General features: G+C 41.4%; 1 protein-coding gene across 3 annotated transcripts; it reads left to right on the forward strand.

The window, feature by feature from the left end:
* The first annotated feature begins 5,753 nt into the window (after positions 1–5,753).
* RAP2A (RAP2A, member of RAS oncogene family) lies at positions 5,754–42,616 on the forward strand. 3 transcript variants are annotated; one of them, XM_068984616.1, is made up of 3 exons: positions 5,754–5,888; positions 5,940–6,067; positions 42,379–42,616. In XM_068984616.1, the coding sequence occupies exons 1-3, from the start codon at positions 5,754–5,756 to the stop codon at positions 42,614–42,616; spliced, it is 501 nt and encodes a 166-aa protein (XP_068840717.1). The 3 variants fall into 3 exon arrangements, with proteins under 3 accessions (XP_068840717.1, XP_068840718.1, XP_068840716.1); XM_068984617.1 differs by having other exon boundaries at positions 5,754–5,813; XM_068984615.1 differs by having other exon boundaries at positions 5,754–6,067.
* Positions 42,617–72,089: the final 29,473 nt, after the last annotated feature.

A 72,089-nucleotide genomic window follows, 5' to 3' on the forward strand; every position in this document is an offset into this window, starting at 1 on the left:
ATCCAGGATATTAGTAGAAAGTGCTCATGAGTGTTTGCTAATCTTTTTAAACATATTTTTGTCTCAAATCCCTAGTACTTTGTATAACAGTTGAGATGTATCTGACTGCGAGATGCAGAAAACCTAACAAACTGAAAAACATAAATGGAAGGACTAGCTGTTTACTTAGCTATGGTCCAAAAGTGGGCATTTACAGTATAGGTTTGACATTTCAATGTTGTCATCAGGATTAGGCTCTTCCTATCTTTCTTCTTAGCCATCCGAAGTATCACAGCCCAAAGATGGTGACCATATACTCACATTTCAACGTGCAAAGCAGAAAGCAAGTGATGTCAAAAATGGGGATGTCAACTTAGTCTTATCAGAATCCCATAAATCCCCCAGTCCAGCATCCTTCTTCCCAGACCAACAGCAGGAACTGAATCATGTGCTTACTTCTGAACTATTAGTAACTGTATACAGGGGGGAAGGTGCTACCTTCAATGATCAATCCTGATTCACCTTTTTTTGTTTCTTCAAAAATAAAGGAAAACTGCAGGATACGCAAGCAACATTGTGCCTGGTCTTCTGTGCTCAATAAATTACACTAGAGTTATGTTCCTCTGGGCTTCCCTGCTGGCTCAGTGGTAAAGAATTCACTTGTCAATGCAGGAGACTCACAAGACAAGGGTGTCATCTCTGGGTTGGGAAGATCCCCTGGAGGAGGTAATGGCAACCCATTCCAGGATTCTTGTCTGGATTATCCCATGGACAGAAGAGCCTGATGGGCTACAGTTCCCATGGCTGCAATGAGTCAGACATGACTGACCACACAGGCACATGTTCCTCTGGACCTTCAAGCTCTTAAGATTCTTCAAGGTTTTTCTTTCTTTTTTTCCTTTCCCTTATATTTTAATCATTAAGCCTTTCCTTCTGGGTTTTTTTTCCCCCCTCTGCTAAAATTGCCTATTCAAAAATTTCTCAACAAAAAGGTGTCTTTCACTGATTTGTTTACATACCCCATTTCTGCATTCTAATTCTTTTCTAAAGTATTGAGACATATCATATTTTCAAAAGAGACACGCATTTATTTTGCCCCTTCCTTCTCACTCTTCATGAATATTTTTGATTCTAACCTGTACTGGAGCCTGGAAGTCCAAGAAAATGTCTTCAGCTCTCTTTATAACTGCCGGGAGCATTTCATAGGTTCTAGATGTATTTGACTTGTCCTTCCCCTTTATGGCTAATCAGAGATACATAGGCTTTTATAGAAAGCAATAGAAATCAGGGTCTTATAGCCAAGAAGCTCTGGTCATTTAAAAATGCCCTCTCACTTGTTTACATTAAATTCATTGCATGCTTGCTTCTTGCTATTGCCAGAAAGTCCCAGAACACAGTGTATTCCCCACTTCATCCCACCTTTTCCAACATCTTTCACAGAAGCAAAGAAAGGAGCTGGGTTTCCATGGTAACACAAGTGTGACAACTGAGGGTATATGGGCATAGGTGAGAGAACTCTCAGATTCAGTGAGGAGAGGAGAAATGAAGTTTCTCTCTCCCTCTCTCTTTTTTTTTCTCCCAGCAGTTCACTTCTGAAGCTAAAGAGATCCTAAAGTGTCAGTGTACACTGTTAAGTTTTCACTAGCATACAGATTTACCACTCTCGGGGAAAATTCAATTTCATTTTATCTCATTTTTATTTCGTGTTTTCCACGAACAAACGAATGGAGATATTTTATTTCTAAAATCACTCTCAGAATAGATAGTTCATGCTAGCGTAGCAATCAACACGATTAAGGGATCAGAAGATACACACCCAATTCCCACCCAAATCTTCAAAATTCTCTCCACATTTCAACATCCTTTCTTACAGCAGCTAATTTTTCAACCAGCATTTCACACTGAGCCTCAAATCAGGTCATGACCAAGACAGAATAAGTAAGAAAATATGATCCTACTTGACATGTTTGTCTGAGTGATTAAAAATCTATCTTTATGGCAGCACTGAGAATAAAACTGAGGCCTGCCATTGTGAGAAATATAAATGAGGTATGACTACTCCAAGAGCCACAGTCTCTACCCTTCTCATCAAGAAAGTCCACACTGATGAAAGAGCAGGGAAAATAACCTGAGAAATGTCCCCTAAAACTTCTCTCTCTATAAGGCTAAGAGGAGTAAATGGGCACTCCATTCATTATTTTTGTGTATGTGACAAATTCTAACAGATGCATTCCAGGTCATAGCTTCTCAACATCTGGGGACCTAAGAAATGAAAACAGTTGCTTAAGGGTACATTCTGGACCCATAATCCCAATGCAAACTTATTTATGTGCTTATTTATTCATTTATTTTCACTGCACCAGGTCTTACTTGCAGTAGGAAGGATCTTTATTTTAACATGCAGGATCTTTAAGCTGTGGCATGTGAACTCTTAGCTGAGGTATGTGAACTCTTAGTGGCAGCACGGGAAATCTAGTTCCCTGACCAGGGATTAATGGAGAAGGAAATGGCAACTTACTCCTGTATTCTTGCCTGGAGATCCCCATGCCAGAGGAGCTTGGCAGGCCATTGTCCATGGGGTCTCAGAGAGTTGGACATGACTGAAATACACACCACCAGGGATTAAAGCCAGGTCCCTTGCATTGTGAGTGCAAAGTCTTAGCCACAGGACCACCAAACAAGTCCCTCAATGAAAATTTCTCAAAAAAAAGACAAAAAAACGTTGCTGGACTTTTATTCCTTGCAAAGTGAATGGTTTTCCAGTTCCGCTGTAATAGAAGGTACTACACAGGAAGTAAAGAACTATACAAAGAGAGAAAGTGTGATGTTTCTTGGCTCTATTTAAACCGCAACATGTCTAGGAACTTATTAACACAATACTCAAGTTGGATATTAAAAGAGACAGTATGTCTATTCTGTGAAAGAAGTAGAGCTCTTACAAAGAAACCACAAAAAGCATGTAAGTTTTACACAATATATGAAAAGTCTAAAAAGCTAATTGACCATTGTATGCACCTACAAAATCATCTTGAAACATGCCTGCCAAAAAAGCTTAGATGTGAAGCTTTATCTCAAACCCATGTGAGCTCTTAATTTTAATTCACCTAGTCACATTACTAGTTTAAGGTGGGATAACAGACCCTCTTTGGCTTCAACTCTCTTGAAACTTTCCTCTTGATTCTTAGTTCTTTTGCAATCTGCCTTCGCTGTTGATTCTGGTGGCTCAAATGTAACTCTCATCTTTTGATATGTAATCAAGAAATAACGACTCATTTATATATTACTACATTTTTTCACAGGACACTTTCCTGCAATTATTTTAAGCACAAACTTGAGGTGTTATACTATACCAAGGTAATGCAAAGGTCAGCTATCCATTTTAAGGTAAGAGAGCGATACAGCTGTTAGGACACTGCTAAATTTGAGTACATCTTTAAAGTAGTTCGATAATTCACGAAAAAAAAGACGATAAAAGAACATGTTTAATTGATTAACACAGACCAAAACCCTCTCTACAAGATGACATCGTGGGGATCAAAAAGGGTGAAGAGGCATACCATGATCAAACTTGCAGTGGTTGCTGTTTAGCCGCTAAGGTGTGTCTGACTCTTTTTGCAATCCCTTGGACTATAGCTCACCAGGGTCCTTTGTCCGTGGGATTTTTCAAGCAAGAATACTGGAGTGGGTTGCCATTTCCTTCTCTAGGGGATCTTACCAACCCAGGGACTGAATTCAGTCTCCTGTGCAAGTCGTATCGCCTGTATTGCTAGGGGATTCTTTACCACTGGAAGCCCCAGATGAAACCTAGAAGTATAGAAATTTGTAATTCCCAAGAAACGTGTACTAGTAATGGATGGGTGTAGACTGGTTACAGAAGGACATAGTTGAAGAACGGTAAACCCAATAACCAGTTATTGCAAAATACAATCCAGGAATACTTAGGAACCTAAGTTCTCCTAAATTTGACTTTATGGATGGGAGAGAATGTGTAATTAGGAGAACAGTAAGTGGCAAAAGTGAGTTGCTAAAAATATTTTAGGAGGCACACCTGGAGAACCCATGCAACTACTGCAGTACGTCTCCCTAACGACTAGAAAATTTCTCACCCTAAAAACAAGATACTGTTCTCTCGATTCATCCCACGATTTAGCCCGCATCCCTCAGCACTATTTCTGTGTGCCTCATTTAGGCAGAATGCCACGGAGACGACATTAAAGCGAAATTCATCACTCTCGCTTGCGATTCAACTCGTTCCTTCGCCAGAATGGGGTGCTGCGACCGCCACCTCAATCAATGACCCCGCCCAAGCCCCACCAGCTCGCCCCTGTCTCCATACTACCAGTCTGTGATGGCAAGAGAATGGCGATTTCTGATTGGCTCAGAGCAAGTCTCCGTCATGCGTGAGCTCACCTATCATTGGCTGGCAGAGCACGCTCAGCCAAGCCGTTAGCGATGGGAGGGCGGAGCCTGCAACTGGACTCCCCCCATTGGCTGGTGGATGGCATCACGTGGTAAAAGGCGGCTCTCCATTGGCCGAGAGTGGCACCACGGGGTCCACAGAGGTGGGCTGGTTGGCTGAGATGGACCCCTAGCTTCCTACTAGGTTGTCCCGGCTGGCTGTTGCTATGAGGTGTCCCTGGGCTTTGGGGCTGTGGCTGAGGTCTCCGCTCTCCCGGTTTTCCAAGCGCCCGTGGTGACTGGGCGTGGGAAGAGCTCGACTTTCTCTCAAGCCAAGAAAAGGGCGGGACTGGGGGAGGTGGGCGGGACTGGGGGAGGTGGGCGGGACCCCCGGCGACGTCACCGGGCGTGGGCCCCGGCTACCGCGGCCTCAGTGCCTTGGGCAGTAAGCTCCCTGGGGCCTCTCACGTCTCCCTGAGTGTCCTGAGGCGTAAAATAAAAGCTTCCTTTCGTGGTGTGCCTGCTTCTCCCTAAAACAAAGAGCCTTCTCGTTATCTTTATAAAAAACCCCTCAGGAATGCTGACGGACCGGGTGGTGTCCAGCCAGGCCCTCGTGCCAGGGTCGCCGTTTGGGCCCTGCCGGTGTCTCTCTTCTCACTCCCCTCTTCAGGTTAAATCTCGGAGACTGCTCTGGCCCCTCCAACAGCCTGTCTCCACCAAAGTCTTGAACTTGGCGTGTTCAGGTAGAAACAGCTCCCGTCGCCGGGTGGAGAACTGCGCATGCTCAGTATGCCCCCTACCCACTGGGTTCGACGGACTGGGGTGTTGTCGGGTGGCCCAGGTGGTTGTTTATCTAAGCCGCCAGCCGAGGATTCCGCGCGGCGCAGAGCCTCCCGGGAGCGCGCGCGCGGCCGGTCGCCTAGGCGACGGGGGCGCAGAGGCGGGGCTGCGCCTCAGGGCCCCGCCCCCCGGGCCTCCAGGCCCCGCCCCCCGGCAGCGCTGCGGCTCCGGCTCGGGAGCGCGCTCCGCCGCCGGGAAGAGCAGCAACCTCGGCGGCGGTGGCGGGAGGGGAGCTGGGCGTGGAGGCGCGAGAGGCGGGGCGGCCGGGCGGGCGGCACTGCGGGCCCGCGGTTCGGGCGGCTCGGGCGGCTCCTTAGCTCCCGCTCCCCGCTCGCCTTCAGTGCCTGCCGGCGCCCGCGGGGCCGCTTTGCAACCTGGCTCGGCCCCTATGCCCAGGGGTGCGCTTACCTCCGCCGGCGCCCGGGGGGCCGCGGGAGTCGGCGGGGCCGGCCGCCGGCGCAGGGTCCGGGCGCGCAGCTAGGCGGGCGTAGGTCTATGTCGCGGGCGGCGGCGGCGGCGGCGGCCGCGGAGGGACGATGCGCGAGTACAAAGTGGTGGTGCTGGGCTCGGGCGGGGTCGGCAAATCCGCCCTGACCGTGCAGTTCGTGACCGGCACCTTCATCGAGAAATACGACCCCACCATCGAGGACTTCTACCGCAAGGAGATCGAGGTGGACTCGTCGCCGTCGGTGCTGGAGATCCTGGACACGGCGGGCACCGAGCAGTTCGCGTCCATGCGGGACCTGTACATCAAGAACGGCCAGGGCTTCATCCTCGTCTACAGCCTCGTCAACCAACAGAGCTTCCAGGACATCAAGCCCATGCGGGACCAGATCATCCGAGTAAAGCGGTGAGAGGGCCGGGGGCGCGGGCAGGGGGCTTCGCCGGTGGGGGCCCCGCAGCCCTCCTGTTCGGGGATCAGAACTCCCTCCCGCGTGCTCTGGGGTGGCCGTGGGCTGGAGGAGCTGTCTAGCGAGACGGCTCTAGGATCATAACGCTTTATCATAATTTTTTTTTTTTTTTACCAGCATCATCCTCATCCTCTTGAATCTCAAATTTGAGTGCTTTGTTTCACAACTCAAATTTGGCATCCCACAAGCACAGCTCTTTGTCTCTTGGTTGTTACTAGTAGCGCTTGTGCAGAACCCCCAAAGCAAAGAAAGTTTAAAACTCGCAGAGGGGAGAGGGGCGGGTTGGTTTCTGCTGGGAAGAGGGCAGCTGGGCAAGTATAGTGGAGACATTTTCAGATTCAACAACAATAAAAAGACCTTTGCAGTTAGATGACAGCAAAAATTGCTCACACATACGTGGTAAACATGTCAAGTCCGAAGGAAAAAGACCTTTCTCATTTCATAGAAGACTGAATGGTGCCAGGGCGTTTGAACAAAAATGAACTCTGCAATTAAGATGAAACTTGAAAGACAGATTATCATATTATTTGAAGACTTGGCTCAGTGGAATCGATAGAGTATATTCTAGTATATAGAAGCACAAATATACCACTCCCGTTAAAGAATGTGACAACTTTTTTTTTCTTTTTTTAGTCTAGCTGCCTTATTCCTCTCAAAAACAAAAAAGAAAGAAAGAAAAGGGGGGAGGGGGAGACATTCCTGAAAATAAAGCAAGTTTCTTCAAAGGTGTGACTCAAATATTAGATAATGTAAAGTTAATGGAAATAAGCACTTTCCTGATAGGAACTCTTTTACTCTAAACTGTGCATTTTGAAAATATGGCTGGTAGCTTAAATGGCTTATAATATTTGTATTCTCTTAAATTGATTATATTTTTTCCTATAATTTCAAGAATCAGAAATGCAATGTCTCAGTTCCAAGTTTTGGCAAATTTTTCTAATTACTAGTTAAGTGCACATTACTGCTTTGTCTGATTCTTATTATTAATAATTGCTAATAATTTTGATCTAGTGTAATTTTGTTTTTCTTACCCAATTCTACCTATAACCCTAAATTAATAGACATTGGCTGAAAGCTAGCTGTAAGTGTACTGTAGACGTAATCTCATTTTTAGCCAAGTTGAATCAACTCATTTTGAAAGAGCAAATACCAAGTCATGTGCCCTCAGGGGTTGTTCAAAAATTCATTACAAGAAGCAGATTTTTGATGCCACATATGAGATCAAAGGGGAAGCCCTCTCCTTAAGTGCCCCCCGACCTTTAACTCATTGAATATGCACCTTAATAGGTAAATTAAAATTTTGTATATTACTTCCATTAAATTTCAAACTAGAATAAAGTGAATATTTTTATGGTCTCTGATGATGTTCTAAGATCTGTGAATCTGATAGCTTTTTTTTTTTTTTTAACTTCTTCAGTATCATTTTCTTAAAGTTAATTGCTATAGTTAACATAGGAATACTTTGGGTGTTAAAGTATATGATATTAAGAGGCTCAAATCTTTAACACTTCCCCTGGTCTATTAACAACAACAAAAAATCCCTAGAGGACAGGGCAATCAAACACATTGTCACATGTCAATCTTAGGCTGTATACATATATCACATTAAAGTAAATGCCCCAACTGCTCCACTCTTTGCATTTACATACATACAGATAATACATACATTGATAAAGTCACATGCCCAGTGCAAACTTCTTGACAGGAGCCTAGGGGATAGAATAGGGCAAAATGTCATTGGATAGTATAGTTCACAGGATTTTGTAGTTTCTCTTGGTATATTTGAGATCACCAGTAATGAGTTAGTCTGAACTTAGTGTACTGGAACAATTTATTTGTTTGCAGTATGACCCAGGAAGAAAAAAAGTAAAACTCCACTTGCCCTGATGTCATTTTACTCACTTGTCTTAGTTCCTGATGTAAAAGGTTGAAAAAAATCAGCTGATGTGGAGTTCATAAGCTCAAGATAATTGTCTGTAAGAACCACTTGGGCCTATCTGTGTCCTGATATTTTTTTTACCTCACCCTAACCTCATTATCTGGCCTCCCAGCCTATAGCATATTTTAAACAATATTGAAAGAAAGAATCTGTGTATTTTATGTATATTATAATACAGTATCTGTTATGCATATATTATGCTAGAGCAGGCATTCAGTGTATTGATTCTTTAACTTTTCCCACTTAAAGAATAAAATGTGATTTTCAAATAAGTGCATTTTCTATTCTTTTTGAGGATCAATTTTTAAGCAGTTGCTGTAGGAGGTATTTGTAGTTGCTCTTTCCCCTCTGCCAGTTAGCTGCTTTACATATTACATACAACAGTTGTTTGAGGACGTTTAATATCACCGTAATGCTGATGACATAAGTGAAATGTAGAGAGGGTTGATATTTTTTGCCAAAAACTAGTCACTGGTGGAGGGGATATTTAAACCAAATCTGCATGAATCCATGTACTCTTCTCTTCCTCTACACCAGGCTGCCTTTGAACTTGGCATTTACTGACAGATTGAATTATGCAGCCTTTCGTCTACGGCAATACTGTTCAATTCAAATATAATTGTGGGCCACATGTGTAGTTTTGAAATGTCTAGTAGCTGAATTTTTTTTTAAATATGTGAAACAGGTAAAATTAATTTTAATAATAAATTTTATTTAACCCATTCTAAAATATTGTCATTTCAACATCTAATCAGTATTCAAGAATTGAGGTATTTTCATCATTTTCTTTTGCATACTAAATTTTCAAAACTTGGGGTTCTGTTTATACTTACTGCACATTTCAGTATTTATACAGTATTATTGCTGTATTTCAGTTGCTCGGCAGCCACACCTGGCTCCAAGGCTAACATATGGGACAGTGCAGGTCTAAGGTGTAAATATTTTGGGAAAACACTTGCTTCTCTAAGCTCCAGCTTCCATGTTGTGAATTAAGAGTATGGCACGCACCTCTCAAAGAATCTGTCTGCAGTGCTGGAGACCCAGGTTCGATCCCTGGGTCAGGAAGATCCCCTGGAGAAGGAAATGGCAACCCACTCCAGTATTTCTGCCTGGAGAATCCCATGGACAGAGGAGCCTGGTAGGCTACAGCCCATGGGGTCGCAAAGAGCTGGACACCACTAAGCGACTAACACACACACGCGCATGCACCTCTCAGAGGTCTTTGTTAGTATTAAATGAGGTAATACATTTTAAGGTATCCAGCGCAATACCTTGAACATAAAAATGCCAGCTGTTATTTAACTTTGTCTCCTTGTCTGCTTAAATGTTATTTTAGAGAAAATAAATTTGTGGCTGCATTTTGAAATTCATTACCTAGTATAGACTAGTAAAGTGTTAGTCACTCAGTTATGTCTGACTCTGCGTCCCCATAGATTGTAGCCCCCCATTCTCCTCTACCCATGGGATCTCCCAGACAAGAATACTGGAGTGGGGAGCTATTCCCTTCTTCAGGGGAATCAACCTGACCCAGGGATTGAACCTGGGTCTCCTGCCATTGCAGACAGATTCTCTACCATGTGAGCCACCAGGGAAGCCCAAGATGATACTAAAAAAGTGATAGTGATGAAAACAATCCTTGGAAAAAATTTTTTGGTATTCTTTTAAAATATTTTCGCTTATTAAGGATCTTGCAGGAAAAGGCCACAGAATGGACATGTAACTTTTACTGTACCATCTATGCGTGGGCAACAGTGAAATGGAGCATGTCACTGGATTGTTCTTGTATTGAGTGTTGCTTCTAGAAAATATAAAAGTGTCTATCAGTTCAGTTTAGTCGCTCAGTTGTGTCCAACTCTTTGCAACCCCATGGATTGCAGCACACCAGGCCTCCCTCTCCATCACCTGGAGCCTACTCAAACTCATATCCATTGTGTCAGTGATGTCATCCAACCATCTCATCCTCTGTTGTCCCCTCTTCCTCTTGAGTTCATTCTTTCCCAGCATTAGGGTCTTTTCTAATGAGTCAGTTCTTTGCATCAAATGGCCAAAGTATTGGAGTTTCAGCTTCAGCATCAGTCCTTCCAATGAATATTCGGGACTGATTTCCTTTAGGATGGACTGGTTGGATCTCCTTGCAGTCCAAGGGACTCTCAAGAGTCTTCTCCAACACCACAGTTCAAAAGCATCAATTCTTCAGTGCTCAGCTTTCTTTATAGTCCAACTCTCACATCCATACATGACTACTGGAAAAAGAGTAGTCATAGGTTCATGGATATTCATACACAGATTTCCCATGCCCCATCTGAAAGGAGAGCATTCCTATGAAACCTTTCCTAAGCCACAATGGCATAAAGCAAAGAAGTGGTTACCTTAGGACACATCGTGCTTACAGATACACACACAAAAATCTAGGTAAAGCTCAGATGTGCACAGACACAGTTCAAAGCTGTGGCAGCTTGATGCTGAGATGCTGAGTGGTTCCTGGGGAGGGAGCTTGCGGGTGCCTCTCTCCTTGATAGGGTAGTGCTACTTCTTAGCTGCTCACATCAAACCAAATGCTGAACGCCATTTTCATTTTTCACTTTTAAAAGCAAAAATCATCAAAAACAGGTACTAACAGAGGTCTTTTATAAACGCGAAGTGGCATAAAGCAACTTTGGAAAAGCACAGGACATTTGGAAAGTGCATACACAAGTTCCTATCCAAGCCTAGCGGGCCAACTAAATGATGGGTTTTATAAATTCCCGTGCTTTCTTTTTTTGAAATTGACTTTGGATGAGATCAAACACATAGGGAAGAGTGGCGGGGATATAGAATATATTTCAGTTGAAATAAAACTCGAATTCTTTCTAACGTCATGGGTGCTTGTCCCATTCCTCCCAGGGTAAGCTGTGGTCCTGACTTGAACTATCTTGGAACATGCTCTCCAAGGCTTGTCTTAAGATAAAGCCCAGAAATCCTCCCCATGACCAGGCTCAGCATGCTCTCATCCTTCCTGGCCTTTCCAGCTTCACCTCTGGCAACCTTCCTCGCCCCTTGCATTTGAGTACCCAGACCTCCTTTTAGGTCCTTTTAGTTCCTCAAAATTGCCTGTCTTCTGGGCATTCCTTCTACATGTAGAAATCACCTGCCTTTTGCAGTTAAATCCTCCTCTTGGTGGTTGTAGTTTTTTAGTCGCGGAGTCATATCCGACTCTTTGCAACCCTATGGACTGTAGCCTGCCAGGCCCTGCTGTCCGTGGGATTTCCCAGGCAAAAATACTGGAGTGGGTTGCCATTTCATTCTCCATGAGATCTTCCCGACCCAGGGATTGAATCTGTATCTCCTGGTGGCTCAGACAGTAAAGAATCTGTCTGCAATGCAGGAGACCCGGGTTCCATCCCTGGGTTAGGAAGATACCCTGGAGGAGCAAATGGCTACCCACTCCAGTATTCTTGCCTGGAGAATTCCAAAGACAGAGGAACCTGGCAGGCTACAGTCCGTGGGGTAGCAAAGAGTCGGATATGATTGAATCACTAACACACACATAAAAGATTTCCTCCTCAGGGAAGCCTTCCTCATCTTCCCAAATTGAATTTCCTCCTTCCCGTCTTCCCACACTATACTGACTTCATGCCGCACCCCTTCCCTCAACCACACATATTTCAGACATCAGTGGTACCCTGTGCTTCCCCTCTTCTGGTAGTGCTCATCAAAGTTTAAATATTTGGGTGATACTTAAGTACAATCAGTCTTTCTTATTAAACTCTAATCCCATGTGGCTAGCACAGCTCCTGGCACTTAGGAAACAATCAAGAAAAATATATTGAAAAAATTCAGTGTTCAAAAAAAGAATTACTTTAGTGGCCTCAGTTTCCCCAAGCATTTGAATTTTACAGAGAGAGGAAGTGATTCTTTAAAGCCCATTTTGTAGCTGGAGTAGACAGTCTCCCTTCAACTCTTAACATTCTAAGAGAATACTTCTATCTGCTTAGGGCAACCAGAAAAGAGGTAGTTTAATAAGAACCTTAACGAATTAGGAACATGACGTCGTCCAGATGGAGAACACGGCATGGGAAATGCATAGGGGGTTTTGTTCAGGTCCTTAGTCGTGTCCCATTCTTTGCGACCCCATGGACTGCAGCATGCCAGGCTTCCCTATCCTTCGGTATCTCCCATAGTTTGCTCAAACTCATGTCCATTGAATTGGCAATGCCGTCCAACCATCCCATCTTCTGTCATCCCCTTCTCCTGCCTTCAGTCTTTCCCAGCATCAGGGTCTTTTCCAATGACTCAGCTCCTTGCATCACATGGCCAAAGTATTGGAGCTTCAGCTTCAGCATCAGTCCTTCCAATGAATATTCAGGACTGATTTCCTTTAGGATTGGCTGATTTGATATCCTTGGAGTCCAAGGGACTCTCAAGAGTCTTCTCCAGCACCACAGTTCAAAAGCATCAATTTTTAGGCGCTCAACCTTCTTTATAGTCCAGCTCTCACATCCATACATGTCTCTCACATCCAAACCATAGCTTTGACTAGATGGACCTTTGTTGATAAAGTAATATCTCTGCTTTTTAATATGCTGTCTAGGTTTGTCATAGGTTTCCTTCCAAGGAACAAGCATGTTTTGATTTCATGGCTGTAGTCACAGTCCACAGTGATTTTGGAGCCCAAGAAAAGTTGTTTCTGTTTCCATTTTTCCCCATCTATTTGCCATCAAGTGATGGGACCAGATGCCATGATCTTAGTTTTTTGAATGTTGAGTTTTAAGACATCTTTTCACTCTCCTCTTTCACCTTCATCAAGAGGCATTTTAGTTCCTCTTTGTTGACGGTTAAGTAGACCAGATTAGCTAAACCAGGAATTTATATAAAGTGTGAGAGGAGGTAAGGCTAAATATTAATATGCAAAGCTGAATTACAGAAGGTTAAAGACTTTCGGACTTGATCTTGTAGTCAAGGAGCATGATCAAGATTCTTGCTGAAATGGTAATATGGTGATGATATGATAGATTCTGGCTTAGTGATAATAGACCAGAGTCAGAAGGAAGAGTTGTAAGATTTTGTCAGAATCTCATATAAAGATTCTGAGTTAGCACAGTGTCTGTCGGAACAGAAAGGAAAGAATGGATGCAAACAATGTGAATTAATCAAACTTGGGGGAGAGACGAGGGAAAGGTCAAAAGTAACCTTCACATTCTGAACATGAGCGAATAGGATTAGGGAGGAATAGCGGCAGGAGATGTTTTCACCTTTGGAGATGGTGATCATCCAGATAGATGCACCTAATAAGCAATTAGGATATTGGAATAAAGCCTGAAAGGTCAGTTTATGTATGAATAAATACAGAGACTCGAGATCATCATAATTCAGACTTGGAGAGTAGACAAGACCTTCTGGATAGAGTATAGCGAGACAGAAGTGGGTGGTCAGTAATAGAAAATAAAATGTACATGGCCAAGGATAGAACTTGAGAATTGCAAGTTACCTAGGGGAGACTTTGTTACGTTAGAAGAAATGGCGTGTTTTAAGACTGGGAAAAAGAACTGGGGAAAGGGGTGGTTAATATGTACTACCCAAGTGAGTGAGTGACTTTTTTTTTTTTTTTTTCACTATTCTTATTTATATTTCTCTATCATTTGAGAGATCACTTTTAAGTGACCAGCTGGTTGTTTGCCCTTTTTCTTTTCACAGCAAGTTGCCAAAAAGCCTGGTCTACGGTAGAGATGGATTGCCAATTGCTAAAGCATAGATCTTGACCCGCAGTAATTTGGCGCATAGAGCTAAAACCAGGAAATACATCCAGTGCTGTTTGTCCCGATAAATGATTTCTGGAGTCTGCCACCAACTCCTTCTTCCCCAAACACTACCTTGCCTGGTTTGATCCCTCCGAAAACCAAAATTGTAATTGAGAGCTCCTCCAAGGTACAGAGCCTAATAGATATGAGTCATCTTTTTACAGCCCAGAGTTTTTTTTTTCCCCCCGAAAGGGGAACTTGGTTTGACTGCAATGTAAAATTAGAGTAAATTACAGTAGAGTTGGGTTCTTTTTACCATCCCAGGATTAGAATTTTTTGAGTTCACTTTGTAGATGATGTCCCTTCAGCTCAGCTTTCTGGGAATACCTCTGTCTAGTTAGCACGATAAGGGAAAAAGTAGTTTGCTATGAATCGTAAAGAATCAGCAGCCTGTGACTTGCAAATCTTAATCTAGTTAAGGTTTTGTAATCATCGTATCAATAAAATCTCTAATCAGGGGAATCATTACAGTTTCTTTTTAAAGGTAGAGAGGGCAAAAATGAATTTAGCCAGCCATCCATGCCACTGCACACAGATGAAAGATATAAGCCCTCCCCAAATGGATAAATCCTCTGGCAAATGGAACAGATGGATGATTCGAAAGCAATCTGACCGGCCACTGAAATGAGAAGTCTTCAGGCAGGCAGAGGACACTGACCTTCTAACTCTCCTTTAGGAAAAAGCCAATAATTGATAAACGTTAAGGAGTAGGAACTAGTAAGATATGTCTGGATGACAAAACCAACAGGAAAAGCCACGACAGCTGGGATCTTTCTAAGTTTCCCAGTAACACTACCCTTGAGTGGTCTAATTGTATGACATCTTTTCAGAAATTATACATGGCACATTAAGGTACATACATTAGATATTCATACATATTTCTAAGCAGTGATCTTTACATAACACCAGGCATACCACGCTTCAGGAGGTTTTTTCCCAAGGATAACTTTTCCTTCCTATGGTTTCTCTCTCAGTCATCGTCTCTGGAACCTGAACCCCTGGGGAAAGAAGGGTGGCTCCCATTCCAGGCTTTCCTCTGGCCCTGTTGGGGCTTCCCCCTTTCTCTCCATCTGTTCTTACCTACTGTTTCCTCATGTCCTTATGTTTTTCTGGCCTATAGTATAAAATGTACCCCACATTTGTGGGGAAAAATATTTGAGTTTGAATGAGTAGACTTTAACCCAAGATAAAACTGTTGGAGACGGAATAATTGCAGAAGTTAAAATGAAGAGAGTGGATTTCTCTAGGAAATGGCTTATGAAATATTAATGCCGTACAGAAATCTACCATGTAGATATTTGCCTTTTTATTTGTAACTTCGACAGTTGTGAAAGTGAAAGTCGCTCAGTTGCGTCCGACTCTTTGCAACCCCATGGCCTATACAGTCCATGGGATTCTCCAGGCCAGAATACTGGAGTGGGGAGCCTTTCCCTTCTCCAGAGGATCTTCCCAACCCAGGGATCCAACCCAGGGCTTCTGCATTGCAGGAGGATTTTTTTTTTTTTTTTACCAGCTAAGTCACAAGGGAAGCCCAAGAAAACTGGAGTGGGTAGCCTATCCCTTCTCCAGCGGATCTTCCCTACCTAGGAATCGAACCAGGGTCTCCTGCATTGCAGGCCGATTCTTTACCAACTGAGCTATCAGGGAAGCCCTTTGACTGCTGTGGTTCATTAAATTAAAAGTCATTCTCAGCCTGACAGAAAAATTTCTTAAACACACTTTTATGGTTTATCAGATCTAGCGTTTTAGTACAATGATATCAATAATGACAATGCTGTGATTTTAGACATCTGCATTTCAGTAAAGTATATAAGTAAAATATATTGATAAGATTTAAGGTTATCAAAATATATTAAAACATATTTTGATAACCTTAAAGATTAAACCTTCTAAGATTTTGACATGGTGTATACTATTGAATGGGCTTTCCTGGTGGTTCAGATGGTTAAAAGAATCTGCCCGCAATGCAGGACACCTGGCTCCAGTCCCTGGGTTGGAAAGATCCCCTGGAGGAGGGCATGGCAACTCCAATATTCTTGCCTAGAGAATTCCATGGACAGAGGAGCCTGGTGCACTACAGTCCATGGGGTGGCAAAGAGTCAGATATGATTGAGCAACTCACACACACACAGAGTACTAAATACTGTTTAAATTATACTTCTAAAAGATTGAAACCTCTTTGGAAATGTCTGACCTAATATTTCAGCTACTTCACCTTTTATTCTTGTAGGAAAAACTCTAATAAAAAACAGACACCTATATTAGCCTGATTTTTAATAAATTTCAGTTTAAATTAAAGGTCACCACTATAAAATGTTTTTTTTTTTTTTTTTCCCAGCATGTGAGTCAGAATAAGGTTATTGGTTATCTGAATCAAATGTCAGCAGCATATTATATTGAAGACATGGTTTGGGAGATCTAGTAACAGAACAGCATTGGGATTCTTTGCAGTTTGATGTATTTCATTACTTAGTGTTGGAAATGAACTTATCATACAGTGCTGAACTCTATCTGAATAAGCTGTTTGAAACAGATTGCAGCATGTGAATAAAGTATACTTGTAAATTACACATTCTTTAAATCAAAATGCTGAAATGTATTCACTGGTCACATTGGATGGATTGTTGGTTTTGTTTTGTGTTTTGTTTTGGAAACAAATCAGATTGGTATTTTATGGGGAAGTATGCTGATTAATGATTCTGTGGGTTTTTAAAGTTTATTCTTATTGAGATAATTGACATATACATTGTAATAGTTGTAGGGTTTTTTTCACTCAGTAAAATTACCCAGGACAAAACCATTGTAAAGCTTTAACTTAAAATATTTAGAAGTTATTTCTCATAAAATATAATGATTTGATACACATATATACTACAAAACAATCACCACAGTAAGTTTAGTTAACATCTGTCACCACACATAGGTAGAATTTGTGTGTGCTGACAACTTTCATGGTTTACTCCCTTCAGTTCAGTTCAGTTGCTCAGTCGTGTCCAACTCTTTGCGACCCCATGAACTGCAGCACGCCAGGCCTCCCTGTCCATCACCAACTCCCAGAGTTCACTCAGACTCGCATCCATCGAGTCAGTGATGCCATCCAGCCATCTCATCCTCTGTCGTCCCCTTTTCCTCCTGCCCCCAATCCCTCCCAGCATCAGAGTCTTTTCCAATGAGTCAACTCTTCGCATGAGGTGGCCAAAGTACTGGAATTTCAGCTTTAGCATCATTCCTTCCAAAGAAATCCCAGGGTTGATCTCCTTCAGAATGGACTGGTTGGATGTCCTTGCAGTCCAAGGGACTCCCAAGAGTCTTCTCCAACACCACAGTTCAAAAGCATCAGTTCTTCGGCGCTCAGCCTTCTTCACAGTCCAACTCTCACATCCATACATGACTACTGGAAAAACCATAGCCTTGACTAGACGGACCTTAATCGGCAAAGTAATGTCTCTGCTTCTTAATATGCTGTCTAGGTTGGTCATAACTTTTCTTCCAAGGAGTAAGCATCTTTTAATTTCATGGCTGCAGTCACCATCTGCAGTGATTTTGGAGCCCATAAAAATAAAGTCTGACCCTGTTTCCACTGTTTCCCCATCTATTTGCCATGAAGTGATGGGACCGGATGCCATGATCTTCGTTTTCTGAATGTTGAGCTTTAAGCCAACTTTTTCACTCTTCTCTTTCACTTTCATCAAGAGGCTTTTTAGTTCCTCTTCACTTTCTGCCATAAGGGTGGTGTCATCTGCATATCTGAGGTTATTTGCATTTCTCCCGGAAATCTTGATTCCAGCGTGTGCTTCTTCCAGTCCAGCGTTTCTCATTATGTACTCTGCATATAAGTTAAATAAGCAGGGTGACAGTATGCAGCCTTGATGTACTCCTTTTCCTATTTGGAACCAGTCTGTTGTTCCATGTCCAGTTATAACTCTTGCTTCCTGACCTGCATTTAGGTTTCTTGCAGCTCTCAAATATCCAATACAGTATTATTACCATGCTGTACCTTACCTCCCCAGGGCTTACTTATTAGTTATTTTATAACTGGTAGCGTATACCTTTTTTTTTTTAACCACCTTCGCCCATTAACCACCCTCCCTCTGTTCTCTGTATCTTTGAGTTCAGTTTTGTGGTTTATTTGTTTCTTTTAAGATTCTCTATGTAAGTAAAATTATACAGTATCTGTCTTTTTCTGCCTGACTTATTTCACTTTGCAGAATACTCTTAAGTTCTATCCCATATTGTCTCAAATGGCAGGATTTCCTTTTGTTGTTTTTCTTATGGTTTAGTAATGTTCTGTTTTGTGTATATGCCTCATTTCCTTTATCAGCCTGTCCATCAGTGGATGCTTAGGCTGTCTCCATGTCTTGGCTCTTGTAAATAATGTGGCAGTGAACTTGAGGGTGCATGTATCTCTTCGAAATAGTGATTTTGTTTTCTTCAGATGTAAATGTCCAAATGTGGCATCGCTAGATCGTATGATAGTTCTCTTTTAAATTTTTTGAGGAGCTTCCATACTGTTCTCCATGGTGGCTGTGCCAGTTTACATCCCTGCCCACTGTGCACAGAGGTTCTGTCTTCTCCACATTCTCAACAACACTTGTTTTTTGTGTTCTGGGTGATAGTCACTCTAACAGGTGATCATCTCATTGTGACTTTGATATGTCCTTCCCTGATTAGCAGTGTTGAGCACGTTTACATACCTGTAAAGTACTTGTTGGTCATCTGTATGTCTCCTTCAGAAAAATGTCTGTTCAGATGCTCTTCCCATTTTTTAATTGGATTTTTTTTTCTATTGAGTTGTATGAGTCCCTCTTATATTTTGGGTATTAATCCCTTATAAGGTATATGATCTGTAAATGTTCTCTTCCATTCTGTAGATTGCCTTCTCGTTTGGTTGATGGTTTCCTTTGCTGTGCAGAAGCTTTTTAGTTTGATGTAGTCCCACTCTTTTTTATTTGTTTTGTTGCCTTCACTTTTTATGTCAAATCCAAAAACTTATTCCCAAGACCAGTGTCAAACAGCTTACCACCCTATGTTTTCTTTTAGGAGTTTTATGGTTTTAGGTTTTGTGTTTAAATCCATTTTGAGTTGATTTTTGTTTGAGATGGAAGATAATACTCCAGTTCTATTCCCAAACAGGCAGCTGTCCAATTTTCCCAGCACCAGTTCCTAAAGAAACTGTTCGTTCCCATTGGATATTCTTGGCTGCTTTGTTGTGAAGTAGTAGATTGTATACGTACGGGCATTCTTTAGTCTGTTCCATTGATATATTAATATATGTCTTGTTTTTATGTTGGTACCATACTGTTTTGATTTCTGTAGCTTTGTAATATAGTTTGGAATCAAGAAGTGTGATGGCCTCTGCTTGGTTCTTCTTTCTCAAGATTCCTTTGGCTATTTGAGGTCTTTTGTAATTCCATACAATTTTAGAATTGTTTATTATATTTATATGGAAAATGCCATTGGAGTTTTGATAGAGATTGAATTGAATCTGTAGACTGCTTTGGGTAGTATGGACATTTTAACAATAATCTTCTAGGCCTTGAGTACAGAACCATCTTAGATTTTCCTTCATTTTCTCTCATCAATGTCTTATTTTTTAAAATTGTTATTGTCTGTCAAAAAGAATATTTTTAAAGAAACTATCTACTTCTTTGTATTCAGTCAGCAGTGAGGGGCTTTTACATTTTCTTAAATCATGGCTCTCGGAAATACATTTTACAGTGCACATACAGATATAAATATGTATAACTGAAACCAAAATTTCATGAAACAAGAGTTACACTTGCTGTGTTGCTATTATTACAGTTTCTGTATAATTCTTTTCTTAACTTCGTTGTTTATAAGTGTTCCTCTTGATCCACTAAATTGATCTCATCACACACAATTTGAAAACTGCTATTGTGGAACATTTTTCTCTAAGAAAAATAAATGGAACTATCTCTTTCATAGTTTGAAACAACTTTTATCTTCTCTTCCCGCTTTTCCATTTTCCAGCAATGCTGTATAAATGCTCTAAAAGTGAAATGAATTTAAATGCAGCCTCTGTTACAGAAAAAGAAACCATTTGGTCAAGGATCAAAAAGATACAGGAAGTGTATCTTTTGAGGAAGCATTTGTTACTGTTTGTTGGGCAGATTACAATTACGAGGACTTGTTTCTCCTGTAGTTTTGTTTGTCCTGATAAGGTAGGATAGCTCCGGCCCTGTGCAGTGTAGAACAGAGAATGGGACGTTGCAGTAGGATTTCAACCAGAATGCATGTTCATTACCACAACAGGTTGCTGGGGAGACTGATCTTTATAAGAGGCTTGCTCCATCTCTCCAAGATGATATTGATTCAGCTCTGCCTTTAAGACAGTAAAAATAGATGAAGATGACCATAATTATAGCTATCTTAAAATCACTTAGTAAAATTACCCCAGAGAAACATTATAAACCTTTACTTAAAACACTTAAGAGTTGTTTTTCATGCTTTTCTTGGAACAGCCCTTAAAAATTAATAATTCAAATGTGGAAATCCTACATCCTGTTAATAATTCAGTACATCTTAATATTTTCTTCTTACCAGATGTCTTTACATCTTTCTGCAAATAAAGGCTTAGAGTGTTTTTCTCGCATTTTGGGTGGAAATTTTTATTTTGTTCATAATTCTAAATATATGTGTTCTTAGGTGTCCAATGAATGTAACAAATATACTGTGTTTATTGTAGTTGTTAATCTTACTGAATTAAAAACTAATTCCGTTTTTAATTTTATCGTATGTAATGATCAGATTTTACCTGTGAAGACCATAAGGGTTTAATCTGGTTAAAGCTGAGCTTCAGTACTTACTGGTTATGTTATGAGGAGCGAGTTAGCATTCTCTGCATCTCAACTTCCTCATCTGGAATATAGCTCTAATAAAATAACTGATGAGGTAATGAATATAAACTTTCTTTGCTTTGATTCAGTTCCTCAGTCACATCTGACTCTTTGCGACCCCATGGACTGCAGCACGCCAGGCTTCCCTGTCCGTCACCAACTCCCAGAGCTTGCTCAAACTCATGTCCATCGAGTCAGTGAGGCCACCCAACCATCTCATCCTCTGTCGTCCCCTTCTCCTCCCACCTTCAATCTTTCCCGGCATCGTGGTCTTTTCCATTGAGTCAGTTCTTCGCATCAGGTGGCCAGAGTGTCGGAGCTTCAGCTTCTCGATGAAGCGACGTGGCACACAGCACAGTCTAGAACTGCATTTCCATTTCGCCGCTGATTTCTCCTCCATGCCTGAAGTGCTCATCCAGCGTGTGCTACAGACCTTACAGGCCTGAGGGCTTGGTGTGTTTGTCTTCCACAGGACTCTGTTGCCTGTAAGTCGTGACAGTATGATTTTGGATTCACAGAGAATTGTGATTTGTGTGTGTGTGTGTGTGTGTGTGTGTCACTCAGTCATGTCCAACTCTTTGCGACCCCATGGACTGTAGCCTGCCAGGCTTCTCTGTCCATGGAATTCTCCAGGCAAGAATACTGGAGTAGGGTGCCATTTCCTTCTCCATTTTTTTTTTAGTACTTGTATGTAAAATGTAAAAATACTTCATAGGAAATGATCAGACATATAGAAAGTATTTGTTAAATAACATTTCTTTTTTAAAAAGTTGACAATCAGTGATAATAGACCTTGTGTGAAAGCCAAAACTGTGCCTGGGGTAGAAATAATTTTAATAGTATTTATGGCTGGTTACATATAACTACGTCTGTATAGATGCGTGTGTGTATATATATATATATATATATATGGAGAGAGAGAGAGAGAGAAGGAGGGGGCAATGAAGGGAAATACGTTGACAGAGCTTTTTAATAAATTGATTCTAGAAATCTTGTCTTTGCATAAAAGTCATCACTGTCAACATCAAATACTATGGTTTAAAGGATTTTATTTGCATAACATTGCCCTGGGCGTTATGCAGAATAAGTACAAGATTCTATCTTCATCCATCTGGTGTGTCAACATGTACTGCAAATGAATATATGTTTGACAGTGTTGAGTTTATTATATATGGAGAGAGAGACAGAATACATTTTTTTTTTTTTTGGAACAGTTTTATTTCTAAGTTTTAAAGTATTATTCCACCAAACACATTGCTTTTACTAGACCACTTTTTCAAAGGAAGCTTTTGGGGAGTACAATTCCCCCCCCCCCCACTTCTTATTGTAACTCACCCACAGCACTATATAAGTTTAAAGTGTACGGCATAATGATTTGACTCAGGTACATCGTGAAATGATCATCACAGGAGGTTCAGTGAACATTCATCATCTCATACAGATGCAACATTAAAGAAACAGGAAAAAAAGATTTTTTTTTCCTTGCGGTGAGACTTTTAGAATTTACTCTCTTAACAACTTTCACTGATAACATACAGCAGTCCTGTTGGTATAATGAGGGGCTAGATGCTCCCTGTTAAGATAGGTGCATACTACATGAACACTAACTAGAAAGTTAAGGTGATTTTTAAGTTTTATTTTAGAGGAGCTAGAGATGAGAAGGCGATGGCACCCCACTCCAGTACTCTTGCCTGGAAAATCCCATGGACAGAGGAGCCTGGTGGGCTACAGTCCATGGGGTCTTGAAGAGTTGGACACGACTGAGCAACTTCACTTTCACTTTTCACTTTGATGCATTGGAGAAGGAAATGGCAACCCACTCCAGTGTTCTTGCCTGGAGAATCCCAGGAATGGGGGAGCCTGGTGGGCTGCTGTCTATGGGGTTGCACAGAGTCGGACACGACTGAAGCGACTTAGCAGTAGCAGAGATGAGAAAATAACATCTCGATGATTTATCGTTTATGCGTAATACTAATGACACAGAACTTGTTTCAGTGGCCTTACATTAAAGAGCTGTAATGCTTGCATGAACTCTACCTGTTCTTGCTCTCAAGCGGCCATTAACCAGCTTGGCATACTGCTGTCCTCAGAGGGGAAGGACGTAAACACTGTCGGGTGGTAGGTAGGACGCCTCCCAGAGCTACATCCATCTGAAAAGGCCACTCTTGATGTTTATTCCTCAGGGTATACTGAGCACATCATCTGGTTTTACTAAATGAAATAGTTGAACATTTATGGAGGAAGGACTGTTTGGGGAAGGCGAGTGGTTCTGTTGCTCCCATCAGCACATGCTGTTGAAATCACAAATCCTAAAGCTTTTGGAGGGGAAGGGGACAACAGAGGATGAGGTGGTTGGATGGCATCACCGACTCGATGGACATGAGTTTGGGTAAACTCCGGGAGTTGGTGATGGACAGGGAGGCCTGGCGTGGTGTGGTCCACGGGGTTGCAAAGAGTCGGACAAGACTAAGCGACTGAACTGAACTGAACTGAAAGCTTTTGTACACCATACTGATTGACTTCTAACAACCCCATGAATATTTCCCTTTGAATGAGTACCACCACTTTAATCTGTTCCCTTTTCTCCAAAGGTGACCCAATGCATCTTTACCTGGGACAGTTCAGGTTTATGCCTGTTGCCTTGGCACATTTGTTTATGGTGTCCCTTTCCCTCTGAAAAGCATCTCTTGGCAGTAAATTATATAGTCCCTCTAGACTCTTACCTTAAGTTCTCTGTTTTTAGAATCATGACAATTACAGCTCGGTTTTTCACATGTATTTTTGAAATACCCAGTCTGTATAAACAATTTCTTTGACTTGACCACCATCCTTCTGTATTATATTTCTTAACTTGGGGCAGCAGATCCTCATGAACTGGGAATTCAGTTTAAAGAATGACATCTTCTTTACAAAACATCCTAGACTGAAGATGGCTGTGGATTGTTGGACACGACTCCCAGAAAGAGGTGGGATCTATCTCCCCTCCCCTTGACTCTCGACTGGCCCGTAACTACTTTGACCAAGAAAGATGGTGGAAGTGATGCTAAGCAAGTTTGAGGCCTAGTCTCTACAAGGACTGTGCACCTTCCACCGTGGTCTTTTGGAACCCTGAGCTGCCATGTGAGAAGTCCAGCTGCCCTGAAAAGGCCCTGAGACTGTGTGGAGAGAGAAAGGGAGCTGCCCATCCAACTGTGCCCACCGACGGGCCAGGCCTAGGGTGCAGCCAGTGTTGACTGTCCGCCCAGCCCAGCCCTAGCTGAGCACCACTGAATGGGCCCAGTCAGTACCACATGGAGCAGAAGAATCACCCAACTGAATGCTCCCCAAATTCCCGACTCACACCACCACGAAATACAGTAAAATGGTTATGTTAATGCATTAGTTTTGGGGTGGTTTTTTATACAGCAATAGTTGTCTGAAATAGTAAAACATCAGATGAACATGTTGATATTTTGTAAATTATTTTGATAAAAGAGTATCATTGATCCTTTGGATTTCTCTCTGTGAAGATCTTTAAAGAATATTGAGGATGAGTGGTAAGTGAATGGATGAATGTATTTTAGCTATTAAAAGGTGGCAAACTGATGCAGGCGCTCACCATTTGGCTTCACATTTTTTCTGCCCTGTGTCATTTTACTGTTCTTAACCACACATGACTAACCACATTTACAGGCTGGAGTCAAGGTTGCCGGAAGAGATATCAATCACCTCAGATATGCAGATGACACCACCCTTTTGGCAGAAAGTGAAGAACAACTAAAGAGCCTCTTGATGAAAGTGAAAGAGGAGAGTGAAAAAGCTGGCTTAAAGCTCAGCAATCAGAAAACTAAGATCATGGCATCCGGTCCCATCACTTCATGGCAGATAGATGGGGAAACAGTGGAAACAGTGGCTGACTTTATTTTTCTGGGCTCCAAAATCACTGCAGATGGTGATTGCAGCAATGAAATTAAAAGATGCTTACTCCTTGGAAGGAAAGTTATGACCAACCTAGACAGCATATTAAAAAGCAGAGACATTACTATGCCGACAAAGGTCTGTCTAGTCAAGGCTATGGTTTTTCCAGTGGTCACGTATGGAGGTGAGAGTTGGACTGTAAAGAAGGCTGAGCACCGAACAATTGATGCTTTTGAACTGTGGTGTTGGAGAAGACTCTTGGGAGTCCCTTGGACTGCAAGGAGATCCAACCAGTCCATCCTAAAGGAGGTAAGTCCTGGGTGTTCATTGGAAGAACTGATGTTGAAGCTGAAACTCCAATACTTTGGCCACCTGATGTGAAGAGCTGACTCATTGGAAAAGACCCTGATGCTGGGAAAGATTGAGGGCAGGAGGAGAAGGCGACGACAGAGGATGAGATGGTTGGATGGCATCACCGACTCAATGGACATGGGTTTGGGTGGACTCCAGGAGTTGGTGATGGACAGGGAGGCCTGGCATGCTGCGGCTCATGGAGTCGCAAAGAGTCGGACATGACTGAGCAACTGAACTGAACTGAAGATCATATTTAATTTTATTAGATTATAACATATTAAAGTTTAGTTTCAGCAGAAAAATCTAAGTCTACGTGTATATGTTTTGCACCTGCTTGTAATAATAATAGTCTTACTGGACCCTCCCCCTGTACTCTGCCCACAGTGTATATTGTTTATAAAAGTAGTTGACAAACACCATCTAATCTGTCTTAAGAATAAAAGCTTCTTCCATGTATTGATTTGGTGGTAATCTGCTTCAATTTTGATATCTAGCACTTGGTACAAAGAAAGTATTTGTTGAATTATAAATAAATGTTCCTTTAGTTCATTGCATTATGGATTTTGACCATTTTTCTTCCAAATATCTGGAGAGCCTTTATGCTGCAAATCAGTTTTAAGCATTTTGGCATCTAATGGAAAGCATGATAAAGGATAAAGAAAAATAAAGCTTTCTAGATAAAGTACATCGAAAATGCTTTCTCAGCTTGGGGACCATGGATATGGCTTTCCTGGTGGCTCAATGGTGAAGAATCTCCCTGCCAGTGCATGAGACGCAGGTTCAATCCCTGGTCAGGAAGATCCCCTGGAGAAGGAAATGGCAACCCACTCCAGTACTGTGGCCTGGAGAAGTCCATGGACAGAGGAGCCTGGTGGGCAACAGTCCATGGGGTCACAAAGAGTCAAACACGACTGAGCGACTGAAACAGCAGCAGCAGCCATGGATATGTTTGCATTTTCACTAGGGGCTCCATGCGAAGGCTGTCATATTTGCAGATCATCACTTCATTAAGTCATTCTGTTTTGTAGGACTGTAAGTGTCAAGAATTGATTCCAGTACTGGAGAAAGAGCTACATAAAAACATCCCTGGCCCTTGCTTTCCTGAGGTCCCAGATCTAACTTCAAAGATGGCACAGCTGGTTTAAGGCAGAAACGAGACCTCGGTTCTCCTCATTCTCTTCAGTTCTGTTCCATTTTCTTTTTTATTACACCACATTGTTCTGTAAGGCTTCAGAGCCATGGTTCAGCCTACGGCCATACCACCCTGAACACGCCCGATCTCATCAGAGACATGGTTCATATCTAGTGATTTGACTCAGCAGTGTTTGAAGCAAGAAGATGAATAGAGTAAGGAAAGATACTTCTGTTTGGAGAAGATGGTAAACTGTCAGCTTTTGATATTAGAGGCAATTTGATAGTAGTAGCAGACTAATTTGATATTAATATCTATCCTGTCGTTCTCACATTGTACCAATAAAAGTAATGGCCTTTATTGTAGAAGACCATCCTGCTGGGGAATGGAAGCTGGAGATAAGAAATAAGATACTATGTAGCAATTTTTGTACTTTTTTGCAGCTATATCACCACAATTAAAATTCTAAAACTGACTTACTAACAGATGGTTTGAGAGAACTTAGAAAAGAATAATTAGCATTTTGTAGTATTTTACAGTATCCGTAATACTTCCATGGATAATTCATGTAAACTGCTTAGCACAGTGTCTGGCACCTACTAAGCCCTCTATGGGTGCTAAGCTATTATTTAGTAAAGTCATCACCATCTTCTTCCATACTGTAATACCTAAGGATCAGTAATGTTTGTTTCACAAGCGAGGAACAGGAGGGGAACTTGCCTGGCAGTCTAGTGGTTGGACTCCAAGCTTCCAGTGAGGAGGGCGTGGGTTCAGTCCCTGGCCAGGGAACTAAGATCCCACATGCCGCATGGCACAGCCAAATTTAAAGGAGAAAAAAGGAGGGGGGAAGGACCTGAGGCTGAGAGAGGTCACGTGACATGTCTTAGGGAGCACAGCTGGGACTTTTTCTAAGTACCCTAAATATACATCCAGTTCTCTTCCCCTTGTGGACTCCACCATGATTTTAGCCAATGACCAAGCTGTGGTTGACCTTAAGTGTTAGCCTTTATCTAGTGGTTGTAATTGTTGTTCTTTAGTTGCTAAGTCATATCCAACTCTTTGCGACCCCATGGACCGTAGCCTGCGAGGCTCCTCTGTCTATGGGATTTCCCCGGCAAGCATACTTGAGTGGGGTGCCATTTCCTTCTACAAGGGACCTTCCCGATGCAGGGACTGAACCCACATCTCGCATTGGAAGGCGGGTTCTTCACCACTGAGCCACCGGGGAGGCCCCAGTGGTCATAGAGCCACCATTTATGTTTCTAAGGTCGTGATTTGCGGGGATGGGGAGAGGACCACGTGCAGGGTTTTAGGATAACTGTTGTGGACATGACATAGAGGATAGAATAGCGGGGCAAGAAATTGGAGGTAGGACCAGTTAGGAGACTTGCATAGCTCAGGCGTGAGTCGTTTTGGAAATTAAAGGAGTTTTGTGGCAGGAATGAAAATGAAGGGACCAGTTTTCTCACATCCAATAATTCCCACCCTGCCTGTCCCCTGTAATCAGTACTGTTCCAGACCTGTTGTTACAGCCTCTTGTCTCAAACTTGATTACTTTAGAGACTCTTGACGACTTTTGCTGACCATCCTTTCTCCCTTGCTCCCACAGTGACCTCTTACAACCATTTCTAACTTCTTTTACTTTGCTGTTGGGTTGAATCCTGCCAACATACCCGTAGCTCATCATTCTCCTTTGGCTGCTCTTGGGCACCATAATCTCTGCCAATAATGAGGGTTTCCAGCTCCTTTCTTCACTGTGCACTTGTTTTGTTTTGCCTCTGCCATCTGTCACCTGTTAACTTCTCCCAGTTCAAATGAAAAATCCTTTTTAATAGGCATCACCAGTCAAACTTACGCCCAGTTGAACCAACCAGTTACAACCTGCCATGCATAATTGATGGCACTCATTGCCTGAGCTGTTTATTGCTGAGAGAAGAAAAGCTCATTCTGCTGGTCTGATAACGTGAACTTTCTGGAGATGCAGCCTGTTTCTGTTTTTCTGTTTTAGTTTTATTTGGTGCTGTTTGTATTTAGTGATTTGGAAATAAATATTTTAAGATCTCAAAGTTTCTTAAAAAATCTTAGCTCTACCTAGCTTTGATGCATCTTTAAATGTTCTTCAGTCAGAGGTAACTTTTTAAAAAATACTTGTAATTGAACTTTAACTGTGTACCAAAAACATATGAATTTCCATTCATCAACGTTTTTGGCAAAAATGCTGAAATGAGGGGATGCTGAAAAGAAATATCCTATAATTTGATGTAAATATAGATAACAGTTCAAATAACTTGCGTATTTCTGAGTAATTGACTCAATTTAGTCTTTTCAAGTACAATAGATGGAGCTGTTTCTTAGTGCAGAGGTTTTAGATTTCAGCCGTCTCTAAAGTTAAAATGCAAGTTTTATGTTTGAAGACCTTTGTTTCTTAGATAGATGAGAGTTCTGTGTTCTTCAAATATGTGTCCACGCTTGAATTGTCCCTGCCGTTTAAATTATGTAAAAAGATGCTTACTTTGTTGACAGATTAATTGATGACTGAATATACATTAAAATGCAGGTTGAAATTTAGTTACACATTAAAGTACATAAAGTGAACCAGTAGCTGCTTTCCTCTGCCTTATTTTGGGTATCTTGGATATTGTGCTTTAAAAAAAATAATAATGGTTTATTCAGATATTTGCACGTGTAGTTTCTAAATAACAAGGTTTAAGGCTTCCAGTTGCAAACACTAGCCCACATAAGACACATATCTAGGGGGAAGTATTTTTATATCTAATAGATAAAAAGCCAGGTTGAATGTAGTCATAGTTATATTCTGTTTCTAACATGGGTATTTGGAGTTCTCTGGCTTACTGTGACATCTTGCTATGCCTGAGAAGAATTGTAGTCAGATGGATGCAATTTATAGATCCAATAGTGAAGAAAATGTTCAGAGTTTTCATCATTTTTATTTCTAAAAGCATTTACTTTAGTATTCCTTATGCTTTCAGTCTTCAGCCAGCTTTGAATATAAAATAAATAGCATAGGACGTGGACAGAATTTTAGAATACATTAGCAGTATTTAGCTGAGCAGTAAACCAACTGATCAACTTAATCATATACTTTGTGCAGCTTACACCCATTACCGACATGCATGCTCACTCAGTTGGTCTTGAAGGTTATTTTACTATTCCTATTTCAGTGAGGAAATCATTTAGATAATTATCTTATTTGTTGATTTTTTTTTTTGTTTCAGTTTCTTTCTTTAATTGAGGTATAACTTTCATGTGGTAAAACACACAAATAAGATCAGACAGCTAAATGTATACTCCAGGTAGCCAAATCCTGCATAAAGATGTAGGACAGACCTTTCAAACAACACAGCAGTTTCCCTCTTGTTTCATGCCTGTTACTTCCATGCTCGAAGACCAACACAGACTAGTTTTGTTTATTTTTAGGCTTCTGAAAGTGAAAGTGTTGGTTGCTCAGTTGTGTCTGATTCATTGCGACCACATGGACTGTAGCCCGCCAGGCTCCTCTGTCTGTGGGATCCTCAAGGCAAGAATACTGGAGTGGATTGCCATTTCCTTCTCCAGGGGATCTTGCTGACCCAGGGATCAAACCGGGGTCTCATCATTCAGCATCCTCGTTATGAGAGTTATTCATGTCGCTTGTAGCAGCAGCAAACACTTCATTGAGGTACAGTAGTCCCTTGTGTGGCTATCCCATGATTTCATTATTTATTCTGTTGATGGGCATTTGGGCAGCTTTGAGATCAGGGCTATCATGAGTAACCCTTCTGTGAACGTTCTTGTACCTATCTTTCGGCGCATATGTGTACACTGTCCCTTGGTGAATGCCTCGGAGCAGAATCATTGGGTCATGAATGCGCAGCAGATACAGCTGACCCTTGGACAGCGTGGGGCAAACTGTGCAGGTCCACTCACATGCAGACATCTTCCAGTAGTAGCTCCTGCAGTGCCGCGCAGCCCATGGTGTGCTGAAGCCCTAGTTGTGACCGTGCCTACAGAGGGCCCGCTGTAAGCTACGTGCAGATTATCCCCAAGTTGTTAAAGGGTCAACTGTAGTGACAAATGATTCTCCAAAACCGTTGTGCCAACTTACTCTTCTCCCAATGAGTTGTTCCGCTTGCTAGCCGACATTTGATATTATCAGCCTTTTAAAATTTTAGCTTATCTGGTAAGAGTTGAGTGGCACCTCATTTTGATGTTAGTTTTTATTTCTCTGGCATGTAATGATAAACACTCTTCTATCTGCTTAATGATTGTTGGCATATCCTCTTTTTAAAACAACTTACTCACATGTTTGGTCCACTTAAAGATTGTTTTGTCTTTTTCTTGAATTTTGTAGACATTCTTTATACGTTTTGGAGATACATGTATTGCAGGTATCTTTTTCCCCTTTTGCCTTCCCTTTTCACTTGCTTAGTAGCTTCTTTTCAAGAACATAAATTCTTAATCTTTTATTTTTATGTTTAGTTCTTTTCTGTTTCCTAGTTAATACATCTTTCTCCACTCCAAGGTTATGAAGATTCATCTTCCATATTTAATTCTAGAAGGTGTATTGACTTTTATTCTGGGATTTATCTCTTAATTTGTACGAAAGGTGTGAGACACAGAGAGTCAAGATTTTTGTTTTTGTCCCCGCATGTATGGGTATCCAGTTGACCCAGTGCTATTTATTTAAAAGACCATTTCCCCAAAGAACTGTAGATGGACCTTGGCCATAAATCATGAGATAAAGCTATACTTGTAAAAGCAGTATTTTACCTACGAATCGTTTACTGATTTCTCTGTCGTCCAACCATTACCTGCTGTCTTCTTCAGGCAGTCCATTTTTGTTGATGCTGCCTCCAAAATGTATTTTAACTGTTCTTTCTTTCCACTGGCATTGCCGTCATTCCAATTCAAGCCATCAATTAATGCCTTGAAGACAGCAGTCATCTCCTGTCTGCCTGCTACTTCTGTGCCCCTGAAGAACATTTTCTGTGTATTAGCCACACTGCTCTCTTGACACAGAAGCCTCCTCACTTCCCTGCTAACAGACCTTCAGTCACTTCCTCCTCTTCTTAGCAGAGCGGTCATAGGTGCTTCTTCAGTCGTCCCGCATGCTTTTCTTGCCCTTGCTCTTTGTGCTGTAACTGAGCCAGTCTCCATTTTGTTCCCTGAATAAAGCTGGCAGCTTTCTACTGCCTTTCCTTTATATTTTCTCCTGGTTAAAATGTTTGATTCCTGGTTTTTTTTCCCTGTGGCTGACTCAACTCTCAATTTTTAGGTTTTGGCTTAGAATTCATCACCCTAGAAATGCCGCCTTTGATGCCCTCATGTAATGTTGGCCCACTCAAGTTACTGTATATTAATCCATATTGATTTTCTTTGAAACAGGTATCACAGTCTTTAGTGATATTGGTTATTTGTTTATAGTGTTTCCTTGAACTTGAGCACAAACTCTTAAGGATTTCATATGTCTTTTATCCACAGTCCCTCACACAATGCCTAGTAGATACTCAAAGAAATAAATTAATGAAAACCTATGAAGCCCAAATTCTTAATGACATAAAATGTAAATATAAGAGTTCAGCTATTTATAAAAGTAAGGGAGGATTTTGAAAGATGAAATCTGACCTAAGCTTTGAATGGGTCTTAGAATTTGATTGGTAGGGACCATTCTCATTAGAGAACTATTATGAACAGGCAGACAGAATTCAGAATGGAAGATTCTCTTTATCAAGCTGTAGGAGAGAAAGTTGAATTAGATAAAGAAGAACTAGAGTTTAGATACCTGAAGAAGTGAATTGGAGAGGTTTAGAGATTAGATCAGCAGTGCTGTCATCCTCTGAAAAGAGGGGCATAAGTGACATCACATATGTTCCAAGGTATTGGTGCATTTCATCCTAGTTTCTCTTTCAGGAGCATATTCTTTTCCATGTCAGTAGTGTGTGTAGTAAGTTTCCTCTTTCTGGTATTGTTAATTTGTGTCATCTTTTCTTTCTTGATCAGTCTGGATAAAAGTTTACCAATTTTATTGCTCTTTTTCAGAGAAGTACATTTTTAGTGTTACTGATTTTTTTCTATACTCTTTTTCTGTTTTCTAGTTCTTTTATTTTCGTTGTTGTTGTCCAGTCACTTAAGTTGTGTCAAGCTGTTTGCAACCTCATGGACTGCAGCACGCCAGGCTTCCCTTTTACGATCTCCCAGAGTTTGCTCAAATTCATGTCCATTCAGTTGGTGATGCCATCCAAACATCTTGTCCTCTGTTGCCCGCTTCTCCTCCCGCCCTCAATCTTTCCCAGCATCAGGGTCTTTTCCAATGAGTTGGCTCTTCACATTAGGTGGCCAAAGTATTGGAGCTTCCGCTTCAGCATCAGCCCTTCCAATGAATATTCAGAACTAATTTCCTTTAGGATTGACTGGTTTGATCTCCTTGCTGTCTACGGGACTCTCAAGAATCTTCTCCAGCACCACAATTAAAGAGCATCAGTTCTTCAGCACTCAGCCTTCTTTATGGCCCAACTGTCACATCTTTTATTTTTGTCCTTTAGCATTTCTTCCTTCTGCTTAATTTGGACTTATTTTTTGCCTTTTCTCTTAGTTTCTTAAAGTGGTAGCATAGCCCACTGATGTGAGGCGTATAAACATGTAGTGCTGTAATTTCCCTCTCTGCGGTGCTTTAACTGCATCCCACAGATTTTGTTATGTTTAATTTTCATTCACTTAAATGCTTTCTAATGTTTTAACAATGTCTTCTTTGGCCCATGAATTATTTAGAAATATATGGTTCAGTTTCTCAGTATCTGGAGATTTTTCTGAGTATCTTTCCTTACTGATTTCTAGTTTAATTCCATTATGGTCTGAGAACATATTTTGTATCATTTCAGCTCTTTTACATTTGTTACAGTTTTTATAGCCAAACATATGGTCTTAAGTGAATATTCCAGGTGCACTTGACAAGAATGTGTATTCTACTTTTATGAAGTAGAGTGTCCTATAAACACTAATTGGGTAAAGTTGGTTGGTATCCTTCTGCACTGCTATACTAGAACCACTAGCTCTCCCGGTTTGGGTCATCTTCCTAGCAAAGCGGGCAGAGAAGAGAGGAGGGAAAAAACTAGACCTTTCTCTCATCCTCTTTGGACCTTTAGAAGCCCTGTTTTCAATGCCTCTAACCAGAAATTTCTAATGAAGTCTTAGCTGTTGGCATTGCCCCCCACCCCAGCTCTGCTAGGGGACCTGTTGTAGGTGAGCTGTGAAAGGACAAGCGAAGAAAAAAGGGCGGCTTTCCCACCCACACACACCTTCCAGCTCACAGGCATCCCTTCACTTGACCTTCTGGGTAGAATGAATTTCTCCCAGAGTTCTGGCTATGTGCATACCACTGACTGCCCACTCTTGGAGCAAAGAGAAAAAACCAGGAAACTCAGCCTCATGGGTCTTCTCTCCAGGAATTGGCCCCCTGCCCCAATCTGCCTGTTTTTCTCTTTACATTTCAGAGTTGTTTGGTAGTTACTTTTTGTCTTCTCATGAGTTTTCACTTGTGATCAGTGGGATATAAAGACTTAAGTGAACTTAAGCCCCCTTGGCTACCCTAGTTCTCCAGTAGCTTTCTTTTTTAAAGACTTTCTTTAGAGTCGTTTAAGGTTCACAGCACCATTGAGATGATGCAGAGATTTCTTGTATAGCTCTTGACCCCACACATGTATAGCCTCTCCCATTAACACCATCCCCCACCGGACTGGGGCAAGGGAAGGGAAGGTGAAAGGTGCTCAGTGGTGTCCAACTCTTTGTGACCCCTATGCACTATCAGTCCATGGAATTCTCCAGGCCAGAATACTGGAGTGGGTAGCCTTTCCCTTCTCCAGGGGATCTTCCCAACCCAGGGATCAAACCCAGGTCTCCCACATTGCAGGCAGATTCTTTACCAGCAGAGCCACAAGGAAAGCCCAAGAATATGGAGTGGGAGGCCTGTCCCTTCTCCAGCACGTCTTCCCAACCCAGGAATTGAACCGGGGTCTCCTGCATGCAGGCAGATTCTTTACCAGCTGAGCTATGACCTTGGTTAAATTGATGAATCGACGCTGACTGGCCGTAATCACCCGGTGGTTTACGTTAGTACACCCCTGGTGTTGTATGTTGTGTGCGTGCGTGTGTCAGTTGCTCAGTCGTGTCCAACCCTTTGCAACTTGATGGACTGTAGCCCGCCAGGCTCCTCTGTCCATGGGGTTCTCTAGGCAAGAATACTAGAGTGGGTCACCATTTTCGTCCTTCCAGAGGATCTTCCTGATCCGGGGATTGAACCTGCATCTCCCGTGTCTCCTGCATTGCAGGCGGATTCGTTACCTGCTGAGCCATCAGAGAAGCCCTGTACGTTGTGTGAATTTGGGTAAATGTTTAATAGCATGTATCCATCATGATGGTATCATGAAGAGTATTTTCACTCTAAAAAATCCTCTGTATTCCATCCATTCCGCCCTTCCTCCCCACCCCATCAACTGGCAACCACGGATCTTTTAACTAACTTGTCTCCAGAATTCTGCATTTTCCAAAATGTCATGCAGTTGAAACCACGCAGTATGTCGCCATTGCAGATTGGTTTCTTTCACTTAACAATGCACATTTAAGTTTCCTATTTTTTTCATGACTCATTAAGTTATTTCTTATTAACACTAATGATACTTCATTGTCTGGATATACCACAGTTTATTTATCCATTCACCTGGTGAAGGATATGTTGGTTGCTTCCAAGTTGGGGCAGTTATGAATAAAGCTGCTATATACATCTATGTGCAGGTTTTGTCTATTTGTAAATATTTGGTTTGGGGAGCTAAATACCAGGGATTGCTGGTTTGTATGGTAAGGGTATATGCTGTTTTCTAAGAAATCACTGAACTGTGTTCCAGGCGGCTGTACTGTTTTGCATTCCCACCAGGAATGAATGAAAGTTCCTGGTGCTCCACATCCTCTCTAGCATTTGGTGTTGTCAGTGTTTTAGATGGTGGCCATTCCAGTAGCTGTGTTGTCGCGTCTCTATTTTAATTTCTCTGACAAAATATGATGTGCAGCATCTCTACATGCTTATTTGCCCATCTGTATACCTTCCTTGTTGAGGTGTATCTTAAAGGTCCTTGGCCCATTTTTCAATCAGGTTGTTTGTTGCTTGTTGAGTTTTAAGACTGCCTTGTATATGCTGGATAACAGCCCTTTACCAGATGCCTTTTGCCAAGTATTTTCTCCCCCAAATGGCTTTTCAACACAACATTCAAAGTGCCTGAGTTACATTGTCATGACCAATTGGTCCCTCACCATCACACTGTTCTTCAGATACAGTGTCAGCTCTTAATTTCTGGAAAAACAGGTTATTTTCATTTGTATCATCATGGAGTAGCCCTGAGTGCCTTGCATATCTTTCCGGTGTCATTACAGCCCTTACTTAATTTTTAGATTGCATTTACAAATTTCTCTCTGTTCTTCTTCAGTATGCACGCAGGCTGAAACCAAGAGACCGTCACCGCAAGGAGTTTTGGTTTCCTTTTATTCTTCAAGCTAAATTACCAGAAATTCGCTTTTAAGATGAAATATTTAGTCGACTCAAAACAAGTCAGTTTAGAGGAAGAAGGAAGCCTTACTTAGCTTACGTTTTCCACCTTTATAAGAAGTATTGATGTTTTTATGCTAGCAGGCTGTGGTTGGGGCCTTCAACTCCCAGCCATAAAACCATTTTCTTTGTTCAGAACTGCCATAATACTTCCCTGAAAGATTAAAAATACCCACCCCAAGGGTGGAGAAACAGGCACCCTTGACCTCAGCTCTACTGGCTGTAGTATAAATTCCTGGATGTCAGTCAAGATTGCATGTGTGTGAGCACAGTAGTCCGAACTAATCTAGAAATGTGTTTTTTATTTTCCTGGTTCAAAGGGTATGCCATACATACATGCGTACAACACACACTGTGCAGACTTTTCAGACAGAAGCTCCACGTGTAGGTGTGGTTCCTCAGTTTGCTGTTGGTTAATGAGAACAGGAGTGAGGGGAACATGCACAAATGGGGAAGGGGAATTAAGTTATGGTACGTTTATTATCACACAGACTATAAAATGGAGTACTCCTTAACCATTAATGTGATGCATACCACTTATCGGTATACAAAGTCCAAGATAATAAGTGAAAATAGAGCGACTAAATATAACCGGGTATGATCGCCTTTCCGAAAAATCTCCATTTATATAGGTATATATAAGAAGATAGTGTGAAACGATACACACCAAAATAGTTACAGCAGTCATTCTCATGGAGGTGAGATGAATGCTTTTTCATTTTCGTCTTTACCTATTTAAATATTGTCATGGACTTTAAAAAATCATCTTGTGTTACTTAATTTGAGCAGGGAGATGGGGAAGAAAAGCTGTGAGAAAAGATTTCTGTGTTCTCAACGGTCACAGGAAGGACAAGGTGTTATAGGTCACAGCTCATTAGATAGGGATAAACTTTTTAGCACCAACTTTTTAACACTCACATTTAACAGAGCTGACAGGACAAAATGGGTTGCGTGAGATGTGAGTTCCACATCACTAAAGATGTTCAGATATAACCCATTTGGTGAGGTTGTCATGGAAATGATTAAAGCATCAGGTGTTCTGACATTTTACCTTGAGACTCTCTTGGAAGGTGAGATTTTTAACAATGGGTAGGTTGAACAAGGGAAAGTAAAACTCTCCAATTCTCATTTCTGAGTTCAAAGAGAATTGTATTTCAGCCTGCTTACGGAAAAGTGAGTAAGGAAATAGCAGGGTGTTGAAATTCGTGTGAGGGCCTAGCCTCTTTTAACATGCTACAATAGAGCGCCCTCAAAAGGAAGTCAAAGGAACTGAGTGTGGTGGCATCTGTCCCCAGGTTATCATTGGTGAATCAACAAAGGGCAAAGGAACTGATCCTGGGCTTGCCGCAGTATAAAACCATGAACTACACACATCCAGTGCTATTTGGGGTCACAAAGTAACAGAACAGGTCAGTGATTCCTAAACCTTGCCGAACCTCACAGTCATTCTTCAGAACTTAGATGTAGTTTTAAATAGGCACTTAGGCCCAATCCCAGAAATCCAGTAACCCTGGATTTGGGCCTGGGAATCTTGGTGATTAGCCGAGTTTAGACACAACCAGAATGAAATACACATACACATATACCCCTATCAGGACAGTTACATAAAGACCATTGATAAACATCAGATGCGCTTGAACTATTCAGGTTTACAAAGCCGCCTCGTGTGGAGAAGCCCATCAGAGCTCTACAGCTAAGTGATACTCAAGCCAGTGTTTCTGATGTTTCATTCAATGCATTCAGCAGAGCTGCTCAAAAGAACTAGCTCTATTTATTAATACATTATGTAACCGCGCTTATGAATACTGTAAACAACAGGGACATTCATGTTAATGAAACCAGTGTTAGTTCTCAGACCATAAACAAAAGTAAAGCGATTTGAGCTGCAGAAGCCACTGGTCGCGCTCTCAAAGGAAATACCAAGGAAGATACGCTGAAGTTGGTGAGAAACCAGCTGATGCCTGAGATGTGGATACAGCGGTACCCTGCTCATGGTCACATCAACAGTAACACATAAATTAAGTGTTTGGGGGATTTTGCATCTTCAATTTCATTCCCAAGTAATATGTTTATTAATAGAAAGTGGGGGCAGAAATCAAGACAGCTCACCAAGCTATGGTAAATAATGAGCATGAGATGAAAATACTAATGGTCACCTGCTAACCAAGCACCTAGTCTTCCTAAATAATCTAGTCGATCTCATCATAGAGGTCACGTTTGTCTTCTGAGGCCACTTTGCCACCCAAGTTCCAAAGTTCATGTGTTCCAAGTGAACACATTTCCTATACTGCAGGATTTCTGGCTGCTGGAGTCAGGAAGGTGATACAGATGGACCCCACGGGCCCTTTGCTCTTCTTCCCACCAGTGTTCACACTGCCTGGTCTGTGTCCTGTCTGGAATGCTCTTCCCCAGACACCTGCTTGGCAAACTCCCTCCCTCCCTTCACATCTTGCTCACCTGCCACCATCCCAACAAGGCCTTCCCTGCTCATCTGGTTTAAAATTGCACCTGTGCTCCCAGCCCCATCCCTGTTCTGCAATTTTTTTTTTTCCCATCGCACTTAACACCATTTCATTTCATTTCAGTTCAGTTCAGTTCAGTTCAGTCACTCAGTCGTGTCCGACTCTTTGCGACCCCATGAATCGCAGCACGCCAGGCCTCCCTGTCCATCACCAACTCCCAGAGTTCACTCAGACTCACATCCATCGAGTCAGTGATGCCATCCAGCCATCTCATCCTCTGTCATCCCCTTTTCCTCCTGCCCCCAATCCCTCCCAGCATAGAGTCTTTTCCAATGAGTCAACTTTTTGCATGAGGTGGCCAGAGTACTGGAGTTTCAGCTTTAGCATCAGTCCTTCCAAAGAACACCCAGGGCTGATCTCCTTTAGAATGGCCTGGTTGGATCTCCTTGCAGTCCAGAGGACTCTCAAGAGTCTTCTCCAACACCACAGTTCAAAAGCATCAATTCTTCAGCGCTCAGCTTTTTTCACAGTCCAACTCTCACATCCATACATCACCACTGGAAAAACCATAGCCTTGACTAGACAGACCTTTGTTGGCAAAGTAATGCTCTGCTTTTGAATATGCTATCTAGGTTGGTCATAACTTTTCTTCCAAGAAGTAAGCATCTTTTAATTTCATGGCTCCAGTCACCATCTGCAGTGATTTTGGAGCCCCCCAAAATGAAGTCTGACCCTGTTTCCACTGTTTCCCCCTCTGTTTCCCAGGAAGTGATGGAACCAGATGCCATGATCTTCGTTTTCTGAATGTTGAGCCTTAAGCCAACTTTTTCACTCTCCTCTTTCACTTTCATTAATAAACCAATAATTTAGTTATTTACTTGGGGTTATTATCGACCACTGTCTTCTCTGCTAGACTATATGGCAGAGCTGTTTGCTTTGTTCGCTGATGTATCTTAAGTGCCTCGAATAGCATCTAGCACAAAAATAGGCTTCTATCAAATAAACACTTGTTAAATGGATGGATAAATATATGATACATTGACTGACAGTGAAAGTGTTAGTCGCTCAGTCGTGTTCAACTCTTTGCAACTCCGTGGACTGTATGCCCCCAGGTTCCTCTGTCCATGGGATTCTCCAGGCAAGAATACTGGAGTGAATAGCCATTCCTTTCTCCAGGGGATCTTCCTGACACAGGGATCAAACCTGGCATCTCCTGCACTGCAGGCAGATACTTTACCAGCTGAGCCACAAGAGGAACACATAACTGTTGTATGTGAAGGTCCTAGAAGATGTGCAAAACTCTTGGGTCCTATGTTCAGAGCTCTCAGTATGATCAGAGAGCATAATCACCGCTGATACACAGTAAATGCATGTAAAGTCCTTTGATAAAAATTAGAGTTGTCCAGATCCATTTCCTGCGGAATGATAGTATCCATATCTTAGATTTATCTTTGATAATGCTGTTGTTCAGTCACAAAGTCATGTCCGACTGTTTGTGCCCTCATGGACTGCAGCACGCCAGGCTTCCCTGTCCATCACCGTCTCCCAGAGTTTGTTCAAACCCATGTCCATCGAGTTGGTGATGCCATCCAACCATCTCATCCTCTGTCATCCCCTTCTCCTCCCACCCTCAAATCTTTCCCAGCATCAGGGTCTTTTCCAATGAGTCAGTTCTTCTCATCAGGTGGCAAAAGATTTAGAGCTTCAGCTTCATCATCAGTTCTTCCAATGAATATTCAGGGTTGATTTCCTTTAGGATAGACTGGTTTGATCTCCTTGCAGTTCAATGGACTCTTAAGACTCTTCTCCAGCATCCCAGTTTGAAAGCATTAATTGTTCAGCGCTCAGCCTTCTTTATGGTCCAACTCTCACATCCATACATGACCACTGAAAAAACCATAGCTTTGACTGTATGGACCTTTGTCAGCAAAGTGTTATCTGTGCTTTTTAATACGCTTTATAGGTTTGTCATAGCTTTTCTTCCAAGGAGTAAAGAGTCTTTTAATTTCATGGCTGCACTTATTTTGAAGTTGTGTGTTTCAGACTGCTAAGGAGCACACTGCCTAGAGCATGCTCTCTTGTTGAGACCGTTGTCAGTGTGATCTTGTGTCAAAGGGAGAAAACGAGACTCTGTTGGGAATACAGTTCGTTTTATAAATTAGAGTGAGCAGAGAGAACCATGTTGGCCGGAAGATGAAGCTGTGAAAGTATTGTTGCTAGCATTAACTGCCTGCCTGTCGCTCTTGTTTCCTGAATGATAAAAACGCTGCACAAACCCTGCCTTAGTAAATCCTGACTGTGTGTAGTTTTCTAACGGATTAGCCGTGTCCACTCACATTTGTTATCACTTGTGTGCAGTTTTGCAGTTTGCTTCCTTGATAAATTTAGAGATACACTCTGCTTAGAGGAGAAAGTACAGACACACATATTGATTTATACTGAAATCACAAAAAGCCTTTAGAACGATGTATAAAGTAAAAATGTATTAGCAACATTGCTTAGAACAAACATAAACACAAGTAGTAAATAAATTTGCACAGTAGCACTGTCTGTTTTTTACACCATGAATAACCATTGTAGAGAGAATCATCTTTCGGTACAAAATGATTTACGACCTCTTGTCTTTGTTCTTTTCATATTTCTGTTGTCTGAGCATTTTCCAAACATCTTGACTTAAAGACACCTTATCTTAGTCCATCTGGCTCCTGTAACAAGAATACCACGGACTGCATGGCTTAAACGACAGAAGTTTATTCCTCATATTTCTTGAGGCTGGGGAGTCCAGGGTCAAGGCTCTGGAAGATTCAGTGTCTGGTGAGGGCCCCCTTCCCTAGGGTCATCTTTTCACTCTTGTCTGTAGGTGGGTATAAGGACAGTGGTGATCTCTGGGGTCTCTTGTATAAGGACACAAATCCCATCCATGACCCAGTCCTTTCCCAAAGGCCCAACCTCCTAAATACCATCCCATGGGGGATTAGGTTTCAACATCTGAATTTCAGAGAACACGCGTTTAGTCTATAGCACACTGATTCTAGTCAGGAAGGAAAAGAAGAGATAACATCAAACAGAGCTAATGATTGGAATGTTTAAGTCCTTGTCAGGCTGAAAAGAATGGTAATTATCTTTCAACAGGCTAGTCTATGACAGTTTGTATAAAGGGATAGAGCATAGTTGTATTTGGTGGGTTCCATCCGAGTGAGTTCTGCTAGCTTTTTTCTTATTTAGGAATGATTGGAACCTGATCAGTTTTGTATACTTTCATTGTCGTTGTAGTTGCTCAGTCATGTCTGGCTCTTTTGTGCTCCACGAACTGTAGCCCACCAGGCTTCTCTGTCCATGGGATTTTTCAGGCAAGAATACTCGAATGGGTTGTCATGTCCTTCTCCAGGGGTTCTTCCCGACCCAGGGATTGAACCCGTGTCTCCTGCATTGGCAGGCAGGTTCTTTACCACTGAGCCACATGGGAAGCCCTTGTATACTTTTAGAACACAGTAAAATTTATAAAATTACAAATTATGTGTTTAGTCACTAGAGGTATTACCTTATCATCTGAAATTCTGCATAAGTATCCCTTAATAATGAACAAAGTTTACATTAATCCATCTAAGGGGATTATTCTGAGAATAATTTTCCAAGTATTTCTGGAAAGGTAAATTGACTTTTAAAGATACGTAATTGATTAAAACATCATTTTGAACAACCCATTTGTGATCTACTATGAGAGCTGCTTCTAAATGCCTTCTGGCCAATGTCAAATCAACTGGAGCAAATAATTTTTCATGTAGCTAAGGAGAATATCTGTAGTATCAGTTCAGTTCGGTGGCTCAGTCGTGTCCCACTCTTTGCTATCCCATGGACTACAGCACGCCAGGCCTCCCTGTCCATCACCAACTCCCAGAGCTTGCTAAAATTCATGTCCATTGAGTCGGTGATGCCATCCAACCATCTCATCCTGTGTCGTCCCCTTCTCCTCCTGCCTGCCTTCTTTACCAGCATCAGGGTCTTTTCCAATGAGTCAGTGCTTCACATCAGGTGGCCAAAGTATTGGAGCTTCAGCTTCAGCATCAGTCCTTCCAATGAGTATTCAGGACTGATTTCCTCTAGGATGGACCAGTTCGATCTCCTTGTTGTCCAAGGGACTCTGTAGTATCATATCATGAAAAAGAGAAAGTCCACTTCGTCTGTCTAGCTCTGTGCTAACGTCTCCAACCCCTGTGTGCCCGTGTCTGTTCTCTCCTAGGTATGAGAAAGTGCCGGTCATCCTGGTGGGGAACAAAGTAGACCTGGAAAGTGAGAGAGAGGTGTCCTCCAACGAGGGCCGGGCCCTCGCCGAGGAGTGGGGCTGCCCCTTCATGGAGACGTCAGCCAAAAGTAAGACCATGGTGGACGAACTCTTCGCCGAGATCGTGAGGCAGATGAACTATGCCGCACAGCCCGACAAGGACGACCCGTGCTGCTCCGCCTGTAACATACAATAGCATTGACACGTGGCTGCCCGCCCCCCCACCATCGGAGGCGACACCGGCCTCTCCTGCCCGACCGTGGAGCCTGCAGGGTGTGCAGTGTGAACCTCCAGTGAAACAGCAGATTGTCCTTCAGAGCCAAGCGGCGATTGTCAGCTGATATCTCTGAGTCACCTTTGGGTCCGGTTACTCCAGTCTTCACCATCGTCCTCAGTCTCCTCCAGGCACCTGCAACTTCAGGCGTCCTGGCCCAGTTGATCCACAGGGCGACCTCCTTCAAAAGCTATGATGGCATTGTCGCTTGAGTTGACAGAAGCAACTATGGTCAACATTAAAAGTAATCACGGGACAGAAACCAGAAGAATTCCTGTGACCACTTAACCATTAAAATATTTTGTCTTCTTTAAAAAAAAATTAGATGAGTCAAGGAGAAATATTTTCCTACCAGAGTACTGAATTTCAGGAACTGAGATAGTGCTTCTAACCCATGAATCACATCAAGGAAGATGACAGCAGCTGACCTGCCAACAGCATTCCAGGGAGAGAGTCTTTGCTCAGCTGACACACTTCTGCTTTTCAAAGTTGATGCTTAATTGTAGATGTTATCCTAATTTGTGACACAGAACTAACTCACGCACCAGTCTCTGATAGAGCCAGAGTCAGCCCAGGTTGGGTGAAAATACAGCCTGGTGTTAGAATGTCATCACCTGCTTTGCCCAGAAAGTGGAGACTCTCACAAGGGTTTGAGTCAAATTAAAACCCCAGACCCACCCCTCTGTTCACCAAGCAGGGATGGTCTTTGTTACTTTACTGAACAAGAAGGAAGCAACTGTGATGGAAAGAGATTGCCTAGCCTTACTAACGAGAAGCGTTGCAGTTAGGTGAACTAGTACCATCGTGTAAGGAAAATGAAGCCATGTTGCAGCCACATGTTCCCGTTTGCAGAAACCTCACAGGACAGTACAGATATCTTGCATTTTTATGTTCGTTAAAGCAGCAAATTCCTTCTTGCCTTTAAGGGCTATGGTTGTGGTGTGATTCTTGGCTAACCTGCTTTCGAAATCAAGTTTTCTATAGCAGAGCTTTATTGCAGGCATTAAAAAAAAAAAATTGAATAACCATGTGAAATAATTGGGGCTTAAAAGTAGAACAGAAATTATAGAGTGGAAGGTAAGAGACAAAAAAAAAAATAAAACCCTTTAATTTTCCTGGAGAATTCTATAAAGATTTTCTTACAACAATTTTGCCCTGATTACTGAAGTGGCAAATAAAGCTAGAGTGAATATTTTGTCTTGAAAAGGTGCTCAAGTCCTGACATTTTTGGTTTTTATAGCCGCCAAGTATTTATCATTTGCATGACTAATGGCACAGGAAAAACGTATTCATAAGTTTTACAATCAAGCGCAGAAGGGTTTTCAACCACCTTCAGAGTTATAAAATGCTGAAGAGAGTATTTTGAGCTGATCCTCTGGAGATGAATTTGGCCTTCAGAACTGCAATATCACTGAGCCTGTGATCTGCATACCGCCCCATATTTCTTGTTGGTTTCACACTCTTGTGCAAGTAACCTCGGGTCTTAACGTGTGTTACTGAGTGAAGAATGTGTGTTTGCGTGTGCATGTGTGTTTAATGTTCTGAAGAATTTGGCACAAGTCAGAGATAATTGCCTATGCTGAGAATCTGTCCTGCAGAATACCATGAATCAAAACCTTTTTTTTTTTTCTTTTATACATTCTTGAAATCATTGCTAGCCCACCCCCCAAGTGTTTAGTAAACTGATGTTAATGCTGGAGAAGAGAAAAAAGGTGGATGGATAGTACTTTTCATAAATGAGAAAACAAATGTGTGGGTAAAACCAGGCATGGTTGTCAGAAGTCTTTGAATTGTGAATATTTGCATTCTTCAGTATAATTTTTTGAATAATTCCCAATTATGAAGCACCTTTTATAGGCCAGAAAGTTCTAACCAGTTTTACTGCATCAAATTTGGTCATGTAAAAGGTGATTTGACTCAATCATGTAGACAAGTCAATGATTCAAGAAGTATGATTTTTATCAACTGAAAAAGAAATATTTGTTAGCGCACTGTTTGAGTTTTGAAGCCTCTAACTTCTCAAAATGATTCCGGTTTTTAGAATTCCATATTTAGTAGAAATTTATGGCAAGTAAGATTACATATAAAAACATCTATAAAGATTTTATGGTTTTACATTGTGGATTGCTATGCAGACAAGAAAAATAAGTTAAATAATGTGAAAGGTATGGCAGGATATAAGGTGGAAAAGATTATCTAAAAATTTGGGTTTTAGTTAGATGTGTTTATGTCAGACAATAAGGTGGGGTTTTTTTGTGGTTTTTTTTTTTTTTTTAATGTAAAGATGTTAATAACTGATATGGCTGCCTGATCAGTGTTTCCACCCAGCCCTGCGTATTTAGCGACAAAGCATCAAATATATCCAGAAACTTGGAAACCCTCGTGTGCTCTTACTGTTGGTGTTTCATCTGGTATGACAATAACTCAGCTTGAGTGAGTGTGTTTGTTGAGATGTTAATACAGAGCTTAAGAACAGGAAGATGAAATTTGTTGGCACATGAATTAATAGTTGGTGACCTTGTGTCACTATTTATTTTATGCCCTGATCAGAATAGCAACTAGATAAGTGAAAGTTTTTCTAACATGCCTTAAAAATGTTATGGTTTGATCCAAAGACCCACTTTTTGTTTAGCTACTACGATAAGGTTTTCTTCTTTTTTTTTTTTTTCCTTTGTTTTGTCTTGTTTTACTTTTATACAAAGGCAGCATTTTTTTTTTTTTAAGATTTTTTGTTCTATGTTGCAACTTTTTTTTGTTGTTTTTTGGTTCTCTTAAGCTGTGATAGTGATGGTAACTGATGCCTTTCTTTTTGTTCAACTCATACAAAACAAGCCAGCATCTGATCAAAAGTATTACATAAAATCTTCTTAAACTATGGAAAGGTGCTTTGATGATTTTTCTTCTTTGGTTTGTAGAATTAGGACTGAACTTTTGACTCTAATCACTACAGTTGCCATCACTTTTCTGTGGTCAAACTACTGATATTTGCTTTTCTATATAAAGAAATGTTGCCTAAGGCTGTCTACTGTTTGTTTTCAGGAGCTGTCCAGTGGGAATGTTGTCTATATGTATGAATATGAAAGTGCTTATTTCGCTTGTTGCCATTGGGTTTTCTCAGTAGTCCTGTGTTAGCACTTGGGTAAGCTTTAATGGTCTCCTTAGCCAATCAAATGTTAAAGACTATGGGGGTCTTTTTTTTTTTTTTAATTAACGTGTCATTGTGCATCTCTTAAATCTTGATCAGGGTTTCAAGAATGACTGCAGTGGGTTTTGGAAACAGACTTATCCTTATTGATTTGGGGTTTCCCAGAGATAAATATAGTTCACAGTTAATTGTTGAGCTCTAATACAACTGACCATTTAAAATTGAACAACAGTTTATTGTTTTGTAACAATGTCAGTTGTTAAACCTTGACCTTTCAGTTAAAACATGAATTGTAGTTATAACTCAATGCAAATTCAACAGTTGTATTTGGAGTTAAATTATTTTAACAAATAAATTTATTTAATGAAATTGCCTCTGGATTTTTGTTGTTGTTGTTGTTTTGTATGTATTCATGGGTGAAATGTATTTTTTTCAAAAACTAAAACATTGCTGTAGAATTCTGTTTACAGAAATGGTCAAGCTAACTGAGAATTCATATTAAAAAGGGAGGTTAGTAGATCATTTTCATAGCTTTTAAAAATAAAAACATGGAAAGATTTTTAAATTAGTAATTTTAGATATAAATGGTATTTTATATTTTTGATGATAGCTGGCTAGTTTGAAATCTCAACGGTATTCACATTCACAGAATTGTTCTAGATAATTAACATTAATTAGCAGTTGCTTTGTGGCCCTGCTAGTATCACAAAAACGTATCAGTGTCCTTCCAGTGATGGCTTGGGGGTGTCTCTTTGTTTAGATCTTGTGGATTTATTACAGTACCAGAGGCTGGAGGTTGCTGTTTAGTAAGGGCTATAGGGCCTGCTTGTTCTATATAGGGCCCTGTGAATGTTGACAGATGCTGTTAATTATATACAGCCTTCAGCTGCTCTGATAAGGAGCCCATTCATTCCCTAAGCCAATTTAAACTGTGCCTTTTGGTCATGTTGCCTTCAAACTGTGTTGAAATTTCCTGGCAACATTCCACCAGTTTAGAAGCCTCATTGTTTTGGAATAGAAGAATAATTTGAATGAATATAACAGAGGCACTGTAGGCAGAATCTCAAATATTTAAAGGAAAATGTGTCTATATTTTAGTATAATAAACAAATATCTGCTGGTTGGCTTCATAATCTCATTTGAAGCATTTGTAAAGTATTCCTATCACATTCTGCTTTCAATTGGGAGAATTTCTTTGTGACTGGAAAATAAAATTTTGAAATTTTTACACACTGTACTGTTTATTGATTGTTAGAGGTCCATGAATAAAAATATAAAAAGCTAAAGAGAAAAGTGCTACCAATTGGGAACCCGTCTGACCTCTTGAGACCTGTAAAGCAGAGAAAATTGTCACAAAATCCCTTTAAAAAGCTGCTGACCTCTTATTTATTCCTCTATAAATAAACTTTATTACATGAAAAATATATTACATTTAAGGGTGAAAAATGTAATCTCTGAAAAAAAAAAAACTCTTTCATGAGCAAACACCTGTTTGTTCTAGTATAGCACACTTTTTTTCATGTTCTTTATTTTCTTTTTTTTAATTTATTTATTTTTTAATTGAAGGATAATTGCTTTACAGAATTTTGTTTTCTGTCAAATCTCAACATAAATATCTATGTTTCCAAGTAACTAGGAATAAAACATAGTGATACTTCATTTGTTAAATGGAAATTTTAAACTGGTTTTAGATTTTCAATATTAACTTTTTTCCCCTGCTTTTTGCTTTTTTTTTTTTGAAGTTGTTTTTCAGTCACTAAGTCCCATCCAACTCTTTGCGACTCCATGAACTGCAGCACACCAGACTCCCTGTCTTTCCCAGTCTCCCGGAGTTTGCTCAAACTCATGTCCATTGAGTCAGTGATGCCATCCAACCATCTCATCCTCTGTCATCCCCTTCTGCTCCTGCCCTCAATCTTTCCCAGCATCGGGGTCTTTTCCAGTGAGTTGGCCCGTCTCATCAGGTGGCCAAAGTATTGGAGCTTCAGCTTCAACATTAGTCCTGACTCCAGTGAATATTCCAGGTTGATTTTCTTTAGGATGGACTGGTTTGACCAACCTTGCTGTCCAAGGGACTCTCAAGAGTCTTCTCCAGCCCCACAGTTCAAAGGCATCAATTCTTTGATGCTCAGCCTTCTCTGCTGCTCTTCTAGGTGATGTGATATGTTATTTCTTCAAATATTTTCTTTGAACAATAGTCTTAATGTTACCTTTCTAAAGATTCCTGCACGATTAATGGAGAAAAAAGTAGAAGAATATCTGCTGGAAATATTCAATATGAAGACCTATTTATTCACACAAATTAGAGGGGGAAACAACTGACAGAACAATAATGTGATTCCGTTTGTGGGAATTTTCATTAAGGTATCTCCCACTTCAAAAACTCAAAAATATGAAAGATTTCATTGTTTTATCATATGATTACAATTTTATATTGACTGTTTGGGGTATGCTTTACACTTTTACCTTTAAAAAGATCAAATATCAGTGAAATGTACAGAAAGGGAAAAGCCACTCAATTTCCAAATTCCCAAAACAACCATGTTAATATTTGATGTAAACCATTCTAGACATCTTTCTCTGCATATACAGATACACACACATGTGTAAGAAGGATAAATAATTCTATGTTGCTTATAAGAAAATGGGCTCTAAAGCAATAAAAATGAATCACACATGGTCACTGAACTAATAAAAGTGCCAGGGTTGAGATCCAGACTCATGTAACTTTAAATCACCTTTTTCCTGTTACTTTTTTTAAATGGTATCCACTCATTCCAGGCTCATTCATCTGTTATTCCCTGAGGATTACTCCTACACCGGCCTGGCACAACCTTACAGACAGGCACAGACACATAATCCCTGATATCAAAGACAATTTAATTGTCCTGGTCCCTTCAAGCTGCTCCGACAAAATACCATTGTGCATGTACTCAGTTCTGCCCAGATATTTGCGACCTCATGGACTGTAGCCCACCGGGCTCCTGTGTCCATGGGATTTCCCAGGCAAGAATACTAGAGTAGGTTGCTATTTCCTCCTCCAGGTGACCTTCCTGACCCAGGCATCAAACCACATCCCCTGTGTCTCCTGGATTGGCGGGTGGATTCTTTACCACCGAGCCACCTGGGAAGCCCAAAATACCATCAACTGGGTGGCTTATACAACAAACATCTATTTCTCACAGTTTCAGGGCTCGCAGAGTCCAGGATCAAGGCTCAGGCAGATTCAGTGTCCAGAGAGGGCCCTCTTCCAGGTGGCAGATGGCTGGCTTTTCCCTGTGTCCTCACATAGAGGACAGAAGGGGGAAGGCAGCCCTCAGGTCTCCTTCATCAGGGCACTAATCCCATTCATGAGCAGTCCACCCTCATGACCTAGTCACCTCCCTCACCTCCCAAAAGCCTCCTCATTACGCTGGGGATTAAGTTTCAACACACAAATGTTGAGGGAAGAAACACTCAGCCTCTATTACTAGTCTTGTTGCTTTTCCCTGTACCTCCCCATATAAGAATTAGCCTACTGGCAAGAATGAATTAATTTGTACCTTGCCTACTTCAGGGCTTCCATGGTGGCTCAGACGGTAAAGCATCTGCCTGCAATGCAGGAGACCCAGGTTCAATCCCTGGGTTGGGAACATCCCCCTGGGGAAAGGAATGGCTACCCACTCCAGTATTCTTGCCTGGAGAATTCCATGGACAAAGGAGCCTGGCAGGCTATGGCCCATGGGGTCACCAAGAGTTGCACACGACTGAGCAACTAACACTTTCATTTTTCATTGCCTATTTTTACATGCCAGTGCTCCAGCAACCCAGGAGGACCCAGAGTCCTGGGCATAGCCCACAGACACTGCAGCTGGGCTCCATTCTTTCCAAAGCCAATGCAGCCAACCTGAGCTGTTTCATCTTGGGACTTGAGGAGTCTGGATGGATGGCCATACAGCAGGGTTCTGGGGCTCTGCTGTTGGAGCAAGTGTCTCTTTCCTAAGGAAGCATTCAGGCTGACAACAGGATCTGCAAGGGCCCTCCCTGCTCCTGGAGGGTGGGCAATGGGGGGCTCTGAGGTAATTTAGGGACACAGCAAAACTAGGCAGCAGAGGCATGTATATATCAGGACACAGAAGAGTAAACGCCAGGTCTGTGCCTACAGTTGGATATTAGACATTTTTTGGTTTTTTGATTTATGGTTACAAACATCAAGACTGGAAAAAGACCCTTCTACAAAATGAGTGATTCCTATATACTTACAGCAACTGAAATAAATCACTGTTGAATGGAAACTACTAACACCAAGGAATGATATACGATAGAGACAGTAGAATTTCTGTGAAGAAAGTCACAAACTCTGAGTTAGGAAACCAAAAAAGGGTGAACCAAAGCAGCCAGGGGCTTCATTTATCTGGTCCGTAGTCATGTCTGTGTGGTAAGAAAGTGCGAAAGTTCTAGCCTGCATTGGGAGTGTGGAGTCAACCACTGGACCACCAGCGAAGTTGGAAAGGTTGAGCCTTTAAGTTATAGCTTTAATCTCTCTTGGTCAAGGTTAATGAAAACGTATTTATGAAATTCATTAAAAAAGATACTAACTATCTGATTCCTTTTTTCTTCCTTGTACAATTGGTTCATAATTATTGATAAAGAAGCAGTTTAAATGTCTGATGATGGTTGATTTCCTGTCAATTACTGAATTTACCTGACTGCAGATAAACTGGTTTGGTTTGTAGACTATCCTAACTGCCCATGGAAAGAGATTGTTCTCCTCCCTAGAGAGGTTTTCTCCCAGAGAATCTTGGCTGATAAGATCTGGTGGTAGATACCTGAGCGAGAGGAACTGTCTTGATTAAATCAGAAGTATGAACCCTAGAGCATTCCTCTCTTCCCCCATCAGACCACCAAGCCCTAGAGCTTGGTTCTTTCTGCTGCAGAGGAGCAAGTCAGTGTACTAATCAGGATGATCGTTTTACTAAGCCCATTCCAACCAACTTTCCCTAGAAAGTGACAGTATCACAGATAACTATAGCACCTTAACCAGATTTAGTCCACAAACCAGTTAATCTACAATGAGTTAATACGGAATTTAGAGTTTGCTTTTTTTTTAACTGACCTGTAACACACACATATATGTGCGTGTGTGTGTGGATGTATATATGTATGCATATATATATATAGCACACACAAAACTCTTGCTCCTTGGAAGGAAAGCTATGACAAACCTAGACATGTATTAAAAAGCAGAGACATCACTTTGTTGACAAAGCTCCATATAGTCAAAGCTATGGTTTTTCCAGTAGTCAGGTACGGATGTGAGGTTAGACCATAAAGAAGTCTGAGTGCGAAAGAACTGATCCTTTCAAATTGTGGTGCTGGAGAAGACTGCTGTGAGTTCTTTGGACAGCAAGGAGATCAAACCAGTCAATCCCAAAGGAAATCAACCCAAAGTATTCACTGAAAGAACTGATGCCGAAAATAAAACTCTGATAATTTGGCCACCTGATGTGAAGAGCCAACTCACTGGAAAAGACCCTGATGCTGGAAAGATTGAAGGCAAAAGGAGAAGAGGGCAGCAGAGGATGAGACGGTTATATAGCATCACCTACTCAATGCACATGAATCTGACCAAACTCCAGGATTCAATGAAGGACAGGGGAGCCTGGCATGCTATAGTCCACAGGGTCACAAAGAGTCAGACACAACTCGGCAACTGAACAACAACAGTGACACACATAAGTAAAATCCCCAAAACTAAGTGTACAATTCAGGGAATTTTACATATGAAACCACCAACCACATCATGATATAGACTATTTCTGTCCCTCCAAAGGGCTGCTTCATGCTCCTTCTCAGTCAATACCCACACCCCACAGGTTAACATCATTCTGACATCTACCACCATGGGTTAGTTTTGCCAGTTCGTGAGCTTCATATAAATTAAATCACACAGTATATGCTGTTTTGTATCTAGAAGCTTTTGGTCAGCATTGTGTTTGTAAGATTCAGCCATGCTGTTATGTGTAACAGTAGCTGCTTCTAATACAGCATTCCTGTGTATGAACTTACTTATATAATTAATCTACAGTTGATGGACATTTGTGCTGTTCCCACTTGGATCTATTATTGGAAAAAAAAAAAATGCTGCTATGAACATTCCCATAGATGGCTTTTGGTGGTAGACCAGACACAAGGCTCACTTCTCCCAGGTAAATATAAAGTCACAGTTGACAGTTTTCCCAGGTGGTTGTACCGGCTAACACCAAAACCAGCGGTGAGTGAGAACTTAGGTTTCACCGGTCACAGGACAGGCTCTCTGGGAAGCAGACGCTGCAACAGAGTGTAGTACGCAGGATGTTTGTTACGGAGTGCCCTTGGGATCCCAGGTGGCTTCCCAGGAGGCACTAGTGGTAAAGAACCCACCTGCCAATGCAGGAGGCTTAAGAGACGTGAGTTCAATCTGTGGGAAGAGAAGGAAACGGTAACCCACTCCAGTATTCTTGCCTGGAGTATCCCATGGACAGTGAGGCCTAGTGAGCTACAGACCATAGGGTCGCAAAGAGTAGGACACGACTGAAGTGACTTAGCACACACACACACATGCCCTTGGAATCGGATCCTGCAGACAGGAGCAGTAGGAACCAAGATTGGATAGAGGGAGAGGGAAACTGAGCTGCAATGCAGGGCCAACAACTGCCTGGGCTCGGAAGAGTTAGAATGGCCCACAGAGTTATCCCGAGTCGGGCCAAGTGACTCGTGTCACTGGTCTCAAGTCCTTTGTGCCCTCCATCCCTCAGTCACTGTGACCTTGGATGAGACGCAGCTGAGACAATCACAGAAGGATTAGGGATGGAGGCTGTCCGTGCTCCAAGCATCCGGGCAACAATCACTCCATTGAAAGGAGATCCAGGCAGTGCCCCGCAGTGTCTACCTACTCCACACACCCACGTGCATACCTAGTGCTGTCAGTGTGCTTCACTTTAGTCATTCTGGTGGGTGTGTAGCGGAATGCCATCGTGGATTTTACTTTGCATTTCTCTGAGGTCAATAATAATCGTATGCTTATTGGCCATTGGGTTTCCTCTTTTGTGATGTGTACCTTTTTGATGTTCACCACCTTTTTGTGATGTTCATGTCTTTTTTCCATCGTTTAAACAAGTTGTTTTTCTCATATATTCATATTAGGTCTTTGTATTTTATGGATTTGTATATATGCAAACATACTACCCCAGTGGAAAGTTTGTCTTTTCATACTCTTGTTGGTGTCTTTTGATAAACAAAAGTCTTTAATTTTTTCTCCAAACTTTAAACTTTTTATTTTGTATTGGGATATAGACAATTAACTCCAAAGCCAAATTTGCCTGTTACTACAGGTACTTCCTGGTGGCTCAGATGGTAAAGCGTCTGCCTGCAGTGCAGGAGACCTGGGTTTGATCCCTGTGCCAGGAAGATCCCCTGGAGAAGGAAATGGCAACCCACTCCACTACTCTTGCCTGGAAAATCCCCTGGACAGAGGAGCCTGGTAGGCTACAGTCCATGGGTCACAAAGAGTCGGACACAACTGAGCGACTTGACGTCACTTCACAGGTACTTTTTGACTTCCTACTTTTGCCTGGAGTAACAGGCAAATTTGGCTTTGGAGTACAGAATGAAGCAGGGCAAAGGCTAATGTAGTTTTGCCAAGAGAACGCACTGGTCATAGCAAAACACCCTCTTCCAACAACACAAGAGAAGATTCTACACATAGACATCACCAGATGGTCAATACCAAAATCAGATTGATTATATTCTTTGCAGCCAAAGATGGAGAAGCTCTATACAGTCAGCAAAAACAAGACTAGGAGCTGACTGTGGCTCAAATCACGAACTGCTTATTGCCAAATTCAGATGTAAATTGAAGAAAGTAGGGAAAACCACTAGACCATTCAGGTATGACCTAAGTTAAATCCCTTATGATTATACAGTGGAAGTGACAAATAGATTCAAGGGATTAGATCTAACAGAGTGCCTGATGAACTATCGATGGAAGTTCGTGACACTGTACAGGAGGCAGTGATCAAGACCATCCCCAAGAAAAGCAAAAGGCAAAGGAGAAAAGGAAAGATATACCCATTTTTGAATGCAGAGTTCCAAAGAATAGCAAGGAGAGATAAGAAAGCCTTCCTCAGTTATCAGTGAAAGAAATAGAGGAAAACAATAGAATGGGAAAGACTAGAGATCTCTTCAAGAAAATTAGAGATACCAAGGGAACATTTCATGCAAAGATGGGCTCAATAAAGGACAGAAATGTTATGGACCTAACAGAAGCAGAAGATATTAAGAAGAGGTGGCAAGAATACACAGAAGAATGGTACAAAAAAGATCTTCACAACCCAGATAATCATGATGGGGTGATCACTCACCTAGAGCCAGACATCCTGAAATGTGAAGTCAAGTGGGCCTTAGGAAGCATCACTACGAACAAAGCTAGTGGAGGTGATAGAATTCCAGTTGAGCTATTTCAAATCTCAAAGATGATGCTGTGAAAATGCTGCACTCAATATGCCAGCAAATTTGGAGAACTCAGCAGTGGCCACAGGACTGGAAAAGGTCAGTTTACATTCCAATCCCTAAGAAAGGCAATGCCAAAGAATGCTCAAACTACCGTATAATTGCACTCATCTCACACGCTAGTAAAGTAATGCTCAAAATTCTCCAAGCCAGGCTTCAACAATATGTGAACTGTGAACTTCCAGATGTTCAAGCTGGATTTAGAAAAACCAGAGGAACCAGAGATGGAATTGCCAGCATCTGCTGGATCATCAAAAAAGCAAGGGAGTTTCAAAAAAAAATCTACTTTTGCTTTATTGACTGTGCCTTTGACTGTGTGGATCACCACAAACTGTGGAAAATTCTGAAAGAGATGGGAGTACCAGACCACCTGACCTGCCTCTTGAGAAATTTGTATGCAGGTCAGGAAGCAACAGTTAGAATTGGACATGGAACAACAGACTGGATCCAAATCAGGAAAGGAGTACATCAAGGTTGTATATTGTCATCCTGCTTATTTAACTTATATGCAGAGTACATCATGAGAAATGCTGGCCTGAATGAAGCACAAGCTAGAATCAAGATTGCTTGGAGAAATTATCAATAACCTCAGATATGCAGATGACACCACTCTTAAGGCAGAAAGCAAAGAAAAACTAAAAAGCCTCTCCATAAAAGTGAAAGAGGAGAGTGAAAAAGTTGGCTTAAAGCTCAACATTCAGAAAACTAAGATCATGGCATCTGGTCCCATCACTTCATGGCAAATAGATGGGATAACAGTGAAAAAAAAGACAGACTTTATTTTTTGGGGCTCCAAAATCACTGCAGATGGTGATTGCAGCCATGAAATTAAAAAGTGCTTGCTCCTTGGAAGAGAAGTTATAACCAACCTAGACAGCATATTAAAAAGTAGAGACATTACTTTGTCAACAAAGGTCCGTCTAGTCAAAGCTATGGTTTTTCCAGTAGTCATGTATGGATATGAGAGTTGGACTATAAAGAAAGCTGAGCGCCGAAGAATTGATTCTTTTGAACTGTAGTGCTGGAGAAGACTCTTGAGAGTACATTGGACTACAAGGATATCCAACCAGTCCATCCTGAAGGAAATCAGTCCTGAATATTCATTGGAAGGACTGATGCTGAAGCTGAAACTCCAATACTTTGGCCACCTGATGTGAAGAACTGACTCTTTGGAAAAGACCCTGATGCTGGGAAAGATTGAGGGTGGGAGGAGAAGGGGATTACAGAAAATGAGATGGTTGGATGGCATCACTGACTCAGTGGACGTGAGTTTCAGTAAACTCCAGAAGTTGTTGATAGACAGGGAGGCCTGGTGTGCTACAGTCCATGGGGTTGCAGAGTTGGACACGACTGAGCAACTGAACTGAACTGATAGTCAATTAAGAATGTTGTGGTAGTTAAAGGGGAACAGCGAAGGGACTCGGCCATACATACACACATATTCATTCTCCCCCAAAGCCTCCTCAGAAGTTCTTAATTTTAATGAAGTTAATGTATCAATCTTTTCTTTTATAGTTAGTTATTTTCTGTATTCTTTTAAAGAGATCCTTCATTACTTCAGGGTTGCTCTTGACCTTCAGGCCCTTAATAGTATGCTGCGTTGATCTTAACATGGAATGATTATAGAATAATTACTCATACAGAAATTGTTGACCAAAGGGAAATACAGCTACTGTTACTAGTATTCATTAATTTATTTATTTTTGCTGCCCCAGGTCTTAATTGAGGCATGTGGAATCTAGTTCCCTGACCAGGGATCAAACCTAGGCCCCCTGCCACTGGGAGCATGCAGTCTTAACCACTGGGCCACCAGCGAAGTCCCTGTTTCATATTATTAGTGAAACATTTACTTGACAAGCTTGGTTCTTGGCCAGTGTTTCCCTAAACGTATTTCACCAAGCACTACATCTGTGTTGGAAAAAAAAAAAAAAAAGAATTCCATGGTCAAGTAAGTTTGGGAAATACCTGGTTAAACAAAATTAAGCAGGTTCTTTCCTGTAGAATTCCTTGGAGTCTCAATGTTCTGATATACACTAGGCAACTTCAAGAGAGATGGCAGGTACTTTTCATCCCTAAATCACTTGACCACAGAAAGCATCTCCCCAGAGCATTTCACCCGAGTGTTGTTTCACAGGTGACTAATTTAGTAAATATATCTCAAGGCAAAGGATATAATGTCCAACAAAAAAGGGGTCGAAAAATCTGAATCCAAGAGTCCATAGGGATATTTTAAAATATCTCTAATAATAAGGGAGGAAGGGGAGTAGCCACTTTTTATAGGATACTAATGAATGTAGAAAGGCAGAATTAGAAAATCATCCTCTTGCATCCCCTTATAAAAGTTGATTTGGATTTTGAATGCTCTTTATGATCCCATGAACTGCAGCCCACCAGGCTCCTCTGTCCATGGGATTCTCCAGGCAAGAATACCGGAGTGGCTTGCCATGCCTCCTCCAGGCGATCTTCTTGACCCGGGGACAGAACCTGTGTCTCTTACTTCTCTTGCATTGGCAGGCGGTTTTTTGTTTTGTTTTGTTTTTTTAACCCCTAGCACCACCTGTGAAGACCTGCATCATATTCAGTTCAGTTCAGTCGCTCAGTCGTGTCCTACTCTTTGCAACCCCATGCAACACAGCACGCCAGGCCTCCCTGTCCATCACCAGCTCCTGGAGTTCACTCAAACTTCTGTCCATCGATATTATGGGGTGGCAATCAGCAAGTCCACATCACAGGCATTCCACAAAAATAGGTTTGAATGCTGCAAAAAGGTTTGTCTCAAAAGACAAAAATTGGGGGAGGGGGGACGACACTGTTCTAGATTTAAGGAAAAGAAACAGACATTTTAAAGAAGAGAGGATGCACGTTTCCTGCGTCCTGGTCTCTCATATATGCAAAGTGGGCCCACAGGGAAAACTGCATTGCCTATGGGACGTCTCCAAGGAAGGGAAAGGGGTCCCCCTCCTAACGGAGTGCATCCAAATCTGTGTGTGAATCTCGGGAGAAAAAGCCATCCTTGCCCCTGATCTTGAGACTCGAGAACCTCCTCCACTGGGGATTGGACTCCCCTGCTCCTGAGAATCAGTGGATTGGGTTAAGGTTTTTCCCTTAATGTAAGTGATACCCATAATACTTGCTGCCTTAAGACTCACCTGTTGGTTTGTTTGTTTGTTGCCACCTTTATGGTTGAACAATACAAACTAAAGAAAATCCAGGATACTGTTGCCCTGTGGCCAACGCCAGAGCAAATAAGGAATTTCGGAGTTCGTCCTGTGAGACTGAGTGGGAAATTTAGGATAGGCATCAGCGGTCCCCTTAAGCCAGTTCAGAGTTTCAGCACACGCTTCCCTCCTCCCTGCCTCCCTACATCCCTTCCTTTTCGTCTCCTTTGCCCCTGCATCTTCTGTGGCCCCGTGTGGCTGGATTTTCTCCACATCCCAAACACAGACAGTTGCTATTTAAAGCTGGTCTGGTGGTTGCTCTGGTTGTTTTTTCTAGCAATACATTAGCTCACTTCAGCAATTTCCGGTGTTTTCAGGCTCCACTCAGAGAACTGTGATTTGCAACTGAAACAAAGCAAAGATGCAAGAAATCCTCTCATTCACTCATACCGCTAGTATTCACTGTGTATTTTTTTAATTACCAACTTTTTATATATAACAAAACCAATTTCTCGGCATTTACTTTAAAGCAGGACAACGGTGATGGTGACCTCTAGGGCCTCCCAAGGCCGCCCATGGCCATGGCCTGGGGCCCGGGGGGAAGTACTGGAAAGGACTGACAGGACTGGCTAGGACCCTGCAACCAACTGGGGAACCAGAACAGATGCTTCTTGGACTCAAGGAAGAGGCGTTTCAGAAGCAAATCCTGGCAAGGGTCCGAAATGGAGAAATGTGATAGTAAGAAGTGAAAAAAAAAAAAAAAAAAAAACCCTAAAATAATGGCTGGCCTTCTCATCCTGACTGGAAGGAATTCCAAAGAGGAGCAAATGAACACATCTTTTCTTCTTGTCTTATTCCATCTGCAGAGCTCCCTTCAAGATGACTGTGTCTTCATTTCTTCTTCCTACAGAATTTTGTCAGCCTCCGTCCTGAACAAATGTTGTCTGACGTATTAGCACATCGGTAGCTTGGAAAAATACAATTAAAGGTAAAATGTCCTAGAACTGAATGATACAGATAACCTAGTCATTCACATTTAATTACATTTGGATGGATTCTTCGTTGCCATGGAAACTCTATCCTTAGGAAATTTTAGAGGCAGGGATCGCCTCCAAATTTCACAGTTCTGTATCTTAAAGAAACTTTTTGTTCTATTTAGGAGTTTAGAAGATATTCTGCAACTTTCCATTAGGTAAGCAGGCTAACAGCCAAAGCAGTTAACAGAAAAGGCATTGTTTGCTTTTCACTGTTACAAATTTCACGGCTACAAATTCTTTATGGAACTGTTTTCTCTGCTGTCTGTAGATCGGTTGATTCATTAAACTTCTAAATGTCCAATATGGCAGCCAGTAGCCATGTTTGCATGTAGCTGTTTAAATTTATGTCAGGTAAAATTAAAATTGGAATATAATTCTTCAGGCTTTCCAGGTGGTTCAGATGGTAAAGCGTCTGCCTGCAGTGCAGGAGACCTGGGTTCGATCCCTGGGTCGGGAAGATCCCCTGGAGAAGGAAATGGCTACCCACTCCAGTCTTTTTGCCTGAAGAATTCCAGGCAAAGAGAAGCCTGATGGGCTACAGTCCATGGGTTGCAAAGAGTTGGACATGACATGACTGAGCGACTACCATACCTAATTCTTCAGTGGCATTACTAGAATTTCAAGTCCCACTACCCACATTTTAAGTGCTCAATGGCCTTAGGTAGTTAGTGGCTCTATATTAGCATAGATACAGACCATTTCAGTCATCATGGGAAGTTCTATTGAATGGCACTACACTAGAATAAAAATTGCTTGCATCATACCTATTCAATTTTGTTGGCTCAGAAACAGCAAGAGACTTAAGAACATAGATGAGAGGCTTGTTTTATGGGTGTGCACCCTGTCTTGTCATAAATGGCCTTGCACTTAAGAAGGACCCTGCTGCTGCAGCTGCTAAGTCGCTTCAGTCGTGTCCGACTCTGTGCGACCCCATAGACGGCAGCCCACCAGGCTCCTCTGTCCACAGAATTCTTCAGGCAAGAGTACTGGAGTGGGTTGCCATTTCCTTCTCCAAAGAAGGACCCTATGCTTGGCTTAATGCTCTGTTCTCACAATCTTGAAATTCTTAATAATTTTGAACAAAGGACTTCATATTTAGGTACTAGGTTTCCCTCTAATTATGTAGCCAGCCCTGAGCATATAACATGGAGCTTGGATGCTGAGTTCTTTGTTTCCTTTTCTTGTTGTTGCTCAGTTGCTCAGTCGTGCCTGACTCTTTCCACCCCCATGGACTGCAGCACGCCAGGCTTCTCTGTCCTTCACTATCTCCTGAAGTTTGCTCAAACGTGTGTCCATTGAGTCAGTGATGCCATCCAACCATCTCATCCTCTGTCATCCTCTTCTCCTCCTGCCTTCAGTCTTTCCCAGCATCAGGGTCTTTTCCAGTGAGTCGGCTCTTCACATCAGGTGACCAAAATATTAGAGCTTCAGCTTTAGCATCAGTCCCTCCAATGAATATTCAGGATTGATTTCCTTTAGGATTGATTGGCTTGATCTCCTTGCTGTCCAAGGGACTCTCAAGATTCTTCTCCAGCATCACAACTAGAAAGCATATGGTTCTTTTTCAACCTCCTTTCCCACAATCTTCAGAGTAAGAAAAAACAGTTGGCACATGGGATAAAATTTAAGTGCCTATAGAACTTTAGACCATCTCATCAGAGACTCTCATCAGGGATTCAGTTTAAATAATGTCTGTTCCCAAGAATGCCAAAAGCCTGCAGCTACGTCCTGGCACCTGCAACATTAAGGGAAAATTGAGTTCTCTTTCGAACAGGTGTTTTATAACAAGGATTCTGAGTTGCCCACAGTGGAATTCCTTTCCATTAAACCGCCTTGCCAGAGTTCATGTTTAAGGTTTAGCCTGATTGGTTTTATTCACCATTCATTCATTCCTTTATTCTCACTGTCATTCAGTCAGCAGAGAGAAGGCATCTATTATGCACAAGACACTGTTGTAGATCTGAATAAAAAAATTATATTACACAAACCTACTGTTGCCATCTGGTAAATTATGTGCTGCAATTAACCCAACATTAATGATAGATACAGGAGGACAGTTAAAATCAAATTCAGCCTGAGTACCATCAGGGGCTTATTAGCTACTATCCATGTTTCCATGGTCACATTAAAACAAGAAGAATAAAGCTAGAATGAATGTAGCCGCAATTCTGACTGATTCCTATATTGTGTTATGAAGGGGAAGGATTTTTTCCAAACCAAATTTTGATTAGATTTCTTTTTCAAAATAAGTACAATGTACCTGCGAAAAGAAAAAAAAAAGGAAAAAAATAGTTTGGATAATAGTAGGGTTAATAATAACAATATAGCAAATACTAAAGTCATTTTCACTTACTTTGGAAATTCATTACATGAGGTGTTTTCTGACCATTTTGATTGCTTAATATGTTGATTTAAGCTCACATTCACATTGATGTTGCACTCGGTGAGCTTATGTGATTCAAGAGTATATCACATGGCAGAGAGAAGTCAGTTACATGATTCAAATGGCCCCCAAATATTTGCAAAGTGAGAGACACTCATGCTGAGAATTGGACTGTCAGTTTAAAAAGTACCCCTCTCTCCTCTCTATATCTTGTGGACTTGCAGAAAATCATGCCATGAAAATTGACGAGAAAATAAGGGAAAAAAAATATAAAGTAGAAAAATCAGAAAAAAATAGAGGGGACATTATTATTCACCCTGTGTGCCAGATGGGCATGTACTCCTGAAAGCTGAGCTCTTCCTGTTCCATCCTGAGCTCCCTGGAAGCCAAAGTGAAAGCCAAGGAGGAAAGCAAAACTGTGCAATTCACTGGGTACCTGAAATGAAGGTAACCCACTCTGCAGAGGTTCCAGGGGTTCCTGTGAAGTCCTATTAAGGTTCCCTGTACGATGGAGCAAGTGACACCATCGGCCCCATAACAGGGACGCTTCTGTTGTCAGTCTTGTTCCCTGTCCCTCCTTTATTCACTTACATGATTGCTGTTTATAGAATAATTTTCTGGATTTTCAGCAAAGGGGCAGGTTTTAAATATTCCACTCAGACCATTAGAGAAAGATGAAGCGTTTCTGCTTGCTTCATAGTTCAGGCACAGTGAAAATACCCTGAGCTTATTTAAATGAGGTGAACGAGGAAAGGACTCATGAGGTGTCTCGGAGTTTAGGGGTTAAGATTATCTTTACAGAAGGACCCTCTTCAGATGTTTCATGATAAGGGAAAATGGTGTGGGGTGAAAGCTCAGGAATTAAAAAAAGAAAGAGAAGGAAAGGGGGGACGGGAAGACAGATTAGAGAGCAGAGAGCAGTCCTGAGAAATTAGCCCTGTTGGACTTAGCATCCTACACAGTGATGCCAAGGAACGTTGGGAGGGAAGATGCTAGACATTCAACAGGAGCAAAGATGGAGTGCGTGGACACTCTGGACGTGACGTCGAGGTGTTATTAAGCCGGTATGTAATACTTGTGTGTGTGTTTACTTTCTTTCTTATTATCTATATACAACTGACATATAAAATTATATTAGTTAGGTATGTTTTCAATAAACCTCCCTTTTAGAGCAGCTTTGGGTCCACAGAAAAAAGGAGTGAAAGTACAGAGCTCCCATACACACCCCGCCCCCTCCACATGCACAACCGCCCCACTATCAACACCCCCTGCCATTATCATCTAAAGTGCCCAGTTTACATTAGGGTTCACTCTTGGTATGGTACATCCTGCAGGTTTGGACAAGCATGTAATAACAAACGTGCAATAGCATAATGATGGAAAGCTTTTCTTAATTATATTCTAATTGACTATAATTAGCACTCATGTGGACCACTTGTGTATGTCTGTATAGCCTATCCCTTCTCTGGTGGATCTTCCTTACCCAGGAATCGAACCAGGGACTCCTGCATTGCAGGCAGATTCTTTACCAGCTGAGCTACCAGGGAAGCTATATATATATACATATATGTGTCTATATATACATACGTATATATATATATATATATGTATATAATCACATTTTCTCTACGCACTCATCCACTGATGGAAAAGTCCATATATTTTTATCCTCAGGAAGTCCCAGTTCTTTGTAGTCATTTGGCTAGACTTGAGTGTGACATTATCAAGAGCTCAGGCTATGAGAACAGCTAGAACCAAGCACTTCTCGTCCTCAGCAGAAATCAGTGGGTTCAAGGGCTTTTTCCTTATTAACTCCACATTTGACTTCCTTTAGTCCTGGTCTGGAAAACTATACATTCTAGTGGGAGGTGGAAAGAATATGGGTAATGGAAAATAATGGAGTGTGAGATAAATCTAATTAGGAAAAGCTGATTACAATCTTACCTCAGGAGACTGAGTTGCTTAGGGAAATGAATTAAATTTTAAAGTTAATTAGGCAGTAATATATTGCATCATTTGTTGAAAATCTTCCTAAAAATTATGTGTTCAATTTCAGAGTCAAAGTAGCGGCAAGTTTTGGAGCCCATGTACTATTTCCAAGTCCCCACTAAATTGCTCATGAAAATACTGAAAAGGAAAAATTGACAAAATGGGAAAGTCAAGGTAGGATTTCTACTAACTGCATTACACTTTAAAACACACACACACCCTCACACATGCATCTATACTAACTTAAAGGCAAAATACTAGAAATAACTTCAGTACGGTAAAGGAAAAAAACAATATTCTTTATAATTACCATATCATCAATATTTAGCACTGTTCTAGGAGTTTCCCTAATTCATTGAAAGATGGAAAAGATAGAGATAAGAAATAGTAGGAATTAAGGGAAGAAAATATTGCAGACACAGTTGTCTAGTTGGAAAACCTTAGAAAATCAATTGGAAAACTAAAATTATAACTAAAAACGAATACAAATAAACGTACACAAATTAGCGCTATGCTGTTCTTAGTTTCTCAGTCGTGTCCATCTCTTTGCGACCCCATGCACTGTAGCCCACCAGGCTCCTCTGCCCATGGGGATTCTCCAGGCAAGGATACTGGAGTGGGTTGCCATGCCCTCCTCCAGGGCAAATCAGTGCTAACTACAATCAATTAAAATATAGTAAAGAAATGCTCCTGTTTATTATGGGGCAAACAAATAAGTTTGAAAATGCCTTAACAAGAGAGGTGAAGAAGCTACAGCGGAGGGAACCACAATAATAAGACATGATGCTGCTGAAGATCTAATACTATTCAGATGCTACTTTTCTTGAATTTAATGCAACATCAGTCAAACTTCCAATTTTGAGGGAACTGATAAAATCATTGTAAATAGTTCATCTGAAAAATAAATGGAAAGGAGGAGATCAGAACATTATAATAATGTAGAAAAATGTCAGTGTGGGGGCGGACCTTGAGTGCCTGATCTTAAAATGCCTGATGAAAAATAAATAAATAAAATTTTGTAGATGCTTCAGAGTCAGACCTGGTTGAAGCTATACCAACTACTACTAGCTGGGTTATTTTAGCCAAGGGGCTAAACTTTTCTAAGACAGAAAATTTCTTCATCTAGAAAATCATTATATATATAATTTATTTATATCTAAATATATATTTATAACATATTAGTGTATTATTTGGGCTTCCCACATGGCGCTCAGAGAAGGCAATGGCACCCCACTCCAGTACACTTGCCTGGAAAATCCCATGGACGGAGGAGCCTGGTAGGCTGCAGTCCATGGGGTCGCTAAGAGTCGGACACAACTGAGTGACTTCACTTTGACTTTTCACTTTCATGCATTGGAGAAGGAAATGGCAACCCACTCCAGTGTTCTTGCCTGGAGAATCCCAGGGACAGGGGAGCCTGGTGGGCTGCCATCTATGGGGTCCCATAGAGTTGGACACGACTGAAGCGACTTAGCAGCAGCAGCACATGGCGCTAGTGGTAAAGAACCTGCCTGCCAATGCAGGAGATGTAAGAGATGTGGGTACAATCCCAGAGTCAGGAAGATCCCCTGGAGAAGGAAATGGCGACCTACTCCAGTATTCTTGCCTGGAGAATTCCATGGACTGCAGGCTCTGGCAGGCTTCAGTCCACAGGGTCACAAAAGAGTTGGACATGACTGAAGTAACTTGGCATGCACACAGTATATTATCTGTTTATAAATATATATTATTATATGAAATATGATCATAATTAAGAGATAATTTTATCTCTTAGCACAATACCTGCTACATTTTTACTCGTTTATATAGACAACGAAACCTTTAGGGAAATGTGTTCCATGAACCACAAGAGGGTCATTTCTCAAACCTGATAAAGCACATAATTTAGAATGAAGCCATATTATAAATCTTCATGGCTATAATAATACTCATTGCTGGTAATTGTCTGATAAGGTTCCTCCTGGAGTGAAAAATGGTGTGAAATTACTGAAAAGTAATCTAACAATACTTCTCAAGAACTTTGAACAGGTTTCTACTCTTTGACCCAATGATTCTACTTCCAGGAATCTAAGCCTAATGTATTCGTTATCTCATCATAAATAAAAGTTCAACTGAGAAAATATAAAGTAATATATGGTGTATGCACATGAGAATATTTTAAGTTATGTATAATTTATGCAAGTAAAGAATTATAAGTGACATGGTAAAATGTTCACAGCAGAATAAAGAATGTATATTTTGAATATCTTTATGTTTTTCTGTTTTTTCCTACAATAAGCAATTAGAAATAAAGGTCACTTTTAAAAAATTCTATTTTGGAGTATAGTTGATTAACAGTGTTGTTCTGGTTTCAGGTATATAGCAAGTGATTCACTCATACATACACATATATCTGTTCTTTTTCAAGCTCTTTTCCCATTTAGGTTATTAAAGAATATTGAGCAGAGTTCTAGCACTGTGTATATGTCAATCCTGAAAAAAGCATATCTATGAGAACAGTTAGGCTGCTATAAACCAGTAAACTATAAAATTTAAACTTTCTTTAAATGAAATAAAATATGTAAGTCTACTTCCCTGCATTAGTATTAATTCACCATTTATATTTTGGCATTGGTTTATTTAAAAGCCTTGGAGTTGGTTTTTTTTTTAATACTAATCATTCTATAATACTTATAATATTAAACAGTAGAATTTTAGACCACATATGTTTTAAGGGAAGGACAGAATACTCCCTGGAATTGTATATATACATGCTTATATTTTAATTACTATTAATAGAGTTACCATTCTTACAATTTTTCTCTTTCTCTTAAATAATTTCAATTTAAAAAGTGAGGACCACAGTTATTTGGATTCTTGTTAATGGAGATCCTCTATATACTGAAAATCACAGAGTGCCTCTATTCTGTATTACTAAGGAAATGAACACAGCACTTGGCACATGTCAAATCTTGGTGAAAATTCTAATTCACTCCCTTGCTAACTGTAGCTCTTGACTTTGTCCAAATTATTTCACCTCTACCAACTTCAGAGATCAGCAACTAAACGATGGGGGACAGTTTTACAAGTTCTTTTGAGATAATTCCTGACCCACCTGTGGCTAGGATTAAAAATATAGGCTGTGCCCCAGAGAACTAAAGTTAAGGGACAAAATTTTACATAGAAAAATAGAAAACAAAGTGCAATTTTAAAAGGTGTTGTGTTTCGACGATAAGAATGTACTCTTATAGCAGCACAGAGAAAACTAAGTTTAGGACGGAGTAAAGAAAAACAAATGGCTAACCTGGAATAACAGAGCAGAGGGTGTGTCTGAAGTTAGATTTGCTAGTTTGGCTTCTTGGGGAGGGAGGGGAGTTTCTACCCCACCCCACCAGACTCCTCCCCTTTTCTCCTTTATATAAAGGAGAGTTAGAAAATGAATTTTCTGGTAAGTTGAATATTCCGATTCACTGATACTACAGTAATTACTGTAAGACAGCTTACACATTCCCAGATAGCTACAACCTTCTAATAAAAAGTGCTTCACTTGAAACTGCTCTGAGCATAATCATAGACTGAATCATAGATTGTATCTGAATCTCTGTAGATGCAAACATTAGCTCAAGATCTTACAGGTTATCCATTTAAACATCATTTATATACACAGCAAATAAAAGCCTGATTATTTTCACTTTATGGCTTTCTGTCTGCTTTTTATCTACCTTTTGAACTGGAGTTTGTGACAAGTGTTATAGCTATGGAAAAAAGATAAATCATAATACACTGGGAATCTCCTGCATTAGACAAATTGGGGAAGATTTTATGTGGCTGTACATAGAGGACTTAGATATTAAAACTGACTATGTTTGGAGAGCTGGCTTGAAAAGCAGATAAAAATTTAAATGCTGTGGCATTTTTATTTTGGTTATTTGTATGGTTAAATGCACACACTGACCTTTTGAAAGTCAGAAATTTCCATGACCCAGACAAATAAATAGAACATAACAGAACATATTTTAAATCCAACTCCATTGTCTTTAAAGCATTTGAAAAAATAAAAAGCAGCTAGAGAGAGAGCTCAAGAGGAAAAAAAAATACTTAGTACAAATAAAATATTCAAAAGTCTATAAACAAATTAATTTTAAGCAGGAGAATCAATATGAAAAGCACAGTACTATTTGGCACTGATCTTTCTGACTTTTTTGGCCCCAGGCTGAGAGACAACGTTGACAGAAGAGGAGCTAAAACATTGACTGCTGGCGAGTGGATGTATGTTTTGGTCCAAGGTTGTGTGAGTTAATCATATTGGGAGAAGAGAAGAGATAGCATTTGGTTTTGGCAGAAAGAGCTGTAGAGTTTGCAAAATAGTGGGCCTGGACAGTGAAAATGCTGCTCAGTGGTAGAAGGTGGAGACCAGAAAACCAAAAAATCCAAGGGTTGACTGGGATTTGAGAGACCTTGTTTACTCATGAGAGTGAAGCCAAGCAGGGTCTCTCCCAGTGACAGAGGCCTCGGTGTCCCCTGCTTATCACGGAAGGGGAAAAGAGGCTATGGCAATAAACTGCAGCCTCCTGGGCCGTCCCCGAGTTCCAAAAAGCAGATAATCAGAGAACTCAGAAAATGCAGAAACAAAGAAGAGCAGTCAAGCAAGACAAAATAATAGCTTAGCAGTAGAACAAGGTCAAGGACATTTAATTCCTCCTCAAGGACTCCAGATAATATCCTAAGCCATCTCCTGGAGTTATTCTGTAAATACTGAAGCCCACACCAGGTGGGAGACGTGAACTCCATGCAGATCATCAGGATGTAGGCCCCAGAGAGGTTGGAACCAGAATGTGGGTGACTGAGATTCCAGAACATTCCAGAACATTATCCTGTCACCTCGCCATCAATCAGAGAATTGTGCACGAGCTGATCACATGCCCTGCAACACACACCTCTGATCTTGCCTTTAAAACCTCTTCCCAGAAAGCCAGCAAGAAGTTCAAGTCTGTTGAGCATGAATTGCCCTTCTTCTTGCTTGTGTATGAAAGTTGCTCAGTCCTGTCTGACTCTTTGCAACCCCATAGACTATACAGGCCATGGAATTCTCCAGGCCAGAATACTGGAGTGGGTAGCCTTTCCCTTCTCCAGGGAATCTTCCCAACCGAAGGGATTGAACCCAGGTCTCCCACACTGCAGGCAGATGCTTTACCATCTGAGCCACCAGGGAAGCCCAACAATACTGGCGTGGGTAGCCTATCTCTTCTCCAGGAGATCTTCCTGACCCAGGAATCGAACCAGGGCCTTCTGCACTGCAGGTGGATTCTTTACCAGATGAGCTACTAGGATAGCCCACACTTTTCCTTGCTTGGCACCCCTTCATCATAACCAGTTATCAGTAGACTGGCTTTGCTGAGCACGGGTAAGTAGACCCCAGTTCAATTCCGTAAAAAGTGGTAGATGTTACTAATCGACTTCCTGTTTTCTCCTGCCCTAGCAGAAGGATTTCTCAGAAGCCAATCTCTCAGCTCCAAACATTAAAAGATTTACTTCCAGCCTAATTTTTGCGATGTGCTGGGCAAGTATCACAAGAATTATCTGTGAAACATAAATCAATTTGAATTTACTTCAAACAGAAGTGGTATATATCACTTTGAAGTACACAGAATGTATCAGAAACCAAACATTTTTTAAAAGCCCAACATCAGTTGCCTTCTTGCTGATAATAGAGCATTTGCACGTTTTTTCAAAATTTTATTTATTTATTTAGCTGTGCTGTGTCTTAGTTGTGGCCATGCAGGACCTTTAGTTATGGCATGTAGGGTCTAGTTCCCTGACCAGGGATCAAACCCAGGCCCCCTGCATTGGGAGTGCAGAATCTTAGCCACCCAACCGCTAGGGAAGTGCCTCTCACACTTTTAAGCCATTGTTAAACCATGGTAAATTCTACTTTTCTTTATCCTTAATCATTATGCTTAGTATCATAGGACTTGAAGGTAACCTAGAGAACAACTCCTCTGAACCCTCAGTTGTATCCATGAGGATATCAAAGCCTAGAACTTTTACAACAGCCCAAGGTGCATAGATGTTTCAAACAGCCAAAAATGATACAGCAAACTTCTTTATTTTCCTATAGTCTCTATTTCAGATAATAATGGAAGCATTCTTTAAGTAACCTTAACTCTTTCTGTTGTTGTTATTGTTCAGTTGCTAAGTCATGTCCGACTCTTTTTGACCCCCTGGACTAAAGCACTCCAGGCTCCTCTATGCTCCACTGTCTCCTGGAGTTTTGCTCAAATTCATGTCCATTGAGTTGGTGATGCTATCTAACCATCTCATCCTCTACATCCATCCATCCATCCATCCATTTATCCATCTGCTGCTAAGTCACTTCAGTTGTGTTCGACTCTGTGCGACCCCATAGACGGCAGCCCGCTATCCACCTATTTATCTTTTAAATGCTTATTTGTCATTGACTATGGAAGATCCCCTGGAGGAGGAAATGGCAATGCACTCCAGTATTCTTACTTGAAAAACCCCATGGACAGAGGAGCCTGCCGGGCTACAGTCCATAGTGTCACAAAGAGTCAAACACGACTGGGCAGCCGAGCACGTCTGTAAAAATACTGCACTTCCCAGGTGGCCCAGTGGTAAAAAATCTGCCTGTCAGTGAGGGAGACACAAGAGACATGAGTTCAATCCCTGGGTCGGGAAGATCCCCTGGAGTAGGAAATGGCAACCCACTCCAATATTCTTGCCTGGGAAATCCCATAGACAGAGGAGCCTGGCAAGCTACAGTCCATAAGGTAGCAAAGAGTAGGACACGACTAAGCGACTAAGCACACTCACACGTTAGGCCCTTTGGATATAAAGATTGAATAGAATACCGTCTCTGGTCTCTAGACCTTGGACAGAAGGGAAAAGAGTAGTCTCAGAGTTCCAGGTAAGCCAAGCATGACTCACCATCAGTCCTTTTGGTGAATAGCAGGAAATTTCACTTCTGCTAGTAAACAAGGCCAGAAGGGAAATGGATCAAGTTTAGTCAGATTACAAGTGTTGACTTCAACTTTCTACAAGGTGTTCCCAAACCAAGCAAGTGAGAAAGGCTGTCATGCAATTTTAGCCATATTTTCTGCAGGCCTTATAGCTCAATTTTAAGCTGAAGTGTTTTTGCTGACATCCCTTAACTTTCTTGGAGATATTCTTACTTCTTCTGTGCACCTGCCTACACCGCCTTCTACAGTCTACCCCTTCATCCTGGTGTCCCCAATTCTCAACTTAAAAGTTGAAAGAGAAGTATTAACACTTGAGAATGTCCTTACGTGTTTTATATCATTCAAATGTATATGAGTGTTAACTTGTATATAATTTATGATGTGCTTCACAAGGGTACTCTCTATTGCAACTGTAAACTCTTTAAAAATTAAAACATCTTCAGTTGTCATTACAAAAACAGTGTATGTTCAGTGCAGAAAAAGTAGTCAGAAGCCCTTTTCTCCTGATTTCAAGCACTTTACATTGAAAATCCATTCGTGCGGCCAGAAGGCTCTTCTGGTGTGGAGACACTGAGGACCTGTGATATTCTATTTACTCTCGTGTCAAGGGAATCTACAGCAAGAACTTAAAGGTCTTGATGGAAAAGTCTGAGTAACTCTCAGCTTGATTGCAGCTTGCTGCCTTGTGCTCAGGGAGCTGAGAGAAGGCCAAACTTACAGCTGAATTTTCTCAAGTGGCTTGATTTTAAATTAAATGTAGTTCTGACGACATCTGATTCCCAGCCTGAGCTACAGATTTCTGGAGCACTTTCATGAAGGTGAAGGCTGGGTTTTTCTTGTTCAGGGCTGCTGGCCTCTCATAGCTAGTGTGATGCGAGATACACAGTGAAGAGGGCATATTCTACTCTCACTGTGACTGAGAGTTGAATTACACTAAGACATTATGGCCCAATATAAAAAAATCTCTGCAAAGTATACAAGGTCATTGTGCCTTGTAATTGTCCTTTTTTTTTTTTTTTTTAAAGTGCATCTGGGGCAAGGGGTCTCACAAGCATAACCAAGCAGTTCCAATAAGAAAGATAGTGAGGAGAGTGTCTCCTTCAATAAACATAACAGCTAAAGCCTATGGTACTTCATGAGGGCTTCCACCGCAGTTCAGCAGTAAAGAATCCGCCTGCATTGAAGGAGATGTGTGTTCGATCCCTGGGTAGGGAAGATCCTCTGGAGACGGAAATGATAACCCCCTCCAGAGTTCCTGCCTAGGAAATCCCATGGACAGAGAAGCCTGGTGAGCTATAGTCCAAGAGTCAGACATGACTGAGTGCACGCACACACACACACACACACACACACACACACACACACACACACAGCATACTTCACGTGTACCAGGCACTGTTCTAAACATTTTACAAATATCAGCCAATGCAGTTCTCCCAGCAGCCGCTATTTTAGAGATGAGGCAACAGAGACTCACAAAGCTTAAGCCATGTGGCTGTAGTCACACCCCTGGTGTGTTCTGAAGGTCACATCACACAGGGCCAAGTCTTTATCTCCCTCACTTCATGTAAAAAGTCTGATTGGGACTGTTGGAGGAAGAGTTGAAAACAAGCAGTTAGCAACTGTGTAGAGTGAATTCGTTTCTCATCCAATCTCCGTTCTCTGGGTGAGTTCTGCGTCTGGAATGTTGACTTGGTATATGAAGACTGACCCCAGAGCTGACCTAGGGTCTCTCAACGCTTCGAACCTTCAGGCTGGACTGTGCCCCTGGGCTATTTGCTGGGTCTTTCTCGGATCTTGCTGTAAATAAGGTGCGATGTCACTGCAAGTCAGTTGATCTAGCTTCCAAGGATATGGGTTGGGAAAGAAGGTCAAAAGCTTCATTTCCGAGGAAACACTGTTTTCGGAGACATTCATTCACTCATGTGTGAGGCAAAAATGTTTGTTTGCAACGATCAAACATACAGGATGTCAAACGGTGGTAAGTTTTAGGGAGAAGAGGAAAGCAAGGAGAGGTGGTAGAGAGTGCTGGGCTGTGGGTGGGGGAAATGTCACACAGACTACTTTGGGTGTGTTTGAAATCTCTATTGATAATCTGAAATTCGGTCCACCCAATGCCTGTAGTGGTGGGTAAACGAGCTCTTTCCTTTCTTTTTTCTTTTTATTTGGCTGCCTCGGGTCTTGGTCACGGCAGGCAC

Source organism: Capricornis sumatraensis, chromosome 12, assembly GCF_032405125.1.
Source record: "Capricornis sumatraensis isolate serow.1 chromosome 12, serow.2, whole genome shotgun sequence".
Taxonomy (NCBI): Eukaryota; Metazoa; Chordata; class Mammalia; order Artiodactyla; family Bovidae; genus Capricornis; species Capricornis sumatraensis.

Coding starts and splice junctions, on each gene's coding strand:
- RAP2A (XM_068984615.1), top strand. CDS start 5,754: ATGCGCGAGTACAAAGTGGTGGTGCTGGGCTCGGGCGGGGTCGGCAAA. Junction 6,068..42,378: donor CAGATCATCCGAGTAAAGCG/GTGAGAGGGCCG, acceptor GTTCTCTCCTAG/GTATGAGAAAGTGCCGGTCA.